This window comes from Muscardinus avellanarius (genome assembly GCF_963383645.1).
Source record: "Muscardinus avellanarius genome assembly, chromosome: 1".
Taxonomy (NCBI): domain Eukaryota; kingdom Metazoa; phylum Chordata; class Mammalia; order Rodentia; family Gliridae; genus Muscardinus; species Muscardinus avellanarius.
In genome coordinates this window covers 239,275,004-239,342,885 of record NC_137786.1, presented here as the reverse complement: position 1 = coordinate 239,342,885, position 67,882 = coordinate 239,275,004, and the positions used below count along the sequence as shown (strand labels likewise).

The window sequence follows — 67,882 nt, the reverse complement described above, 5'->3', positions numbered from 1 at the left end:
TATGATCCTCCTGTCTCAGCCCCCCAAGCACTGGCCGTCGTGGTGCATGCCTATAATCCCAGTATTTGGGAGACTGAGACAGGAGATTCGCAGGTTCAAGGACAGCCTCAGCAAGTAATGAGACTCATCAACCTAGTGAGACCCTGTTGCAAAATAAAAATAACATAGGGCTGGGGGCGTACCTCGAAGGTAGAATGCCCCTGGGTTCCATCCCCAGGACCGCACACAAAACAACTCCCCCAGGGGCACGGGCTGCGGGTTCCTCCTGGAGCGCATCTTAGGCTTGCGCTGTCCTCCGCAGGACACAGGACGCAAGGTGGGGTGATCTCCCGTCCCTGTGCTCACCCGCTCTCTCCGCAGGCATGAGAGGCAATCTGACGGAGGCTGAGGTGCCACTGGCCGCCAGCCTGGCCCTCACGGCGGGCAGCAGCCTCCTCTCCGTGCACTTCCTGCTCTGGCAGACCCTGGTGCTCTGGGCCGACTCCATCCTCAGCGCTGCGCTCCTGGCCCTGCACGGCCTGGAGGCCACCCTGCAGGTGGTGGCCATCGCTTCCTTCCTGGGGTAGCAGCCCCCAGCCTGCAGGGCGCCTGGGCGCCCCGCCGCCCTCTGTGCGTCCCACGGACTCTTCCTGCCCACTTGCCCGTGGTGTGCAAGCCTTTCTTGGTGGGGATGAGGGGCAGGAACCAGAGCAGAACGAGCCGCTGGGCTCCTGAGAACAGCCAGGGGCCATGAATCCCAGGACCCCACCACTAGACCTGGCCACAGCAACTGGGCCGCCGCCGACCCCTGGCTCAGAGGACGGCACCCTGAAGAAAGGAGATGGCCGGCAACACAGCCCTGTCGCCTGCCCGTCCCCACGAGGGAGTGTGGCCACCCGTCACTGACGCTGTGCTTTCTCACACAGGATCTTAGCGCCCGCACCAGTCCTGACTCTTGTCGAGGGCTAGCTCGCTTCACGGCCAGGCCTGGGTTCCATCCTGGCCGTGGCGTGAGGGCCCGGATTTGAGTGTGGCTCACCCCGCCGGCCCTGTGTGGGACAGGCCCTCGGGTCGGTGGGCTGTGTCGGCGACCACCTCAGCCGCCCTCCTTACCCCCGGGGGTCCTGAGGTCCAGGGGAAAGGCCGAAGGGGGCAGACCGCGGAGACGCTGCAGCTTGAGGCCTCTGAGCCGGCCCAGTGACCCACCGACCTGCTTAGCCTCCTGCTGAAGCCAAAGACTTAACCGGTCCATAAAATGTATCAATGTACCTGAGCTGAGCAGTAGAATGCTTAGATGCTCCCAGGTTCCATCTCCAGGGCCAGCAGAAGCAAAAACAAGAAAACTCTCCGGGTGATTTTACAGCAGTGCTCCTCTTGTTCCGCTGTGTGTTTTCTGTGTTTGGAATAATTCCAATATCTGGTTTGCTCTTCATCACAGTTTTCAAGTAAAGAAAGGTTTATACCTCCGTGAGTTTCTCCTAATTCCAGCCACCTGCCTCCCCAGATCTCAGCCCAGCCCTCTGCCATCTTGCTCACCGCAGCCTCCAGTCCATCGGCCTCCCATCCAACAGCCCGCAGGACACCTTCCTCTGTGCCTAGAGAGGCACCGTCCCCTCCCCACTGGGACCCCGAGGCCTGGGCGCCCTCCACGGGGCCTTCCCAGGTGACAGAGCTGGGCCTCCAGCCCTTGAGCCCCGCTCTCGCCACCTGCGCAGAAGCGGTGATTACCTGTCCCCCACGGCCTTTGGGCACCATGGTCCTGGGGGCCTGGAGTGGACAGTGGCCACAGAGGACCAGTCCGGGCTGCCTCATGAGGTGACTGATGAGCGCCTGGGTGGGGCTCACCCAACTGTCCCCTGCAGTGCCCCTTCCTGCTTTTGCCCATCCCCTACTCTGCCCAGGAAGGGCTGGGCACGGTGTGCGCAGCACTGGACCTGGGCAAGGTCACACGTGGAGTGGGGTTGGGCCGATTCTGTGTGATCGGCCGCAGGCTCTGAACCAGGAAGCCAGGGCTCGCCTGGGCTTGGGCAGGCACCGGGACTGAAGGATGAAGGCCACTTCCTGCCCCCCCCTTCGGTGGCTCACCTATAGTGTCTCAGCGCACAGGCCAGAGGGAAGGCAGCAACGCTGGCACTCAGGGCAGAGCAGTTGCCTCCCCAGGAAGTGCTCTGTGCCAGCCCTGCCTCTGGGACTGAGGCCGGACCTGCCTCCGGCAGCACCCTTCCTGCTGCCCCCACCCCAGGAACAATAGGCGCCCCGGTCCCTGGACAGGCCCAGGGTGTCCCACCGGCCCCTTCTCTTTCTGCCTGGCCCCGTGCACGCAGGCAGGCCCTGCTCTGAGCTGCAGGTCAGGCTCGACTGCGCAAGGGGAGTCCCTGATGAGGAGACCCAGCAGTACTCAGGCCGCAGGCTCCCCACCTTCCAGACAGACACCCCCCGCGGGGGGGGGGCTCTGTGTCAGGCCAAAAGATGTCTTCAGGAGCTCCTGGGCTGTGAAGGAGAGAGGCCCTCCACCCGCGGAGCTCTGGCTCGGGGTCCTGCCCCGGACCCCAGCCCCAGGCTCGCTCTGACCCCTCCAGGGCGCACGCAGGGCGACCTTCAGCGGGCCGGACCTTAGCTCCCAGGCCCCGCCTGCTGCGCACAGCCCCCGGGGAGGGATCTGGGCCGCAGGTGGGCTGGGGATGGCGGCGCGGCGCGGGGCGAGGGAGGGACGTCCGGCCCGCGGCCCGCCCCCGGCCCCGCCGGCTGGGCTCGGCCGGCTCGGGGTGACTCGCAACCTGTCGCTCAGGTTCCTCCTCTCCCGCCCCGCCCCGCCCCGCCCCGCCCGCGGAGACCCAGCTCGCCGGCCGGAGGTGCGCACAGACGGGCACCGACGTTCCGACCCCGGACGGCCGGCGCGGGGCAGCTGCGGGCAGCAGGTGAGCCTGCGGACCAGGCTGGCCGCCGGGCTTCGTTTCCCGGGCGGCCGAGGCACGCGGCGCTGCGGGACGGCGTGGAGGGCGGCGCGGTGCGGGGTTGGACGGCGGCCGGGCCGGGCGGGCCGGGGGCGCAGCGGGGGGAGGGGCGGCGCCGGGCCGGGCCGTGGGGCTCCCGGCCCCAGGAGTGCGCCGTGGACCAGCCTGGCCGTCGGTCGGTCCGGGCGCGGCCCGGGTGCAGGGATATTTTTAAGCCAGTGGCAGATGACTCACCCGTGCCCGTCCCGGCCCCCTCCCAGCCCTGGGGCTTGGTGGGAGAATCCCGCATCCAGAGGAGGGGTGGGGGCTTCTCCCCTCCTGCGCCTAGGCTGGGGCCTCCTCTAGGGCCGGACCCTGGCGGTGGGCACCCAACACCGTCCCTTGGCACTTCCTGGGTGTCCGAGCCCAGGAGGAAACCAGGGCCAGTGCAGCATCAGGCGGGTCAGTCTCCAGGCCAAGGCTGGGTGTGGAGTTTCTGAAGGAGGGAGTCTGGGGAGAGGCTTCGGGAGCCCTGAGGGCCATGCCCCAGGGTGGGCTGGCCGGTGTCTGTGGGCATCCAACCCGGGCCCCTTTACACCGGAGGAAGGAGGCACACCCCTGCAGGCCACCTACTCCCAGGCCTCTCTGCACCTGCCCAGCACCTGGCCGTTCTCCTTGGCCCTGGGCCTGCCTTGGTTTCCCCAAGCACACCCCACGCCCCTGGAGCTTCTCAGGTTTAGCCCTTCCTTCCTTCCACTTAGTCAGGGCTGTGCCCCAAACTATAGTTCCCAGAGCAGGTCACAGCTGAGCCCCAGGGACTGCCCAGCTCTAGGGCCCCACCCAGCTCCCATGAGGGCTGCCAGGAGCCCCAGTGACTCAGCTGACCCCTCCCCGAGGTCACTCAGTGTTTGGACCTGGAGTTTGAACTTGGAGCCAGTTCCCCTGCCCTCTCTGCCCTGCTGGGCCTCCACCCCGCGTGGACCCGGGAGGCAGCAGGCACGCTGGGCCCTCCCTCCACACACAGACCATCCTCCCTTAAAGCAGAGCGCAGCCTGCTTGGTCCGCTGCACTGGGCCCCTCAGCCGAGGCCCTGCAGGCAGCCTGCCGACCCGAGCCTGCTCCCAGCCTGTGAGGTCTGTGTGCCCTCCTGCGGTCCGGTCCGGAGGGTTGTTTTGCTCAGGTGTGTGTACCTGGCCCCACGTGCCCTGCGCCCTTGGTTGAGCCCGCCAGGAATCCCATTAAGCAAATACTCGGACTCACCCACTGTGGTCACGAGCATTCCCCACATTCTCCACGGACAGGTAGACAGAGGAATCCGCCCAGCCCCCCTTTGGCAAACCGGGACCCTCGGCGGCATGTGGGAGGGGGTGCAGCAGTAGCCAGGCTGAGGCAGTGCTGCTGAAGCCCCTGGACCCCTGTGGCTCCTGGAAGAGCCCCCTCCCCCACAGGACCTGGTCAAACCAGAAAGTCCTGGGGTGCCCAGCCTGCCCCGCAGCCCTCCATACCACCCTGCAGACCCAAACAGGAAGCCCTGCTAGTGACATCTGCCAGGAGGCAGACAGTGTGTGGACCCACGGCCCCATGGCAAGCTGGCCACAGAGCCTCAGAAGGGCAGCAGGAAGCCGTCTACCTGTCATGGGGCCACCCAGCACTGGCGATCCCCACAGGGCACAGCCCATGTGTATCTCACACTGGCCCAGGCCACCAGATTCTGTTTACCTCCCGCAGAAGGCCCAGGGTTCAACCCAGATCAGATACCTGCTCACTTCAGCAAGCAGGCCTGTTTCCCCCAAATGTAGCTGGAGATAGGTTGTGGGATTCTGCTACTGGGGAGGCTGGGGCAACAACCATCCTTCTCAGCTCCTACCCACACCCACTTGCTCAGGGCTCCCCCTTGGGCTTGTCTCTGTTCCCTGGGCCCACGACCCCAGGATTCTCTGCCACATGGCCCCTTTTCTGCTTAGGCCTCCCGGGCCCAAGGACTCTTTGCTAGGGCCGGAGGGAGCTGGGAGGCATGTCCATGCAGCGTGCAGGCCCCTTTGGGAGGAGCCCCTGGCCGGGGCCCAGCTCCCTCTGCCTTTGCGCCCTCCTGGCTCAAGCCTGGCTCTCTCCTGCCACCGTCCCCTGCTGGCTGCCACCTGCCCCAGGGCCCTTCCAAGTGCGGTCCCCTCTGCTCAGAAGGTGTTCTTCCTCCCAGACCCTCGCTAGAGCCCCTTGGGCAGTCTCTGGGGGTGCCCCTGCAGGGACCGAAGGTTGGACAAACCAGGTCCTCATTGGCACCGGCCACCATACGCAGCAGGCAGGGGACTCTCCTCCTTGAGGCCTTCCTTGGGGGCTGGCCTGGCCACTAGCAGCAGCCCTGGACCAGGAGTCTGGGAAGAAGGAGAGCCCAGGCCTGCCCTGCCCTGCCCTGCCCCTGGAGAAGCAAGGCCACGGCCAGGCCTGTGGCAGCACAGCTCCTCTGCCCTCTCAGGTGTGGGCCACGCCGAGTTCTGCCTTGTGGGCTGCTGGCCACCACCAAGGAGTCCATGAGCCAGTCTGTGGCCATGAGCTGCTGCCCGGGTGCTGCCAAGTGAGCTCCGCCCCTGCCCGCCCCGCCCTGCACAGTCCCCAGGGAGGGTCCTCGGGAAGGGTGCCGAGGGGCCCCACCTCACCTGCCCTCCCCACAGCGGCAGCCTGGGCCGGTCTGACGGGATGGCCAAGATGAGTGCAAAGGACCTATTTGGTGAGTGGGGTTTGGACGGGTAGACTCAGGGGCAAGTCAGGGACCGCCCAGCCCGGGGCACGCTGACCTGGCCAGCCCTGGGACCCTAAGGCACCGCGGGCTCCAGAGGAAGGCCGTCCCCAAACCTCCCGCTGCACCCCTCCCCCACTGGTAAGGGGAGAGGCCTTTACAAATAATTCAGGGGTATCAATATTGATTCGACCGCACTCCTCTGCAACACGATCGAGGGAGGGGCCGGCAGGACCCAGCGGCCAGGTGTCTGCTCCAGGCAAGGGCCTAGCTGCCCCTCCCGGCCCCACCCTAACTCTGCCCCCTCCCCAGCCCGCCACGCCCCTCATTTGTGCCTTCAGATACTGTCTGGTCTAGAAGCAAGTCTCCCTGGAAGGGGGCAGGATTTGGGCAGTGGCTCTTGGCATGGGGGAAGTCCTGGCCCAGGCAACTTCAAGAGGAAGGGGGCACGGAGGCCAGGCAGCCTGGATGATGAGGCTGAGCCTCCTGTGGCCCCTGGACGGGCACCCCCAGCCACAGGCTGCACTCGCCTTTGCCAAGCCCCCACTGCTTCCCCTGGGGGCCGTCCTGGGTGGAGGCAGATGACTTCCTGCAGGCAGTTCACACCCCTGAGCAGCCACTTTCCTGGACCCCTCCTCCCTCGAGGCCCCCCAGGGTCAGCCCCACCTAGACAGGGGCTTCCGTCCTGCCGTCTGGGGAAAGTGACCGCTGTCTCCCTGACCAGAGCAGAGGAAGAAGTACTCCAACTCCAACTTCATCATGCAGGAGACCTCCCAGTACCACGTCCAGGTGAGCCTCGCCCCCGGGCACCCCGTGCCCCCGTGCTCAGGTCCACTGACCGGGGGGAAAACTGCGGCCCAAGGAGAGGTGGGGAGGCCCACGCCAGGAGCTGGCCACCCTGGACGGGGCTCAGCCATGATGCGATGCAGGAGGGGGGCTGGCTGGGGGCCGGCCCTGAGGAGGTGCCTGTGGCTGCACCTGGGTGTGCGGGGAGGGAAGATGTCATCCTGGCCCCCAAACAAGGGACTGATGAGGACGGAGAAGCTGGGATGAAGACGCCCTTCATCGGGCACCGAGGCAGCCTCGGAAGCCGGTTCGAGTCCAAGCATTGTGGCCTGCACCCTTTGGACCGGCTTCCAGCTGAGGAGGGCTTTGTCCTGGGTCAGCTCTAATTCACATCTAGAACTCAGGAGACATTGTTTAAAATGGCTTTCCTGTGCCCAGGAACTGGCTGGGTTCCTGGGCCTGTGTGAGATGCAGATTTGGGTGAGGCATGATGGGGAGGCAGGCAGCAGGAGGGCGCAGAGACCCTGTGTGTCCAGCTCCGGCCATGGGCCCACAGTGCCGCCAGCACCCCCTGCTGCCTCGCCCCCAGGGGCTCTGCGCCCCAGAGGGGAGGCGGGTCACTGCTTCCAGATCCTCAGTTCTCTTATCCATGGAGTGGGTGGGAGCAGAGCACATCAGGGATCCCCACAGCTCTTGAGTCCAGCTGTGTGGGGCGAGCAGGCCCTCCCCAGCAGCCACACAGGCCAGGCCATATGTGGTGCCCACTGCCAGCCCAGTGTCCAAGGTCAGGGCACAAAGGGCAGGCAGACAGGTCAGCTTGGCCCTTCCTCTGGGCTGCCACCATCGGGGCAGGACTTTACCCTCCTTGATGAGAAACCACCTGCGGCCTCTCAGCCTGGCTCCTGAACTTTGGTCCAGGCCGGCCTGGCTGGGCCCAGGTGTTGTGGGGGCATTCCTGCCTGGCCAGGGGCCACAAGGGCTGGAGAATAAGTCGGGCTTTCCTGCCCCTCCCAGCAGAGGAAACCAAGCCCCCAGGAGGGTGAGAGAGGGGCACCTAGACACGGGGTAGGCGTGGAAGCCGGTGTTGGTTTTTACTTCTTTTTAGTTGGTTGTTTTTTTGTTTTGTTTTGGTTTTTTGTTTTGCGTGTGTGTGTGTGGTACTGAGGATTGCATCCAGGGACATTCAAACTCCCAGCCCTATTTTATTTTTTTATATAGAAACAGGATCTTGCTAAGTTATGGAGAACCTCACTAAATTGCTGAGACTGGCCTTGAACCTGCAATCCTCCTGTCTCTGCCTCCCAAGTATTGGGATTATAGGTGCACACCACCATGCCTGGCTCATCACTGCCTGTGTGTGTGTGCGTGTGTGTGTGTGTGTGTGTGGTACTGGGGTTTCTGGAAGCCCTTCTATCTCCGGGCTACACTCCCAGACCAATTTTTTTATTTTTGGAAACAGGGTCTCTTAAGCCAGCGCAGCTGGCTTCGAACCTGCGCGATCCTCCTGTCTCCGCCTCCCAATCGCGGGGATTACAAGTGTGCGCCACCACACCAGGCTCCTTTTTTTTTTTTTTTTTTAAGGAACTGGGCACTGAACCCAGGGGCATTCTACTTCTGTTGATGATATCCAGTCATATACCCCCCTTTTTTTACATGTTATGGTTGGGCTCCTTGCCTCCTGAGACAGGGCTGGTGGAGACTCTGAAGATCCGCCTGGTTTTCTTTGGGAGGCTTTATAGCGTCCAATATTTAAGATTCACTTTTGTGCATGGTGTGAGGCAGGGATCAGTCTTGATGTTTTTTAACCCCTATGAATGTCTAGTGATATTAAAAAGGCTTTTCTAAACTTGGCATGGTGGCACATGTTGTAATGCCAATACTTGGAAAGTTGAGACAGGAGGATTGCAGGTTTGAGGCCAGCCCCAGCAACTCAGCAAGACCCTGTTTTAAAATAAAATAGGGTCAGGGGTATAGCTTAGAGGCAGAATTTCCCTGGGTTCAAGTCCCACTGCCACAAAATAATAAATAAATAAAGCTTTTTTTCGATGGATTTACTTGATTCCTTTGTCAAGAACTGATTGATAGCCAGGCCTGGCGGCACACACCTGTAATCCTAGGACTTGAGAGGCTGAGACAGGATCGAAGGTTCAAGGACAGCCTCAGCCAGTATAGTGAGACTCTTGTTAAACTATCAAGACTCTGTTTCAAAATAAAAATAAGCCGGGCGTGGTGGCGCACGCTTGTGATCCCAGCATTCGGGAGGCTGAGACCTGAGGAGCGCGGTTCGCGGACAGCCTCAGCTACTTAGTGAGGCCCTCAGCAACCTAGTGAGACCCGGTTTCAAATTAAAAAGAATAAAAAATAGGGCTGGGAGTGTAGCTCAGAGATTGAATGCCCCTGGGTTCCATCCCCAGACGCGCAAAATAAATAAATGAATAAATAATAAAAATAAACTAGAGCTGGAGTGTAGCTCAGATGTAGGACTCCCCTGGGTTCAGTCCCCAGCACCACACACACACACACACACACACACACACACCCTGATTGACTGGCTGTGGATGGGTCTGTTTCTGATTGGCTGTGGACAGGTCGGTTTGGGTCTTTTTACTTCACTGACCTGTTATACTACATACATGTTTGACTCACGTAATTTCATCATCACTCTTGAAACCAAGACACGTGAATCCTCTAGCTTTTCTCTTTTCCTTCAGCACTCTCTGTCTATCCGAGCCGTGTGTGGAGGCCCACGCTTGTAATCCCGACATCTGGGAGGCTGGGACAGGGGGATTGCGGTTTGAGGACAGGCTCAGCTACTACTTAGTGAGACCTTTGCAACTCAGTGAGACCCTGCTTCAAAATAAAAAATAGCAGGACGTGGTGGCGCACACTTGTGATCCCCGCGCTTGGGAGGCTGAGACAGGAGGATCGCACGGGTTCGAAGCCAGCCTCAGCTGCTCAGTGAGGCTCTCGGCAACTTAGTGAGACCCTCCTTCCAAATAAAGTATAAAATAGGTCTGGGAGGAGGTAGAAAGTCCCTGGGCACACCCAGTATCACGAAAGAAAGAAAGAAGAAAGAAAGAAAGAAAGAAAGAAAGAAAGAAAGAAAGAGAGAGAAAACCTCAACAGTGTTTTGTGGCTTTATTGCAGAGGTTTGGCATATCTTTTGTTAGGTCATTCATTCCTTAGGTGTTTGCTTTTTATGTGCTGTTACAAATGGCATTTTTTTAAAATTTTTTGCTTTTTTGTTTTGTTTTGGTTTTTGTACTGGGGTTCCTGGAAGCCTTTCTACCTCCGGGCTACACTCCCAGACCTATTTTATTTTTGGAAACAGGGTCTCTTAAGCCAGCACGGCTGGCTTCGAACCTGCGCGATCCTCCTGTCTCCGCCTCCCAAGTGCGGGGATTGCAAGCGTGCGCCACCGTGACCTGTGACTGATGTTTTTGAATGTTGAACCAACCTTGCATTTCTGGGATAAACTTTTTTTTGATACAGGGGATTGAACCCAGGGTAATTCTTTTTTTTGGTACTGAGGATTGAACTTAGTGGCATTCTACCTTAGATATACCCCCAGCCCTATTTTATTTTATTTTATTTTATTTTATATTTGATACTAGGATTGAACCCGGGGGCATTCTACCTCTCAGCTATACCCTTAGTCCTATTCTTTAATTTTTACTTTGAAACAGGATCTCACTAAGTTGGGGAGGGCCTCACTAAGTTGCTGAGGTTGGCTGCAAACCTGGGATCCTCCTGTATCAGCCTCTCATGTACTGGAATTATAGGCGGGCACCACCACACCTGGCTCCTATTTTATTTTTTATTTTGAAACAGGTTCTCACTAAATTGCAGAGGGCCTTGCTAAGTTGCTGAGATTGGCCTTAAACTTGTGACCCTCTTGTCTCAGCCTCCCAAGTATTAGGTTTATAGGCATGTGCCACTATGCCTGGCTATATTTTTTTATTTTGAAAACAGGGTTTTGCTAAGTTACTGAGGGCCTTGCTAAGTTACTAAGGCTGGCCTTGAACCTACGATTCTCCTATCTCAGCTTCCCTGTAAGGCTTGTACCACCATTCCTGGTGGATGAACTTAATTTATTCAAAGTGTATTTCCCCTCCAGAACTAGGAAATGAACCCTGTTCCAAAAAACTGATAAAGCCTCATTTGTCCCAGTCTTTAAAATTAGGGGTGATCTATCACTGAGCTATATTTCTAGACATTTTGCCCTTTTAAAATTATTATTATTGCTGGGCGTGGTGGCGCACGCTTGTAATCCCCGCACTTGGGAGGCAGAGACAGGAGGATCGCGCAGGTTCGAAGCCAGCCGCGCGCGCTGGCTTAGGAGACCCTGTTTCCAAATAAAAATGTAAAAATAGGTCTGGGAGTGTAGCCCGGAGGTAGAAGGGCTTCCAGGAACCCCAGTACCACCAAAAAAAAAAAAAAAACATAAAATAATAATATTATTATTATTATTTGGGGGGTGATGGTAATTGAACACAGTAGCTTTCTACCTCTGAGATATTCCTCCTCTTTTTATTTTATTGTTATGAATTTTGTGGTACTGCAGGATCATTCTACCTCTGAACTACACCCCCCAACCCTATATTTTATTCTTATTTTGAAACAGGTTCTCACTAAGCTGTGAAGGGCTAGCTAAGGTTGGCCAGAAACCTGTGATCCTCCTGTCTCAACCTCCCAAGTACTGGGATTACAAGCATGTGCCACCACACCCAGCTCCTATTTTGTTTTTTATTTATTTATTTTTATTTTTTTGAGGGTCTGGGGATGGAACCCAGGAGCACTTGACCTCTGAGCTACACCCCCTGCCCTGTTTTTTATTTTTTATTTTGAAGCCGGGTCTCACTGAGTTGCAGCGGGCCTAAGTAGCTGAGGCTGTCGGCGAACAGTGATCCTCCCGTCTCAGCCTCCCGAATGCTGGGATTACAAGCGTGCGCCACCACGCCCGGCCTATTTTTTTATATGGAAACAGGGTCTCACTAAGTGACTGATGGCCTCACTAAGTAGCAGAGGCTGGCCGTGAACCTGCAATCCTCCTGTCTCAGCCTCCCAAGTACTAGTATTAGAGGTGTGCACCACCATGCCCAGGTTTATTTCATTTTGAAAGGTCTAAGTTGCCCAGGCTGGCCTTAGAGCTTGCCTCAGCTTCCTGAGTCACTGGGGTGATAGGCCTGTGCCTCATGCCTGGCTGTACTATTCTTTTTATGTGTTGCTGTCTTAATTTCTAGTTTTTGTTTGTTTGGTTTGATACTGGGGATTGAACCTAGAGGCATTGGACTTCCATGTTGTACCCCCAGCCCAATTTTTATTTATTTATTTTTTGGTGGTACTGGGGGTGGAATGCAGGGGCTTTCTACCTCCGGGCTATACTCCCAGACCTATTTTCTTAATATTTTATTTGGAAACAGGCTCTCACTAAGTTGCTGAGAGCCTCACTAAGTAGCTGAAGCTGGCTTCGAACCTGCGCGATCCTCCTGTCTCTGCCTCCCTAGCGCAGGGATTACAAGCGTGCACCACCACGCCCGGCTCAATTTTTAATTTTTTTTTTTTTTTGTGGTACTGGGGATGGAACCCTTCTACCTCTGGGTTACACTCCCAGACCTATTTTTATATTTTTTTTATTTGGAAGCAGGGTCTCTTAAGCCAGCTTGCTGGCTTCGAACCTGTGCTATCCTCCTGTCTCTGCCTCCCAAGTGCGGGGATTACAAGCGTGCGCCAACACGTCAATTTTAATTTTTTATTTGGAATTAAGGTCTCACTAGGTACTGAGGGCCTTGCTAAATTGCCGAGGCTGGCTTTGAACCTTCCATCCTATTGTCTCAGCCTCCCAAGTACTGGGATTACAGAGTTGTGCCCAACTTCCAGTTAACTTTTTAGAGCTGATTTCTACTTTAATTTTATCATGGTGAAAGAACGTACTCTGTTCAGTGTCAGCCATCTGAAATTGACCAAGCCTTGTCTGGTGGCCCAGCAGCATGATTTTTCGCGGTTGGTTGTGCTCTGGAGAGGCCAGCCAGGTGCTGAAGGAGAGCACCCATTTCTACACTTACTAACCCACAAACGTAACCTGTAAGGACTTTTTTTTGGTACTGAGAATTGAACCCAGAGGGATTCTGCCTTCGAATTACACCCTTAGCCCTATTTTATTATTTTTTATTTTGAAACAGGATCTCTTAAGTTGTGGAGGGCCTCATTAAGTAGCTGAGGCTGGCTGTGAACCTGTGATCCTCTTGTCTCAGCCTCCCAAGTACTGGAGTTACAAGGGTGCGCCGCCGCCAAGTCCAGCTCCATGAGGATTCCTAGAATCGGTGAAAAGTTCAATGGTGATTCATTCCTAAATTAATAAAGTCTTAGGGTGTCAATTCGTGATTCTTCTGTTCAATGAGATCGAGTGCAATTTTCTGTATTAAAAAGTTATGTAAACTGGGTGTGGTGGTGCATGGCGGTAATCCCCGTACTTGGGAGACCGAGACCAGAGGATCACAGGCTAAGTTGCTAAGACCCTGTTTCAAAATAAAAAAAATAAGCCAGGCGTGGTGGCGCACTTGCTAGGCAGGCATTCTACCACTGAACCACATTCCCAGCCTTATTTTTTTATTTCGACAGGGTCTCGTTAAACTGCCCAGGCTAGCCTTAAATATGGGTACTCCTGCCTCGTCCTCCCGAGTGGAGTCTTTCTCTATGAAGAAATTAGCCTTATACACTGGTTTCTCTTCAGCTTATCTGCCTTTCCCCATTTACTAAAGAAAACTAGCCCTTCATCATATCTACTGTCCCTGTTTTTCCAACATTTTAATTTAGTTTTTTATTTTTATATAGTATATATATATTTTTTCTAGGCAGAATTTTTTGTTTTGATTTTGGTGCTGGGGATTGAACCCAGGGGCATTCCACCTTCATCTGTATCCTCAAATATATATATAGTGTTTGGGGGTTATTGGGGAAGGAACCCAGGGGTATTCTCTGAGCTATACCTCCAGCCCATTGTTTTATTCTTTATTTTGAAACAAAGTCTCACTAAATTGCAGCGAACCTCACTAGGTAGCTGAGGCTCACTAGGTAGCTGAGACTGGCTGGGAGCTTGTATCCTCCTGTCTCAGTCTCTCAAGTACTGGGATTACAAGTGCAAGCCACCATGCCCAGTTTACTTTATTTTTATTTTGAAATGGAGTCTCGCTATACCCTCAGCAACTTAGGGAGATCCAGTTTCAAAAAAAAAAAAGTAAAATAGGGCTGAGAGTGTAGCTCAAGGTAGGACACTCCTGTGTTCAAGCCCCAGTACAAAAAAAAAAAAGAAGCCAGGCATGGTGGTGCATGCATGCCTGTAATCCCAGTATTTGGGAGGCTGAGACAGGAGGATTGTGCAGGTTCAAAGCCAGCCTCAGCTACTTAGTAAGGCTCTGGACAACTTAGTGAGACCCTGTTTCCAAATAAAATACAAAATAGGTCTGGGAATGTAGCCCAGAGGTAGAAGGCTTCTGGGTTCCATCCCCAGCACCACACACACACACACACACACACACACACACACACACACACAGAATTAGGGTAGCTGGGTGTGGTGGCACTCTTGTAATCCCAGTACTTGGGAGGCTGAGACAGGAGTATCGCAGGTTCACGGCCAGTGAGGCCCTTTGCAACTCAGTGAGACCTTGTTTCAAAATAAAGAGTAAAAGCCAGGCGTGGTGGCACACACTTGTAATCCCAGCATTCAGGAGTCTGAGACCAGAGGATCATGGTTCGCAGACAGCCTCAGCTACTTAGTGAGGCCCTCTGCAACTCAGTGTGACCCTGTTTCAAAAAATAAAAAAGAGCCGGGCATGGTGGTGCACGCTTGTAACCCCAGCATTCAGGAGGCTGAGACAGGAGGATCGCGGTTCGCGGCCAGCCTCAGCTACTTAGTGAGGCCCTCTGCAACTCAGTGAGACCCTGTTTCAAAATAAAGAATAAAAAGTAGGACAGGGGGTGTAGCTCGGAGGCTGAATGCCCCTGGGTTCCATCCCCAAATCCATAATAACAACAACAATAATAATAATAATAATAATAATAAATAAATAAATAAATAAAAATAGGGCTGGGTATGTAGCTTTGAGGTAGAATGCCTCTGAGTTCAATTCCCAGTACCAAAATAATAAATAACTTTCACCTACCACTGCAGAAATAGAATATGAAAAGCCACGTGAAAGCAGTTTGATCAGGGCAGATGCTTTGCAGACATGCGGTATTAATGCCCTTTGGTGGTTTGCAAACAGAACAGAGTCTCCCTCAGTGATGAGTCTTGGTACTTGCTCAGGCTGTTCTTGAACCTGTGATTTGCTTGTCTCAGGCCTCCCAAGTACTGGGATCACAAGCACATGCCATTATGCCTGGCCAGGCAGAATTCTTTACTTACTGCAGTACTGGAGATTGGGTTTGGAGGCTCCTGAATACCATGAAGTGCTCTACCGCTGAGCCACATCCCCAGCTCTCTCTTTTTTGTGTGTGTGTGGTACTGGGGGTGGTGCCCAGGGGCATTTCTACCTCCAGGCCACACTCCCAGACCTATTTTATACTTTATTTGGAAACAGGGTCTCACTAAGTTGCTGAGAGCCTCACTCAGTAGCTGAGGCTGGCTTCGAACCTGGGCGATCCTCCTGTCTCAGCCTCCCAAGCGCTGGGATTACAAGCTTATGCCGCTGCCTGGAAACTCCTCCTATATTTTCTTCTAGTGTTTCTATGGCTTTGTGTTTCTCAGGTCAGGTCTCACTGTCTTGGCTTCAGCTAGTATTTATCCAGCTGTTCCAGCATTATTTATGAATCTCTAAACTTTAAGAGGGTTTTACTGAGAAGGTGGAGAAGAGACTGGCTGGAGAGGGGCCGAAAGCCAGGCTTGGCGGAGCGGGGCGGGGCGGGGACTGGCCCCGCGGCAGGTGCCCACGGATGTGTTCTTTCTGCACATATCTGTGAGGGCCAATCCTGGGCCAGCACTGCCCTGTGCAGGGAAGACAGACATTCCAGCAGCAGGACCTGCCTCAGGGCAGGCGCCAACTCACAGGCGAGGTGCGCATGGGTCCTGAGAAGTGAAGATGAAGGTGGCCAGGAGGGAGGCACCTGCGGGGAGAGAGGCCAGGGTGGACCCGGCTGGCAGGTGCCCGCTGCCCAGGGCCCCATCGCCGGAGACAGGCAGGAGCAGCCTGCAGTGGCTTGAGGGTCCTCAGTGCACGGCCACGCTCCCTGAAGACATCTGTGGGCAGAATAGAGGTCCCCATCTGAGGCAGGCCCGAGGTGTGGCCTCTTTGTTCCCCAGAGTCGGCTGTGGCCCCCTGGGGCGCCAGTCACAACTGCCCAGGGCCCCGGGGGCTCCGGCTCGGGTGGGCGGTGTCCGTAGTGACCACCTTCCTCTCCAGCACTTGGCCACATTCATCATGGACAAGAGCGAGGCCGTGGCGACTGTGGACGACGCCATCCGGAAGCTGGTGCAGCTGAGCGCCAAGGAGAAGGTCTGGGCCCAGGAGGTGCTGCTGCAGGTGGACGGCCAGGCGCTGCGGCTGCTGGACGTCGAGTCTCAGGTGCTGGCTGCAGAGGCTGGGCATTCCCCACCGTCCCTGCTAGGGGAGAGGGCGGGCCGAGGGCCAGCAGGGGACCGGGCCAGGCTGAGGTCCAGAGGTCAGAAAGCCAGGCGCTGTGCCGAGGCGACTGTGCTCCAGAGCGTGGAGCTGTGGTCAGCCGCTGCCGCTGGCCGTGTCTGTAGCGGGGCCACAGACCCTTTTCTGCGCCTGCACCTGAGGTGCACATCTCTGTCTTCGGAGTGTCCTGTTCCACTGTGCCCAGTCGCACCCACGGCCATGCCTTGGGCCCGCGGCCATATCGCTGGCCCATCCCCTGCCCATGGCTGTGGCCGGCACCTCTGTGCAGCCCCAGCGAGGCCTTGCTGACCACCCACCCGCCACCCACAGGAGGAGCTGGAGAACTTCCCGCTGCCCACGGTGCAGCATAGCCAGACCGTGCTGAACCAGCTGCGTTACCCTTCGGTGCTGCTCCTGGTGTGCCAAGACTCAGAGCAGAGCAAGCCAGACATCCACTTTTTCTACTGCGACGAGGTGGAGGTGAGGTGGCCGCCCAGCCCATCCGACACCCTGTGTCCCCAAGGCGGGCACGGCCCGCCCAGCCCTCCTGACACCCTGTGTCCCCAGGCCGAGCTGGTGCAGGAAGACATCGAGAGTGCACTAGCCGACTGCCGGCTGGGCAAGAAGATGCGGCCGCAGACCCTGAAGTAGGGCCACAGGGGTGTGGAAGGGGTCCCACTTGGACATCCCGGGCTCCGGGAGCCCAGCATGGGGACAGTGGCCAGGCTGAGCCCGGCCCTCCTCGCTCACCCCTCCAGGGGACATCAGGAGAAGATCCGGCAGCGGCTGTCCATCCTGCCCCCTCCCCAGGGCCCGGCTCCCATCCCCTTCCAGCGCCAGGCTGAGGACGCCCCTCAGGCCAAGAACCGCGTGGGCCCGTCAGTGCCACTCACTGAACCAGGTAAGCGAGGGTTGGAGGGGCTCCCGTGGGGCCCGGGGGCCTACAGCAGCTGATCTGTTCCCCGTCAGGCTACCGCCGCCGGGAGTCCCAGGACGAGGAGCCTCGTGCCGTGCTGGCTCAAAGGATCGAGAAGGAGACGGTGGGTGCCCGGCCCGCAGGACCAATCCCCAGCCCCAGGCCTCTCCTGCCACACACTCGCCTAGGATGTGAAGCCGGGCAAGGTGGCTGCAGCTGACCCCGCACCCTCTGCCCCCAGCAAATCCTCAACTGCGCCCTGGACGACATCGAGTGGTTCGTGTCCCGGCTGCAGAAGGCGGCCGAGGCTTTCAAGCAGCTGAACCAGCGGAAGAAGGGGAAGAAGAAGGGGAAGAAGGGGCCTGCAGGTGTGTTGGGGGCAGGGCCAGGCGGGTGGGCGGGGCCAGGCGGATGGGCGGGGCCAGCACCAGCAGCTGGCAGGGCCCTGGCTAAGGCCAGCCTGCTCATGCCCCACTCTGTGCCAGAGGGCGTCCTCACACTGCGGGCCCGGCCCCCCTCTGAGGGAGAGTTTGTGGACTGTTTCCAAAAAATCAAGCTGGCCATCAACCTGCTGGTGAGTGGAGGCTGGGCTGGTGGCGAGGGTCAGGGAAGAGGGGCCCGCGGCCCTGCTGTTTCTCGCCTGCTCACTCACCTCTCCCCAGGCGAAGGTGCAGAGACACATCCAGAACCCCAGTGCGGCCGAGCTGCTTCACTTCCTCTTCGGGCCTCTGGACCTGGTGCCTGGGGCCGGGCCGGCGGGCGGGGCGGAGGGCAGCTCAGTGTTGGGGGAGCCCGCACCCACCCTGGCCACCAGCTCAGGCCTGTGGCCTGGCGCCCAGGGGCCCAAAGCCCCTTCCGGGATCAGGCAGTGGGGCTGGGGAGGGTGGGCCGCAGACCCCTCTGAACCACACCCTGTCCCAGATTGTCAACACTTGCGGAGGCCCAGACCTAGCGCGCTCCGTCTCCAGCCCCCTGCTCTCCCGAGACGCTGTGGGCTTCCTGCGCGGCCACCTGGTCCCCAAGGAGATGTCGCTGTGGGAGTCGCTGGGGGAGACCTGGACGCGGCCCCGGTATGGAGGGGTGTGGGGCAGGGTGTGGGCTGAGGGGATCCCGGGCGGGCCAGCTCGGCAGGGCATGGCTGACCCTCGGGACTGCCTGCCCAGCTCCGAGTGGCCACGGGAGCCACAGGTGCCCCTCTACCTGCCCAAGTTTCACAACGGCTGGGAGCCACCCCTGGATGTTCTGCAGGAAGCCCCCTGGGAGGTGGAGGGGCAGGCGTCTGCCCCCGATGACCAGGTCAGAGCCTGCAGCCCCGGCCCCACCCAGCCCACCTCCTGCCCTTGCCCATGCGAGCCCCACCGCTGCAGCTGGGCTGTCCCATCCCCTGCCCGGCCAGGCTGCCTGTCTCCCTTGGTAGTAGAACATGCTTGAGTCCCTGTCCTGTGCCCCGCGTATTGAAACCCTGCCCATCACTCTCCTGCTTGCCCAGCCTGCACCCCACACCAAGCCCAGGCCGCCCATTTCCCCACAGCCAAGCCCTGCGAGCCGACTGTCCTTCAAAAAGTCCGCCAGGCACAGCCACTCGGCTGAGCCCACACCCCCCGGGGACGCCCTGCCGCCAGCCAGCTCCCCACACGCTCACAGGTAAGCCCACAGAACCCTCTGCTGCAGGAACACTGCCACCAGGTGGTGGCAGACGCCTCCTTCATGGCTTGACCTGCCTCTCCTGGAGGAGCCTGGTTTCCAATTTCATTGCATAATACACACGTGAAGGGGAATTTTCAAAAGCCACGTGTAGATCCCTGACCCTTACCCCTTACGTACTGGTGTTTTTTTTTTTTTTTTTTTTCTTCCAGTACTGGGGATGGAACCCAGGGGCATTCTACCTCCAAGCTACACCCCTAGCCCTATTTTTTATTCTTTATTTTGAAGCAGGATCTCACTGAGTTGCAGAGGGCCTCACTAAGTAGCTGAGGCTGGCTGTGAGCTGCGATCCTCTTGTCTCAGCCTCCCGAATGCTGGGGTGACAAGCGTGCGCCCACCACGCCCGGCTCACATCGCCTCTTTATGAGCTTCTGTGTTTATTTTAGAATCAAGGCTAGAAACGTACTGAACCACTGAACTTAAATGGTCTCCCCAAGTACTGCGGGGCTGAGGGTCTAGGCCAGCACCCCACCTCCCACCCTGCATCGCCCGAGGCGCACCCCCTCCCTGCCTCTGCTGCCCTGTGTCCTTACTCGTGGCCACATCTGCTGGGGAACTTGATACCTGCCAACCCCAGGAATGGTTTCAGGAAGAGGTCAGAAATCTATACTTCAGACAACATGGCTCTCTGCTTGACCCTCGATGTCAGCCGCTGGTCCCTAGCTAGGCGACGCCTAAGAAACCTTGCCCCCAACAGCCCCGGGCCCCACTCCTTACAGCACGGCCCGGTGAGGGCGTGGGCCTGCTGGTCAGGGCCAGGGTGGGCAGCAGCCCCGGCCTGCCCGGTCCTATGTGCTGACTGCCCAAGAGCAGGTCCAGAGCCACCTGTGCCCCGTGGGAGCAGGTCCAGAGCCACCTGTGCCCTGTGGGAGCAGGTCCAGAGCCCACCCCTGCACCCCTGGAGCAGCTCCAGAGCCCACGCCTGTGCCCTGTGGGAGCAGGTCCAGAGCCCACCCCTGCACCCCTGGAGGCAGGCTCAGAGCCCACGCCTGTGCCCTGTGGGAGCAGGTCCAGAGCCTGCCTCTATGCATCTGGAGGCAGGTCCAGAGCTCACGCAGTGCCCCTGGGGAGGCAGGTCCAGAGCCCATGCCGGTGTCCCTGGGGAGGCAGGTCCAGGCCTCCAGAGGACAGTGTGGCCTGAGTTCCACTGTGCATGCAGCTTTCCTGTTTTCAACACTCAGAGGGGCTTCTCTGCAAACAGCCTGGCCCCAGGGATCAGCGGGGCAAAGCCATGGCCCTCTCAGGTGACGGGCTGTGCCTGGCTCTGGCCACCCTGGAGGGCAGGGCTGGAGACCCCTGGACCATGCTGAGCCAGCCCTGCGTCCCACCCCCTCCTGCCCGCTCCACCTCCGGAGCTGTCACAGTTTCCATTCCCGGCTGAGCAGCACAGCCTCTCCTCCACCGACTGGGGCGCAGAACAGGCAGTGGGGCTCCCGGGAAGCTGCTGCCTCCGGCCCCGGACTCAGCCCCTCCTGGTCCTTGTAGGGGCTACCAGTCCACTCCAGCCATGGCCAAGTACGTGAAGATCCTCTACGACTTCACAGCCCACAATGCCAACGAGCTGTCGGTGCTCAAAGACGAGGTCCTAGAGGTGAGGGTCGGGCCGATGGGAAGGGGGTGGGCTGGGGGCGAGGCTGGATGGCACCAGGATACAGCGCAGCTGCCAGCCCCCTTCCCCAGGGACTGCAGCCTGGGCCTCTAGCTCCCAGCACAGCCTGGCTGGGGGACCTCCCCGTGGGAGACCCCAAGGGCACACAGGACCCCTGTGCCACTGGGCAGTGCCGCCAAGTGGGGGCCCTGCAGGGGCTTGCCACTCAATCACCCACCCTACAGCCCTCCCCTGCACAGGCGGCTGGTGCCAAACCTGAATCCAGGCCACCCACCAAGGGACAGAAAGTAGAGCAGGCTGGGGGGTGGTCTACATGCACAGCAGGCTGAGGTGTTCTCCCTCTAGGACCCTGCTGAGGCTGGGTAGGGGCAGGGGCAGACCCAGGGCGTGGGGTGGGCCGGGGTGCACACAGAGCTCAGGGCCGGGCTCAGCAGACCCCGGAGGGCGCTCTGCTTGATGAAGAGGATCCTGGTCGTCTCCCGGCATCCCACACTCCTGGGGTCTGTGGGTGGGGATGGTGGCGGGCCTGAGGGATGTGACGACCCCACAGGTGCTGGAGGATGGCCGTCAGTGGTGGAAGCTGCGCAGTCGAAGTGGCCAGGCTGGCTACGTGCCCTGCAACATCCTGGACGAGGTGCGGCCGGAGGATGCCAGTGCCCCCCCGGACCAGGTCACTGCCACCACAGGGTCATGGGTGGGAGTGGGGACTCCAGAGTGTCAGAGAAAGAAGGGCGAGCCTACAGGCCAGGCGGCCCTGGGCAGGTCCCGGGACAGCCCGCCATCCCCGCCTCACCCCTAACCCACCTGCAGGCCAGTCACAAGTACTGGGGTCCAACCAGCCCAACACACAAGCTCCCTCCAGTCTTCGCCGGGAACAAAGACGGTGAGCCAGGGCCGGGAGGGGTGCGGGCACCCCCTGGGCAGGGAGGCGGGGTCCGAGCCGCGTGCTGAGCGCATGGGCCTGCAGAGATGATCCAGCACATGGACGAGGTCAACGATGAACTTCTGAAGAAGATCACCAACTTCAAGGCGCAGCCGCAGCGGCACTTCCGCGTGGAGCGCAGCCAGCCCGTGAGCCAGCCGCTCACCTTCGAGTCGGGCCCCGCCGAGGTCCGCGCCTGGCTGGAAGCCAAGGGCTTCAGCGGCAGGTGAGGGGCGCGGACGGTGCGGGCGGGCACTGGGGTGCGCGGGGCGCCAAGCTGCCGCACCACGCCACCTCCTCGCCCCCAGGATCGTGGAGAACCTGGGCATCCTGACCGGGCCCCAGCTCTTCTCACTCAACAAGGACGAGCTGAAGAAGGTGTGCGGGGAGGAGGGCATCCGCGTGTACAGCCAGCTCACCGTACAGAAGGCCGTCCTGGAGGTGAAGCCCCACTTCCCCGGCACACCCACCCTCCTGTCCTGAGGCCCCGGGAAAGGGGGGGGGGGTGCCCAGGCTGAGACCCCGCCCTCCTCTCTAGAAGCAGCAGAGTGGATCGGAGCTGGAGGAACTCTTGAACAAGTTCCAGAGGCGGGCGGAGGACAGCTAGACCCGCTGCCTTCAGGATCTCACCTTGGCAGAGGGGAGGGGCAACATGGTGGGCCCACCCCAGTGCGCGGAGTATTATTTTCTATGCGTATTATTTTATACCGAGGACTCAGGTGGGCTGGGCTCGCTGCTCACCTGCTCGCAGGTGCACCGCCTCTCCCAGGCCCAGCCATGCCTGTGGGGGCCTCCCAGCCCTCACCCACCCACCCACACCGCGGCTGACCGCAGCTAGTCCACCACCCGGCAGTGCCAGCCCCTCACCAGCCTGCAAGACTCCCCAGTGGGCAGGACCTCTTCCTCCAGCCTCCCCTGTCATAGACAGGCTGCTTGCTTCTACCTGTACCTGCTGCCTGCCGACTGCACACTCCAGGATGGGCCAGAGCTCTGGGCTGGCCAGGCTGTAGACCTCCAGATTGCCCCTGCAGGGAGCTGTGGCCCAAGGGCGGCCTGAGCTTGGAGTTCCTGGACAGGAAGCCGTGGGTGCCCCGCTGGGGTGCAACGTGCTGTGCCCCTCATGCTCCCAGGGCCTGAGGGCGCACTGGACACAGACACCGGCTGCAGACGCCACTCCCGCTGCAGAGCCTGGGACAGGAGCCTCCCAGCCGCGTCCAGAGCCAGTGGAGCCCCGCCTGCATGATGGGGGCTGTGGCGTCTGGGCACCCTGGACCAGGCACCACTCCCAGAGATGAGGGGCGGGCGCTCCTGGGTTTCATCATTAAATGGCTGTCTCCCAGCAGGCTTGTTTCTGTCTTCTCGGGCCCTGGGGGTGTGCCTCTTCTAAGACTCCCAGAGGGTGTGCCTGGCCAGGCAGGGCTGTGGACGCGCCAAGGAAGGTCCCTCTGCCACACCCATCCGGGAGAGCCCAGGGGGACATTCCTGTGAGGTACAGGAAGGCAAGGGCCCCCCGGAGCCTGTCCCTCGGGACACCTGCCCACTCCTGGCTGCAGGCCTCCCACGCCAGCCTTCCGGAAGGCCTGACGCCTGTCACTCAGCCTGGCTCCTGGGGGTGCAGAGCAGGCCCGAAGCCAGGTCTACCAGGCTGGAGCAGGGCCTGAGTCAGAGGCAAGGTCGGAACTGGTTTGGAGAGCTTCTGCCCAACCTGAGGGTGAGTGCCAAAAACAGGGCACGGGAACCAGCTGATGGTCAGCTCGGGGCACCAATGACTGCTCCCACCCACTCTGGGAGGGTACCTTCCCACCTGGCCAGCCCACCTGTGAAGGCGGCCTCTGGCGCCCTCTGCTGGTGGCTCTAGTGTGCCGCAGTGGGTGGCCACCAGAGGGCGTCTCCATTACGGACTTGGGCGGAATTGACCTGGGTGTCCCCAAAGCTGCAGGGCCGGGTGGAGTGGCCAGGACTCAGCCCCTCAGCAGGCCCACCGCGCGGCCTGCCCGGGGCCTGCCTCGGAAGCCCCTGCCTCACACATCCACACACACAGCTTGGCTATGTCCTTCCAGCAGTGAAGGGGAACTGGGGTGTCTTGGTCCTCTGAACCATGACTGGGCGTGGCAGCCACTGTCCTCCCCTGCCAAAAGGGGCTTCTGTGGGAACCCCCAGATGGGAGCTGGCCAAAGAGGAAAGGGGATGATGGGTTGGGGCAGGTTTCCTGCTTGGCAAACCCTCTGGGTGGGGACAGGACAGGGCCCAGCCTCTCCCCCACCCTGCCAGCAGGCCAGGCCTTCACCGTGCTGTGGGTTCCCAGGCTTCCGCCCTCAGCCTGCTCTGTCCCCATGCTGCCCCTGGAAGCTGCTCCCAGACCCCTGCAGGCTCCCACTCCCAGGATCTGCCGGTCCCTAGGCCCCCTGGCCTCACCTGTGTGCGTAGGCCTCTGGGCTCCCAGGAGTGGGACTTCCTGCCACCTCCTGACCATCTCAAGAGCAGAAAGGGCCACGACCTGCCCAGTGACGGGTTCACAGTGGCGCAGCACCAGGTCAGCGCAGCCCTGCAGGCCCAGCTGGCCGCCATCCCTGGGTGACGGTCTCTATCCAGGGCCCGCAGATTAGACAGTGACAGATCCCGACGGTGCCCGGAGCTCTGTCCTCTGCACCCAGGGGCCTTACCAGCAGCCCAGGAGGTTCCCAGACAAGAATGTGGCGTGAAGCCAGGCGTGGTGGCAGACACTTACTTAGTGAGGCCCTTTACAACTCAGTGAGACCCTGTTTCAAATAAAGAATAAACTGGGCCTGGTAGCACACACTTGTAATCCCACCATTTGGGAGGCTGAGACAGGAGGATTGTGGTTTTTGGCCAGCCTCTGTTACTTAGTGAGGCCCTTTGCAACTCAATGAGACCCTGTTTCAAAATAAAGAATAAAAAATCGGAGCCAGGCGTGGTGGCGCACGCTTGTAATCCCAGCATTTAGGAAGCTGAGACTGGAGGATCACAGTTCGCGGACAGCCTCAGCTACTTAGTGAGGCCCTCCACAACTCAGTGAGACCCAGTTTCAAAATAAAGAATAAAAAATAGGGCAGGGGGTGTAGCTCAGAGGTCGAATGCCCCTGGGTTCCATCCCCAGACCCGAAAAAAAAAAAATCAGGCTGGGGGTGTAGCTCAGAGGTAGAATGCCCCTGGGTTCCATCCCCAGTACTGAAAAAAAAAAAAGAATGGTGCAGAGGGCCAGTCACCAGGCTGGGCTTTCCCTAATTACAAACATCTCCGCCTGAGCCTGGCCCCTCCTTGTGCTACCTCCCAGGTTAGCTGGAAGGAGCGAAGGTCTGCAGAGGCAGCCGCCATGGGCCCTGGGTTGCAGGGGGTCTGAGCACGGGGGTGAGAGACCACACAGAGCAAAGAGGGAGGTCCGAGACCCCAGCCCCAGGGAGGGGCCGCACCGCCCACCCAGCAACCCCGTTGGCTGATGGGACTGCGGTGGTGAGCGCTCTGCACCCCAGCTGCGCCACCAGCAAACGTCTCCCAGAACAAGGCCCGGCTCTGTCTGCAGACAAGCCCGTCTTTGTGGCTGGGGCTCCCTCCACCCACGGAGGCCTTCCCAGAACACTCGCAGGCGCTTTTCCTTTTAGAAAAAGCGCTGCCAAACACCTGCCTGGCCAGAGGTGGGGTGACCCTCCTCACACCTGTTACAGCAGCCCAGTGTTTGGCCAGAGAAGACTGGGGTGGGGGAGCCGAAGAGGCTCTGCGGGTAGAGAAGCAAAGGGTCCCACTGGCCCCTGCAGCGAATGTTCCCAGAAGTGCTGGACACGGGCGGGGCAGCGAGGAGAGGGTCGGGAGGAGGGTCAGTGCAAAACTCTGGAAGGCAGAGGGCGAATTCGATTTCATCAGCGCCCAAGGCTTGCTTCACACAGACCCATGTGGGCGCCAACCAGCCGCCGAAAGCCTTGCCATCTTAAAAACAGACGGAGCCGGGCGTGGTGGCCCACGCTTGTAATCCCAGTACTTGGGAGGCTGACACAGGAGGATCACAGGTTTGAGGACAGCCTCAGCAACTGACTAGGCTTTGTTTCAAAATAAAAAAAGAAGAAAATAAAAAAGAAAAGATCACAGGTATAGCTCAGAGATAAAATGCCTCAGAAGCCGAGCGTGGTGGCGCACACTTGTCATCCCAGCATTTGGGAGGTTTAGACCAGAGGACTGCAGTTGCCAGACAGCCTCAGCTACTTAGTGAGGCCCTCTGCAACTCGGTGAGAGCCTGTTTCAAAGTAAAGAATAAGCCGGGCATGGTGCTGCACGCTGGTAATCCCCGCGCTTGGGAGGCGGGGACAGGAGGATCGCGCAGGTTTGAAGCCAGCCGCGCTGGCTTAAGAGACCCTGTTTCCAAATAAAAATATAAAATAGGCCTGGGAGTGTAGCCCGGAGGTAGAAGGGCTTCCAGGAACCCCAGAACCACCAAAATAAAAAATAAAAAAAAAGGAAGAAGAATAAAAAATCGGGCTGAGGGTGTAGCTCGGAGGTAGTACTGGGTTCCATCCCCAGTACTGCAAAATATAAATAAATAAATAAATAAATAATAAATAAATAAATAAATAAATAAAGTGCCTTTGAGTTTAATCCCTTGTACAGAAAGAAGGGAGGGCGGGCTGACTTCGCCCCCAGTTCTGTACGCAGAGGCTGCTCTGGAGAGGCCCGTGGGCTGCTGAAACTCCCAGGAGGAAGCAAAGGGCCAGAGCGAGCAGCTGTGCCGGCTGCAGCGCCTTCCTCCAGAGGCCTGTCAACCCGCTCCCAGCACCTCCTGCCCGGCCGCCTGCCAACAGCACTGTGCTGAGCACTTTCTCCACCGCATGACCACTGGGGACCTGTCCAGCCACTGCACATGCTAGCTCTCCTTCTCCTCCTCCTCCTCCTCCTCCTCCTCCTCCTCCTCCTCCTCCTCCTCCTCCTCCTCCTTCTCCTTCTTCTTCTTCTTCTTTTTTTTTTTCAGTACTGAGGATCAAACCCAGGGACATTGTTCTACCTCAGAGCTCAGAGCTCCAGCCCTATTTTTTTTTTTCCTTGTAGATATGGGAGTTGAACCCAGGGGCATTCTACCTCCAAGCTACACCTCCAGCTCTATTTTTTTTTTTTTTTTTTGGTACTTGGGATGAAATCCAGGTGCCTTCTACCTCCAGGCTATACTCCCAGACCTATTTTATATTTTATTTGGAAACAGGGTCTCACTAAGTTGCTGAGAGCCTCACTAAGTAGCTGAGGCTGGCTTTGAACCCGTGTGATCCTCCTGTCTCAGCCTCCCAAGCGCGGGGATTACAAACGTGCGCTACCATGCCCACTCAGCTCTATTGTATATTCTTTATTTTCTTTCTTCCTTCCTTCCTTTCTTTCTTTCTTTCTTTCCTTTCTTTCTTTTCTTTCTTTTTTCTTTCGTAGCACTGGGGATTAAATCCAGAGGCTTTCTACCGCTAAGCTAAACCTCCAGCCCAATTTTTTTTTTTTTTTTTTGTGGGACTGGGAGTGGAACCCAGGGGCTTTCTACCTCTGGCCAATACCCCAGCCCTACTTTATACTTTATTTGAAAACAGGGTCTCACTAAGTTGCTGAGAGCCTCACTAAGTAGCTGAGGCTGGCTTCGAACCCGTGCGATCCTCCTGTCTCAGCCTCCCAAGCGCGGGGATTACAAGTGTGAGCCACCACGCCGGCTCTTCCAGCCCAATTTTATTTCTTATTTAGAAACAGGGTCAAGCCGGGCGTGGTGGCGCATGCTTGTAATCCCCGCGCTTGGGAGGCTGAGACAGGAGGATCGCACGGGTTCGAAGCCAGCCTCAGCTACTCAGTGAGGCTCTCAGCAACTTAGTGAGACCCTGTTTCCAAATAAAATATAAAAAGGTCTGGGAGTATAGCCCAGAGGTAGAAAGCCTCTGGGTTCCACCCTCAGTACCACCAAAAAAAAAAAAAAAAAAGAAAGAAAGAAAAAAGAAACAGGGTCTCACTAAGTTAAGAAACAGGGTCTCACTAAGTTGCAGAGGACCTCATTAAATTGTTGAGGATGGCTTTGAACCTGTGATCCTCCTGTCTCAGCCTCCCAATACCGGATTACAGCGTGTACCACTAATCTCAGCTTTAATTTTAATTTTATTTTATTTTTGCTGGTCTAGGGATAGAACCCAGAAGCATTCAATCTCAGAACTAAACCCCCTGCTGTATTTTTATTTTTTTTTCTCAGTACTGGGGATGGAACCCAAGGACATTCTACCTCTAAGCTACACCCCAGCCTAATTTTTTTTTTTTTTTTTTTTTTTTGGTGGTACTGGGGTTCCTGGAAACCCTTCTATCTCCAGGCTACACTCCCTATTTTATACTTTTTTATTTAGAAACAGGGTCTCTTAAGCCAGTATGGCTGGCTTCGAACCTGTGTGATCCTCCTGTCTCCACCTCCCAAGCACGGGGATTATAAGCGTGCGCCACCACACCAGGCCTTGTATTTTGTGGAGGGGGGCTGAGAATGAAACCCAGGGGCATTCGACCTCTGAGCTACACCCCCTGCCATATTTTTTATTCTTTATTTTGAAACAGGGTCTCACTGAGTTGCAGAGGGCCTCACTAAGTAGCTGAGGCTGTCCACGAACTGCGATCCTGTGGTCTTGGCCTCCCGAATGCTGGGATTACAAGCGTGCACCACCACACCAGTGGCTTTATTTTTTATTCTGAAACAGTGTCGCACTAAGGTGCAGAGGGCCTCACAAGTTGCTGAGGCTGTCTGTGAACCTGTGATCCTCCTGTGTCAGCCTTCTAAGTACTAGGATTACTAGTGTGCGCCGCCATGCCTAGTGCCCAGCCCTATTTTTTATTATTTATTTTGAAACAGGGTCTCACCAAGTTCCAGAAGGCCTCAGAGAACCTGAGACCCTTCTGTATTAGCCTTACAAGTAATAGAATGACAAGTGTGTGTCACCATGCCCTGCTCCATGTGTGTGCGTGCGTGTGTGTGCGTGTGTGTGCGCGCGTGTGTGCGTGTGTGTGTGCTTATGTGTGTGCATGTGTGTGTGCGTGTGTGTGTGCGTGTGTGTGCGCGCGTGTGTGCGCGTGTGTGTGCGTGTGCGCGCGCGCGTGCGTGTGTGTGTGTGTGTGTGTGTGTGTGTGTGTGTGTTCCTGGGGATTAAATCCAGGGGCATTCTACCTCTTAGCTACACACCAAACCTAATTTTCTATTCTTTATTTTGAAACACGGTCTCACTGAGTTGTGAAGAGCCTCACAAAACCCGTCCCTATTTTTTATTTTGAAACAAGGTTTCACCAAGTAATAGAAGTTCTTGCTAAATCCTGAGGCTGGCCTCAAATCTTCAACCCTCTTGTCTCAGCCTCCCAGGGTTACAGGTATGCACCACCAACGGGGGCAGGAAGATTTATTTCTGCCCTGGGTTCCAGCAGCTTCAGCCCACGGTCAGGGGCTCCTCGGCTCAGCCCGGAGCAGCGCAGACCATCAAGACTGCAGGAATGTGGGGCGGGGGAGGCGCGCACGTTGGGGTGTCCAGAAAGCAGAGAGAGACCAAGCCTGGGCTTATGACAGGCCCCTCCCCAACCACCACAGTATCAATGCATCAAAATTAGCCCACCTGCCGGGCGTGGGGCGCACGCTTGGCATCCCAGCATCCGGGAGGCTGAGACCGGAGGATCGCGGTTCGAGGACAGCCTCAGCTACTTAGTGAGGCCCTCTGCAACTCAGTGGGACCCTGTTTCAAAATAAAGAATAAAAAATAGGGCAGGGGGTGTAGCTCAGAGCTCGAATGCCCCTGGGTTTCATCCCCAGACCTGCAAAAAAAAAAAAAAAAAAATTAAGAAATAGGGCTGGGGGTGTAGCTTGAAGTTAGAATGCCTCTGGATTCTATCCCCAGTACTGCAAAAAAAAAAAAAAAAAAATTTAGCCCACTGGTGAGGTCAGGGCCCAACCCCCTCCGCAGGGCTGGCCTCTGAACAGGGCTGCACCGGGGACCAGCCCTGTGGCGCATGAGCCTCTGGGCCGCATTCCAAGTCCAAGCCTTACCAGTCAGGAGGCAGCCGCGTGGGCAGGGCTGGCCAGGGTGCCGTGCTGCAGGGCCAGAAGCAGCAGCCACCAGCCTCGCCAGACGCCTCGGGCCTGGTCCCCACGGCCAGCCCTGCTCTGGTGTGCCTGCACAACCCCTGGAGTCCTCAATGGCTGGGGAAGGAGGAGGGACCAAGGCAGGTCACCACAGCACCTGCAGGAAGAGGAATGTCTGCCCAGGCCCGCCATCCCAGCTAAGCAGGAGGCCAAGGCAGGAGGTGTTACAATTTAAGTGGTACAAGGGCTCTTTTTCTTATTCAACTAAAGTTTTTTAAATAGAAAATTTAAAATTAACCCAGACGTTGTGGTGCATGCATGTAATTCCAGCGCTTGGGAGGCTGAGACAGGAGGATGGCACAGGTTCGAAGCCAGCCTCAGCAACTTACTGACGCTCTCAGCAACTTAGTGACACCCTGTTTCTGAATAAAATAAAAAATAGGGCTGGGAGTTTAGCCCAGAGGTAGAAAGCCCCTAGGTTCCATCCCCAGTACCACACACAAAAAAAGAAAAATTAAAATTAATAGTCAGCTCGGTGCAGCTTTAACAAGTCTTTATTATAAAATCACTAGAAATAGAAAAAGAGAAGAAAAAGGAGTGTGCTGACCGCATGCTGGAGAGCCCAGCATGGAACTCCGGCCCCTTTTGGGAACCCCAGCCTTTAAATAGATTTTGCATTGGTAACTTCTTATCAGTGTTACCATGGCAATGGGCTGGTAACTTATTCCTCAGCCAGGCGGTGCCTCTTTGTCCCCAGACAGTACACTTACTAAGTGCAGGGTCAAGAATCTACCTGGCCTGGCCTCTGTTGTATTGGGCAGTGTTGGTTGCTCATCAGCTAGGGTGCTTTGAAGCCGCACACGGAGTTTACCTTCCCTATACCCAGGCGGGGTCACAGAGGAGAGGAGGGAACAGAGGCACCGATGGCCTCCTTGTAGTTTTAGGGCTGAAGGCCTTCTTGACTCTAAGGCTTTTTCTATAGGTTAATCATTAGAACAAAGGGCAGAGAGAGGGAGGGACTCTGCACTGTAACAGCTCCGCCCCTCCCTGCCTGAGCGCCTGCGCAGCACCCAGGCCCTGACTACTTTGGACATTTTGGTAATTAATACCAAAGCAATTTTCCAATACTGGCACAGGAGGGGCAGGAATTTCAGGCCAGCTGGGCCACATAGCAAGGCCCTGTCTCAAAATAAAAAATAAAAAGGGCTCGGTGGTAGAATGATCCTGGGTTCGATCCCCAGTACCACAAGAAAAGAAAAGAAAAAAAGTTGTGTATAGTTGCATACACTTTTTTTTTCTTTTTATGCAGGTCTGGGGATGGAACCCAGAGACATTTGGCCTCCGAGCTATACCCCCTGCCCTATTTTTTATTCTTTATTTTGAAACCGGGTCTCACTGAGTTGCAGAGGGCCTAAGTAGCTGAGGCTGTCCGCGAACCATGATCCTCCAGGTCTCAGCCTCCCAAATGCTGGGATTACAAGCGTGCGCCACCACACACAGCTATTTATTTATTATTATTATTATTTATTTATTTATTTATTTATTTATTTATTTATTTATTTATTTTGCAGTACTGGGGATGGAAGCCAGGGGCATTCTACCTCCAATCTACACCCCCATCTCTCTCTCTCTCTCTCTCTCTCTCTCTCTCTCTCTCTCTCTCTCTTTCTCTCTCTTTCTTTATTTCTTTCCTTATTTTTGCGGTACTGGGGATGAAACACAGGGCATTGTGCCTCTGAGATACACCCCCACAGCCCTATTTTTTATTCTTTATTTTGAAACCGGGTCTCACTGAGTTGCAGAGGGCCTCACTAAGTAGCTGAGGCTGCATGCGAACCATAATCCTCCTGTCTCAGCCTCCCAAGTGCTGGGATTACAAGTGTGTGCTACCACTCCTGGCTCCCAGCCTTATTTATTTTTGCGGGTCTGGGGATGGAACTCAGGGGCATTTGACCTCCGAGCTACACCCTATTTTTTATAATTCTTTCTTTCTTTCTTTATTTTTTTGCGGGTCTGGGGATGGAACCCAGGGGCATTTGACCTCCGAGCTACACCCCCTGCCCTATTTTTTATTCTTTATTTTGAAACCGGGTCTCACTGAGTTGCAGAGGGCCTCACTAAGTAGCTGAGGCTGTCCGCGAACCATGATCCTCCAGGTCTCAGCCTCCCGAATGCTGGGATGACAAGCGTGCACTACCACGCCCGGCTTATAATTCTTTATTTTGAAACAGGGTCTCACTAAGTTGCAGAGGGCCTCACTAAGTAGCTGAGGCTGTCCACAAACCGCGATCCTCCTGTCTCAGCCTCCTGAATGCTGGGTTTACAAGCATGGGCCACCATGCCAGGCCCGGCCTTATTTTTTATTCTATTATTATTATTATTAATCAATTCTTATTGCGGTCCTAGGAATGGAACCCAGGGGCATTCTACCTCTGAGCTACACCCTACTACCTTCCTTACTTTTTGAATTGTGGTACTGGAGATTGAACCCAGGGCATTCTACCTCCAAGCTACACTCCAGCACTCGTGCACCACCGCGCCTGGCTCTTCTATTTATTTTGAAACCAAGTCTTCCTAAGTAAACCTGAGATCCTCCACCTTCAGCCTCCCAAGTACTGGGATTATAGGAACTGGGATTATAGTTTTTAAAAACTGCTATAAGCTTTTTTTTTTTAAGCAGGAAATTTGGAAACTGCATAACAGGAAGCTGAAGTGTGTCTCACCCTCCACCCCACCCAGCCCTCCGACAGGACAGGGTCGCACCACTCTATCTAGGCTGGCCCCCAGCTTCTTTTTTTTTTTTTGGTTGTACTGAGGGTGGAACCCAGAGGCTTTCTACCTCTGGGCTATATTCCCAGTCCTATTTTTTTTTTCTATTTTATTTGGAAACAGGGTCTCACTAAGTTGCTGAGAGCCTCACTAAGTAGCTGAGGCTGGCTTCGAACCTGCGTGATCCTCCTGTCTCAGCCTCCCAAGCGCGGGGATTACAAGCGTGCACCACCACGCCCGGCTCGGCCCCCAGCTTCTACAGGCATGTGCCTCTATGCCCAGCCTGCTCCTGGGTTCTTGACCTACAGCAACTGAGAGGTTGCTAGCTGGGCGCAGTGGCCTTAATCCCAGTACTTGGGAGGTTTAGACAGGGAAGTTTGAGGACAGCCTCAACAACTTAATGAGACCCAGCAAGACCCTATCTGAAAATAAAAAGTGAGCTGGGCGTGGAGGTGCATGCTTGTAATCCCAGCAGCATTTGGGAGGCTGAGACAGGAGGATTACTATTCGCAGACAGCCTCAGCTACTTAGGCCCTTTGCAACTCAGTGAGACCCTGTTTCAAAAACAAAAACAAAAACAAAAGACTAAAAAATAGGGCTGGGGTGTAGCTAGGGGGTATAATGGTCCTGGGTTCTATTCCTCAGTACCGCATAAAAATAATAATGATAATAATAAAGAATAAAAAATAGGGCTGGAGTGTAGCTTGGAGGTAGAATGCCCTGGGTTCAATCTCCAGTACCACAATTCAAAAAGGAAGGAAGGGAGCCGGGCATGGTGGCGCACGCTTGTAATCCCAGCATTGGGAGACTGAGTCAGGAGGTTAGTGGTTCAAGGACAGCCTCAGCTAATGGGTGTGGCCCTTTGGAATTCAGTGAGCTCTTGTTTTAAAATAAAGAATAAAAAAATCAGGCTGGGGGTGTAGCTTGGAGGTAGAATACCCCTAGGTTCCATCCATCTCTAGTACTGCAAAAAAAAAAAAAAGAAGAAGAAAAAGAAATGTGTGTTGCTAATTGCAGCTCCTGACTGGGTCACTGCTTATGCAGCCACAGGCAGCTCACGCACTGGGCTGGCTGTTTGCTGAGCCGAGAGGTGGGCCAGGCGACACTCTCCAGACAGCGCGGCCTTCGGGCCTGCTCAGTCCACCGCCCGTGGTGTGTGGCTGCCCGGCTGGCATCCACTCAGCTGTGTGCTTTTCTGCCCCGTCTCTGGTTCAGTGAACCGGTCCCCCAGGCTGACGCAGGGCGTGGCCTGGCTGGCACGGGGCCTGGTGTCCTCCCGTGCAGCGGTGCGTGGAGAGCACCACTGGCAGCCCTTCCCCTGACCTTCCTCTTGCCCAACCAGGGTGGGGACGCCTGGCTGGTTCCCCTCCCAAAGGGTAGGTCCTACTGCCCACTGCGGGCACCACCTGGGCCGTCAGGTGTGGCTTAGGGCATCCTGGGAGGAGGCCATTCATGCAGATGGGCCAAGCTGGAGGTGCCGATCAGGGTTCCTGCAGCCCCAAACCCCACTGCAGAGTGGGGCTGGGGGTTCAGGAAACACCACAGCCCTGAGCTCCCCACCACCACGCCACGGCTTCTCTGCTGTCAGTGCCAGAGGCTAAGGCTCCAACCACTCAACAAGGCTTCCTCTTTTTTTTTTTTGGCCATACCAGGGCGATACCAGGGGCATCCTACCTCCAAGCTACAACGCCAGCCCTAAGTTTTATACCTTTTTTGCTGTAATGGGGGAACCTGGGGCATTCTACCTTCGAGCTACACCCCAGCCCTGTTTTTAATTTTGAAACAGGGTCTCACTGAGTTGCAAAGAGCCTCACTAAGTAGCTGAGGCTGGCCAGAAACCCCAATCCTTCTGTTTCAGCCTCCTGAATGCTGGATTACAAGCATGCGCCACCACACTGGGCTCCAATTGATGTTGTAATAAAGACTGTTTAAAGTTGCAACTGGGCTATTAGTTTTAATTTCCTGATTCAATTTGTGTGTGTGTGTGTGTGTGTGTGTGTGTGTGTGTGTGTGTGGTACTGGCAATGGAAGCCAGGGGCATTCTACCTCTGAGCTACACCCCAGCCCTATTTTTTAATTCTTTCTTTTGAAACAAGGTCTCACTGAGTTGTAAAGGGCCTCACTAAGTAGCTGAGGCTGTCCTCGAACCACGATCCTCCGGTCTCAGTCTCCCGAATGCTGGGGTTACAAGGGTGCACCACTCTTCTGAGATTTTGAAATAGTCTCACTAGGTTGCTGAGGCTGTCCTCAAACCTATGGTCCTTCTGTCTCAGCCCCCAAGTACTGGGCACACAGGTGCCTGCCACCATGCCTGGGTTTTGTTGTTCTCAGATAAAGCGTACACGAGATGAAGTGGCGTTGGAAGAGTGCTGGCACCTCTTTCCCCGGAGTGACTCCACCCCAGAAAGACAGAGCACAGGTCACCCCTGTCTTGTGCTGCCCTGGGTCCAGGGCCTGTAGCTCAGTGGGCCTGGGAAGGAACGTTTAACAAGTTCCTAAGGGTGATGCTGCTGGCCAGGGACCCCACGGTGCAACCCGGCCAGAGAAGAGCCCTCATCCCACACATGACCTCGGGTCCTCTGATTTGAGGGGCCCCCGCTGAATTTGGGCTCCAGTGTCAGCCCCCTAAAGGGAGATGGGGAGGAGCAGGTGTGGGTGCAGGTAGCCTTCGTGGGCTCCTCTCTAGCCCAGCAGGCAGCCAGTGGCTGCGTGGCTCCAGGAGAAACTTGTTCACAGGGCAGTGGCCCTGTGCCCTCCTCTCCTCCCTCCCCGGGCTGTGCTGCCTAGCTCTGTGGCGCTGGGGCCTGGCAAAGGGCAGCCTCTGGTTAGTTTACTTTGTTTCCATAGAAGGCACAGGTTCAGTCCAACACAGGAAACAGGAAAAAAGACTTTTTTTTTATGTGGTATTGGGGATGGAACCCAGGGGGATTCTACACCAGAGCTACACCCCCAGCCCTATTTTTTATTCTTTAATTTGAGACAGGGTCTCACTAAGTTGCAGAGGGCTTCAACAAGTAGCTGTGGCTGTCTGCAAACCGTGATCCTCCGGTCTCAGCCTCCAGAATGCTGGGATTACAAGCGTGCGCCACCATGCCCAGCTATATTCTTTATCTTTTTTTTTTTTTAATTTTTTATGGTACTGGGGGTGGAACCCCGGGGCTTTCTACCTCTGAGCTATACTCCCAGACCAATTTTATACTTTATTTGGAAACAGGGTCTCGCTAAGTTGCCGAGGGCCACACTCAGTAGCCGAGGCTGGCTTCGAACCTGTGCGATCCTCCTGTCTCAGCCTCCCAAGCGCGGGGATTACAAGCGTGCGCCACCACGCTTGGCTGAGACTCTGTTTCAAAATAAAGAATAAAATATAGGGCTGGGGGTGTAGCTCGGAGGTAATAATGCCCCTGGGTTCCATCCCCAGTACTGAAAAAAAAAACTAAAAAGGGGCAGCCGACGGCCCAGCGCGGAGGCCCGCAGCGCCCACCCGCCCAGCCTCGGCCGCGGGGGCGGGGCCGCGGGGGCGGGGCCTCGCCGCCCGTCTCCGATTGGCCGGGGCGCGCGGGGCATTGTGGGCCGCCGCGCTCGCGCCGTCCGCCGCCGCCGCCCGCGTCTCGCCATGTCGGGCTCCCCGGTGAAGCGGCCGAGGATGGAGTCGGCGCTGGAGCAGCTCAAGCAGGTCACCACGGTGGTGGCGGACACGGGCGACTTCCACGGTGAGCCTGGCGGCCGCGGTCGGGGAACGAGGCCGCCGAGCCCGGGGCCTCGGCCTGCGCGCGGCCGCTGACCTCCCCGCCGCCGGGGTCGGGGTGGCCGGGCTCGGAGGGCGCCTGGAGGCCGCGGGAGCCGAAGGCAGGCTCGCGGCGCGGCGGGGCCTCGCGGGCCTCCCTGCGGGGGCGCCGGGCCGGGAGGGCCACGGCCAGCCGCCCGCTGCGGCCCGGTGGGAGCCGCTTTCACGCGGACGGAGTGAGGGCCCGAGCCGGGGAGAGCTCGCAGGTGGCGTGCCCCGGGCTCGGGCCCCAGCACCCCAAAACCAGCTTCCGCGGTTAGTGCGTCGCTCCGAGACCCGCGCAGAGCAGAAGAGCCGTGTTGCGTGTTTGCTGTCGGTGAGAGACTTCCAGGAAAACCACGGACGTGTGTGACCGGTACAGAACTCCTTCCTCAATTTTCTGCTTTCTCACGGTGACTGGAGGAACAGGCTTTAGCCTCTGGGTAACTGAGTAAGCGTATTGTTTATCTGCCAGAGCCTTGGAGAGATGAGGCGTGTTTGGCTGCGGATGTAAAGAGGATGTACTCAGTGATTGGCTGGGGTCTAGTGGCAGGTACCAGGCCCACCCGACGGGAGCGGTGGGCTCTGCGGGGGACCTCAGGAAGCCTGTGGGGTGCTCCTCACTGGGTAGCCACTTAGGAAGAGGCAGAGTGCCAGCAAAGCGGCAGCACCTGTTTCTGTTCCTCAGCTCTTCCCATCTTTGAGCGGAGAATAATTTTCAGTGTCCGCCCCAGGCAGGGCAGAACCCCCTGTTAGACCTCTCAGCAGTGCGGGACCAATAGCTAGATTTTTGTCCGGCCGTACCAGGAGGGACCTGGGGAAAGTCTAAAGCCAGTGTTGACTTTTAAAAATGGATATTAACGAGTTTATTTAAAAACTCACTCAGAAGCTGGGCGTGGTGGCACACACTTGTAATGCCAGCATTAGGGAGGCTGAGACAGGAAGATTGCAAGTTTGAGGACAGCCTCAGCTACTACTTAGTGAAGCCCTGTGCAACTCAGTGAGACCCTGCTTCAAAATAAAAAATAGGGCCAGGCGTGGTGGCACACAGTTGTAATCCCAGCATTCGGGAGGCTGAGACAAGACGATCGTGGTTTGCGGACAGCCTCAGCTACTTAGTGAGGCACTCTGTAACTTAGTGAGACCCTGTCTCAAAATAAAGAATATAAAATAGGGCAGGGGGTGTAACTCGGAGGTCAAATGCCCTGCAAAAAAAAACAAAAACAAAAAAAATAGGGCTGGGGGTGTAGCTCAGAGGTAGAAGAGCTGGGCGTGGTAGCATACTCTTATAATCCCAATACAGTAAAAATTGGGCTGGTGGTGTAGCTCGGAGGTAAACTGCCCCTGGGTTCAATATCTAGTACAAAAATTAAAAGAATTAAAACTCACTAATTTATAGTGTACATTCATAAATGTGTGATTTGTAAATAGTGCTTTGGGTTTGAAGTCTGTAGTGTTTTTTTTTTTTTTTTTTTTTTTTTTTTGGTGGTACTGGGGGTGGAACCCAGAGGCTTTCTACCTCCGGGCTATACTCCCAGACCTTTTTTTTTTTTTCCATATTTTATTTGGAAACAGGGTCTCACTAAGTTGCTGAAAGCCTCACTGAGTAGCTGAGGCTGGCTTCGAACCCTTGCGATCCTCTTGTCTCAGCCTCCCAAGTGCGGGGATTACAAGCATGCGCCACCACGCCCGGCTTGAGGTCTGTAGTTTGTGAGTGAAGTTTCTTAGTTCCTTGGGGGCACCGGCCTCTGAAAATAGAATCAAAGCTTGTGCTCCTCCCAGAACAACTTTCCCCTCATTTTACATTCAGCTTGAGGGTGCCTGGACCCTGAAGCCCATCTGTTGGCTCTCAGGGAGCTGAGTCCAGGTCATCAAATGTGCTATGCATGTAGTCTACCACTGAGCTATAACCCTGGTCCCCCCCTTTATTTTGAAACAAGGTGCTCCTTTCTCGGCCTCCCAGTCCTGGTATTACAAGCGTGCACGCCATGCCCGGCTTTGATCTCCCCTTATTGTGTAGTTTATGAAGCTAGGGATTAAAACTAGGGCCTCCTGCATGCTAGACAAGCACTCTGCCTGGAGTGTAGCTGACCTACATTCCCAGCCCTTTTTGGTTTTTGGTGGTACTGGGGATGGAACCCAGGGGCATTCTACCTCTGAGCTACACTCCAGCCCTGTTTTTTATTCTTTCTTTTGAAACAGGGTCTCACTGAGTTGCAAAGGGCCTCAGTAAGTAGCTGAGGCTGGCCGTGAACCACAATCCTTCTGTCTCAGCCTCCCAAGTGCTGAGATTACAAGCGTGCACCATGATGCCTGGCTTCAGCCCATTTTTAATTTATTTTGAGACAGGGTCTTACTAAGTTGCACAGCACCTTGAACTCATAATCCTCCTGAATAAGTGGGATTACAAATGTGCACCACCATTCCCAGCCTTGGTTTTGTTTCTAATTGTGGTAAAAGCAGTTTGCTAGAAGCAGACTTGAGTAAAGGGCAATTTTATACAATGAAACACTCCATTTCCATACAAAGCTCAGTGATTTCTGGCACACCTGAGCCAGCACTGTGCCAGAGAATACTTTTTCTTAACTCCTTATTTTGAAATAAGTGTAGACTCAACGAAGTTGCAAAACAGAGCCCGCGAACCCTTTGCCCAGTTCCCCAGTGGTGTCCAAAGCAGGCCCAGGCACTGGTATGGGCTGTGCTGCTGCCGCAGATGTGGCTTCGCCCCCCCCATTTCCAGCCTGCACTGGGGTGTCTGCATTTGTTTCGTAAGTTGAAGATTTATATAACCATAGGGCACAGAGCCGTCCTGTTCACAGGTTCCTGTGTGCCTTCCTCCCTCCCCGTGACAGCCCTTAACCTGTCCTCCATCTCTGCAGATCTGTGAAATAGACTAAATCAGCCCGTGTTCTGACCCTGCTGTCTCTGCCCACTTTTCATTGAGACAGCAGGTTAAGCCCATTGGTTTCTCTGAACTCCTGAGAAAGGAGGAATGTGTTAATACAGACAGTATTTATTGTAGCTAGCTAGCGCCTGGTGTCTCTTCTCTCATTGCCTTGGGGCCAGTGCCTCCCAGCGGCCGCCGGGCCACAGGGTGCACACCAGCAGCGGGCAAGCCGTGCTCTCCCCGGTGCTGAAGTCAGCCCTTGCAGGCACGTTTGCTCTTGCACCTGCCTTGACTGCTGTCTTATCTCTGCAGATCTCTCTCCTAGCCGGCCTCTGATGCGAGAAGCGGGAGAGCATTTGTCCGGGGCTGCTGGGGCCTCAGGTTCCAGGAGGCAAGCACTCCACTTACTTGCTGCTTTTGAAAATTATCTCCCTAGCCATCGATGAGTACAAGCCCCAGGATGCCACTACCAACCCGTCCCTGATCCTTGCCGCAGCCCAGATGCCTGCCTACCAAGAGCTGGTGGAGGGGGCCATTGCCTATGGCAAGAAGCTGGGCGGGTAAGTGCAGGCCCTGCTGTCCAAAGCCCGCTCTCACCCACCTGGAGTCCGCTCGTGTTGGTCCAAGTGTGGTTGGCATGGAGTAAACTGTGCCGTTGTGCATGTGCAGGCCGGAGCGTTGCCAGTGTCCGCACCCTCGGTGGAGATGCAGAGCACGTGTAGCGCCCCAGGGTGTCTCCCCACCATGGCCAGAGTCTGCAGCTCTGATGACCGCTGGCCTGCCTGCTTGCAGTCCATCATTTATTTATGTATTGGTACTTAGGATTGAGTCTAGGGTATGTTGCCTCTGAGCTACACCCAGCCCTACTGCATTCTTTTTGTGTGTGTGGTGGTACGGGGGATGGAACCCAGGGGCCTTCTACCTCTGGGGGCTACACTCCCAGACCTGTTTTTTATATTTTTATTTGGAAATAGGGTCTTTTAAGCAAGTGAGGCTGGCTTCGAACCTGCGCGATCCTCCTATCTGCACCTCCTAAGTGCGGGGATTGCAAGCGTGTGCCACCACGTCCGGCTCTCAGCCCTAGTTTTTATTCTTTGTTTTGAAACAGGGTCTCACTAAGTTGTGGGGGGCCTCACTAAGTAGCCGAGGGCTGGCTGGGAACCTGTGATCTTCCCGTCTCAGCCTCCCAAGTCCCAGTGTCAATTATTTTTTTATTTTTTGGCAGTGCTGAGGATTGAACCTAGGGGCATTCTACCTCCAAACTACACCCCCAGCCCATTTTCTTTTTTAGTCCCTATTTTGAAAGGGTCTCACTGAGTTACAGAGACCTAAGTAGACACTAAGTAACTGAGGCTGGCTCTGAACCTGTGACCCCCTCCCAACCTCTGTCTCAGCCTCCCAAACACTGGGACAAGCATGTACCACCACACCTGGCTCATTTCTTTACTTCTTATTTCTTTTTCTTTTTTTTTTTTTTTTTTTTTGTGGTACTGGGGATGAAACCCGGGGCATTCTACATCCGAGCAACACCCCCTGCCCTATTTTTTATTCTTTATTTTGAAACAGGGTCTCGCTGAGTTGCAAAGGACCTCACCAAGTAGCTGAGGCTGGCCGCGACGTGAACCGTAATCCTCCTGCCTCGGCCTCCTGAATGCTGGGATTACAAGCATGCACCGCCATGCCTGGCTAATCTTTTTTGTTTGTTTTTGTGGGTTTTTTTTTTTTTTTTTTGTACTGGGGATGGAACCCGGGGGCCTTCTACCTCTGGACTATACTCCCTGACCTATATTTTTTATTTGGGAATGGGGTCTCTTTAAGCCAGCGGAGGCTGGCTTCAAACCTGCGCGATCTTCCTGTCTCAGCCTCCCAAGCGCGGGGATTACAAGCGTGCGTGTGCCACCATGCCCGGCTTCTTTTTATTTATTTTTTAAACAGGCTCACTGAGTTGCAAAGGGCCTCCCTAAGTAGCTGAGGCTGTCAACGACTGCAGTCCTCCCGTCTCAGCTTCCTGAATGCTGGGATTGCAAGTGTGCGCCACCACGCCTGGCTTCCAGTGAACTTTGATAAATATAGTGGTGCCCTGTTACGTCAGTGCTGGAACACGTCACTCCCAGAATGCTCTGTGGTTCTCTTTGCTGGGTTCCTGCTTGCTCACCCTGGCAGCCACAGACCTACCTTTGCTGCCCATGGGTCTGCACTTTCTAGACGTCGTTTCAAGTTTTCTCAGGTGTAGTGCCAGCCAAGAGCAGTGCCCAGCAGGCAGTGGCCTGGGGCAGGATGGCTTCCAGAGGTCGGCTTGGCTGGGTCCAGTGGCCTGTAGCCTTCTCCCCGACCGAGTGTGATGGCCTCTCTGCACACTGCCCTGGCCCTTCACCGCAGCTGCTCCCCACTTCTTCCTCTTGTGGTGCTCCTGCAGTGGGGTGGCCACCACACAGTCCTGCTCCTGAGTGCAGGAGGCCCATGAGCTCAGACCGACCCTGGCATGAGTCCTCTGTGTGTTCGGTGGGCTGGTGAGGTCCCCTTGGAACAGCACCTGCCTCTACCTGTTGTCCACCCAGGCAGCTTGGGAGAGATTAGAAGGCTAACTTTGGCAGGCATGGTGGCGCATGCCTGTTATTCCAGTGCTTGGGAGACACGACAGGAGGACTGTAGGTTTAGAGCCAGCTCAGCAACTTGGTGAGAATCCCCACAACTTAGACCCTGCTTAGAAACAAACTTTTTTTTTTTTTTGGTGGTCCTGGGGTTCCTGGAAGCCCTTCGACCTCCGGGCTACACTCCCAGACCTATTTCTGCATTTTTATTTGGAAACAGGGTCTCCTAAGCCAGCGCGCGCGGCTGGCTTCGAACCTGCGCAATCCTCCTGTCTCCGCCTCCCGAGCGCGGGGATGACGAGCGTGCCCACCACGCCCAGCCACAGACTTTTTTTTTGAAGTCATGGTTTATCGAGGTGCAGTTACTGAGGCTCCGCTCGCTGCTTACACGAAGTCTCACAGGATGTGCCGAGCACTGTCCCGTGGTGGCTGCAGCTGAGGTGTGGGGTCGCCTTGCTGCGCGCCTCCCCAGCCCCGGCTCACTGCGCCTCTTGCGTCCCTACAGTGCTGCCTCTCCCGGGCCACCACGTAGATGATGCGTTTGGTCTCTGGGCGTGGTTGTATGTTTCTAGGGTGCAGTGTGATGGCTCGGAACGTGGACATGATGTCTGTCAGGTCAAGGTGATCAGCAGCTCAGTCTCCTAGCTTATTGTTGTTATTTCTTTGGGTTGGGTGAAGGTGTAAGTTTTTGCAAGTGCCAAAAGATGGAGGGGTTTCTTTTTGCGATGATGAGAAAGCCCTGGAAGTGGACGATGGCTGCACTGGAATGTGACTGCTTAATGCTCCTGAGCTGTATGTTTAAAATGATGAAGATGGCAGTTTGTGTGGGGGGGCACTGGGGATAGAACCCCAGGGCATTCTACATCCAAGGACACCGCCGCCAGTTTGATTTTTATTTTGAAACAGGGTCTCACTAGGTTGATGAGAGCCTCCTTACTTGCTGAGACTGTCCTTGAACCTGCAGTCTTTATCAGCCTCCCAAGTATGTGTGTGTGTCTGTGTCTGTCTGTCTGGGGAGGGAACCCAGGGGCATTTGATCTCCGAGCTACACTCCCTACCCTATTTTGTATTCTTTATTTTGAAAGAGGGCCTCACTAAGTAGTTGAGGCTGTTCGCAAACCACAATCCTTCGGTCTCAGCCTCCCAAATGCTGGGATTACAAGCGTGCGCTACCACACCCCGCCCAAGTACTGGGATTATAAGTGTGAAACACCGTGCCTGGCTAGGATGGCAAATTTTTTATTCTTTTTTTATTTGCAGTACTGGGGATGGAACGCAGGGGATTTTTACCTCTGAGCTACACCCCCAGCCCAATTTTTTATTCTTTATTTTGAAACAGGGTCTCACTGAGTTGCAGAGGGCCTCACTAAGTAGCTGAGGCTATCCACGAACCTTGATCCCAAGTGTTGGGATTACAAGCATATGCCACCATGCCCAGCTTTATTTTTGAAACAGGGTCTCTTGGAGTTGCAAATAAGCTGAGGCTGTTTGCCAACAATGATCCTCCTGCCTCAGCCTCCCAAATGCTGGGATTACAAGCGTGTGCTGCCATGCCCAGCTTAAGATGACAAATTTTACGGTATAGGAATTTTACTACAGTAAAACAGAGGAAAAGGAGGTGCAGGAGAAGAGACCTGGCAGAGGAACCCAGCACTTATTTTGCAGGCACCATGGAAACCTCAGTCCTCTAACCCAACCTTTCTCCTCTGAACTGCAGGTCGCAGGGAGATCAGATTAAAAACGCTATTGATAAGCTTTTTGTATTATTCGGAGCAGAAATACTGAAGAAGATTCCAGGCCGCGTGTCCACAGAGGTTGACGCGAGGTAGGCGCACTGGGCAGGGCAGCGGCTAGCTCCTCCTCTGATGTCGGGCAGTGTCGGGGATTGGGAGGCCTGCTCCTCCGTGATCTCCCTGCCACCCGGTGATCTCTAGGCTTGCCTTTCATCAAAACAGCAGAGGACTGGCCCAGCGCTGCGTCTCGTTGCCCGGCCTGCTGTGCGCTTGGGTGGAGGGGCTTTGCTCACCTCCTTGACTTGGATCTGCGCCGTGCACTTGGTTTCCCTGGCAGCCTTTACGACTGCGGCCCCCCTGCTTTTACAGGTTGTCCTTTGATAAGGACGCCATGGTGGCCCGGGCCAGGCGCCTCATTGAGCTCTACAAGGAGGCTGGAATCAGCAAGGACAGAATTCTTATCAAGCTGTCGTCAACCTGGGAGGGAATTCAGGCTGGAAGGTAAGTGTTCAGGGCTCAGGGTTTGCCTCCATTCAGGGCAGGCAGGGCTGCCCTCTGCTCCAGGCCCAGAAGGCCTTTCAAAGCAGCCAGCAGGGAGGAAAGCCTGGGTCAGGGAAAGCCTAAATGTCTAAATTTTGATTTTTGTTTTGTTTTTGTGGTGGTACTGGTAATAGAACCCAGGGGCATTCTACCTCTGAGTTACACCTCCAGCCATGTAATTACAGTACCTGGGAAGCTGAGACAGGAGGATTGTAGGTTTGTGGCCAGTCTCAGCAACCTCTTGAGGCCCTCAGCAACTTAGTGAGAACTAGTTTCCAAATAAAAAATAAAGTAGGGCTGTGAGTGTAACTCAGAGGTAGGATGCCTCTGGGTTTAGTCCCCAGTACCATAAAAACAAAAGGGTAAACTATCACCTGGCATGTGCCACATGCCTGCAATCCCAGTACCTGGGAAGCTTAGACAAGAGGATTGTAGGTTTGACACCACTCTCAGCAACTTAGTGACACCCTGTTTTAAAATAAAAATTAGAGTCAGGTATAGTGGTGCACATTTGTAATCTAAGTACTTGAGAGGCTGAGACAGGAGGATCACAGGTTCAAGGCCATCCTCAGCAACTTAGTGTGGCCCTCCACAACTTTAAAGACTAAAAATAAAAAATAAGCCAGGCGTGGTGGCGCATGCTTGTAATCCCGGCATTCGTGAGGCTGAGATGAAGGATAACGGTTTGGGGACAGCTTCGCTACTTAGTGAGGCCCTTTGCAACTCAGTGAGACCCTGTTTCAAAATAAAGAATAAAAAACAGGGCAGGCTGTTGAGGCCAAGGTGACAGCCCACTGCAGCATCTCCCTGGATGTGGCTGCCTCGGAACGACGTCCTACTTTGCTGCCTTCACTTGTCCCGGCACCCCGCCTGCGTACGGCCCTGGGTGGCCGCCTGGGCGTTGCAGCTAAGGGGAAGCGTGTGGCAGGCTGTGTCTGGCCTCTTACACTGGGCGTCTCGAGGTCCATCTGTGCAGCACCAGTGCTTCACTCGGTTTTGCAGCTTAGTAACTGTCCCTGCGGGGCCAGCACGTGTCCCACCCCTGCAGCTGGACACGCGTTCCACTTGGGCCTCTGAGTGATGACGTGAGCATGAGGTGGCGTTCAGAGCAGACATGCCTTCACCTCGTGCTGGTGTGGGAGCGGGGCTGCTGGTCATGTGGCCACTGGGAGCCTCAGGCTCCTCCCTGGCTCTTGGCATGGTGTGAGCACTGCAGCCGTGCTGGGACCCGTGTGGCCACCTGGAAGAGGTGCTTCTGGGGAGGGGCCTGAGCAGAGGCTAGCTGTCCAGCCCACGGCCTAGAGGCTCAGTCCTGTCCTTGGGATCCACCCAGGACGTCCACAGCAGCGAGGACTGGCTACTGGGTGAAGTATTGGGCCTGCTGTGCCGAGGGACTTCTCAGGAGGCGCCACGGGCGCAGGCTGTGCTTGCTTGCAGGCCCAGCAAGGGCAAGGTCCCACCTGTGGCCAGGGAGGACAGCGCGACCACAGCCTGCAGCAGCTCTTGGCTAGCTCTGGTGGGATGAGGGCCTGGGGTCCTGGTGCTGGCAGGCGTGTGGGCGCTGGGGACCTCTCTCGCCTCTGTCCCTGTTGTGCATGCTAGATGGAGATCTCGATCACTCGTAAGCCACTGTTCAGAGGCGGCCCTGCCGGCTGCAGGCTCACCTTAACAAGGACGCCAGGGCTCCTTCCATGAGAGGCAGCCGGCAGCCCCGCGTGAGCACTCACCCGCCCATCCCACAGGGAGCTGGAGGAGCGGCACGGCATTCACTGCAACATGACGCTGCTCTTCTCCTTCGCCCAGGCCGTGGCCTGCGCCGAGGCGGGCGTGACGCTCATCTCCCCCTTCGTGGGGCGCATCCTTGACTGGCACGTGGCCAACACAGACAAGAAGTCCTACGAGCCCCTGGAGGATCCTGGTGAGTGGAGGCACGGAGGGGAGGGGCCGTCGGGCGGGGCAGGTCAGCTGGCGCTGCCTGTCCTGGAACTTGGCTAGGTCTCCTCCAGGGGTAAAGAGCGTTACCAAAATCTACAACTACTACAAGAAGTTTGGCTACAAGACCATCGTCATGGGCGCCTCCTTCCGCAACACGGGCGAGATCAAAGCGCTGGCGGGCTGCGACTTCCTCACCATCTCCCCCAAGCTCCTGGGGGAGCTGCTCAAGGACACCACCAGGCTGGCCCCTGTGCTCTCGGCCAAGGCGGGTAAGGCGGGCAGCTGTGGCCACCGATTGGGCAAGGCCGGGTGGTCCTGCTCCTCCCCCTGCCACCCAAGGGCAAGCGCTGCCAGGAGACAGGAGGGTGAGGCTCGGCAGGGGTCTGGGTTTCCTGATGCCAGGTCACCAGCACAGCCTTGGGGGGGCCAAGGGTCAGCCCTGCCAGGGTGGGCATGGAGGTCATGGTGTCCCCAGCCCAGGCCTGTGACTTGGAGAAGATCCACCTGGATGAGAAGGCCTTCCGCTGGCTGCACAACGAGGACCAGATGGCCGTGGAGAAGCTCTCCGATGGGATCCGCAAGTTTGCCGCTGACGCTGTGAAGCTGGAGCGGATGCTGACGGTGAGCCCGCCTCGGTGTGCCCTGCCCTGGAGAGGCCGGTGGACTGGGCAGAGATCGGACTGCCTCCAGCCCTTCCCAGGACGCAGTGAGGCCTGCACACACGCAGCCTTGTTAGCGCAGATGGGGCAGCCGTGTGACTCCTGCTGTGCTCCTTCCTAGGAACGCATGTTCAGCGCAGAAAACGGGAAGTAGTGGCATCTGAGGCTGGACCCCAGACCCACGCTGCCTCTGAGCTGGGGTTTGACTGCACATGGCTTGTGACGAATCTCGCATCTTACAGAAATCGAGCAGGGACAGATCATGGGTTTCTGATTTTTGTAAAATTTGACTAACGCATTAAAGCAGTTGCTTTTCCTGTGCCGTTTGGTTTCACTGGATAGGGACTGGGAGATGGGGTTGAGCTGAAGACCCTGTCAGTAACATACCTGTCTGCTGAGCGTGGGTATGAACTTGTGGTCCTCCTGCCACCTGCCCCCCTAGTCACAGCTGGGACCCAGGTGTAGGCAGGCAGCTGGAAGCCTGTGCCTGTGCTCCTGCCCCTTGGACGCGCCAGCAGAGCTGGGGGTCACAGCCAGACATTAGACTTGCGTTGGGTCCCCAGGGTGTATAGATGGGGGCTCCTTCTTCACGTCCAGAGCCAAGGTCAGGCCCGCAGGTTTTAAGGATGGTGTGATGGGCCACCTTCAAACCCCTGGGAGTGACTTGTGGGGTACCCCTCCTATTACCCAGAAACACTGGGGCGAGGAGCTGCAGGCAATAGGGCTACTGGACCAAGGAGTGCCCTGTGCCTGCTGACGGTCAGCACAAGGTCCCCACTCCTGCAGATCAGCCCCTCTGCCTCCCATGCCAAGCCTGGGCCTGCACCCCACATGCCTCCTTGTAGAGATGAGGGCAGTCGGGTGGCAAGCATCTGCACCCAGGGCTGCCCTCAGCCACGACCCACGCAGGACTCTTGGACAAGCTCTACTACCCCCTCCGGGTCACACCAGAGCTGGCCAGGGCACTGCTATTTGAGGCCAGGTGTCCTCACTGCGGCCTGCCACCTCTGGGTCCCTCACTCCCCAGCTGCCCAAAGGCCCTGTCCTGAGAGGGTAAGGGTCTTCTGCTTCCCAGAGCAGGCGGCAGCAGGGTCACCAGGGCACTGCAGGCTGTGCAAACTTCGGGGTGGAACTCACCAACACCAAGGTCACCTGCTTGTGTGTGACTCACCACCCCACGGACCAGCAGTCTGTTGCCTCTGAGGGACTTCTGGTTGCTTATTCTGTTAAAACAACTCAAAGCTTTCGGTGACTGGCTTCTTTCAGAGCACGTGATCAAAGTCCATCCTTGCTACATTACATATTGTGTGGTGCTGGGGATGGAACCCAGGGGCATTCTACCTCTGTGCTGAACCCTAGTCCTTGTTTTATTCTTTATTCACTAAGCTGCTGAGGGCCTCATGAAGTAGCTGAGGCTGGCCATAAACCTGTGGCCCTCCTGCCGCAGCCTCCCAGGTACTGGGATGCCGTATTACTATTAGAACCTCCTCTTTTTTTTCTTCTTGTGGGTCTGGGGATGGAGCCCAGGAGCATTCCACCTCTGAGCTACAGCCCCTGCCCTATTTTTTATTCTTAATTTGAAACCGGGTCTGAGTTGCAGAGGGCCTCACTAAGTAGCTGAGGCTGTCCGCGAACCGCAATCCTCCGGTCTCAGCCTCTCGAGTGCTGGGATTACAAGCGTGCACACCGCGCCCGGCTAGAACTTCATTTCTTTTTACAGCCAAATAGGTCACTATACGAATGGCTGTCATTCATTTTGAATGGACACTAACATATCAACGACTAATGCCATTCCATTGTATAGGAGCCACGAATTGTCCACTTTTTCCTTTTTTTCCTTTATGGTACTGGAGATTGAATTCAGGACTGAATGTAACTGAGTTACATTCCAAACCCCCAACTCTTTTATGGAGACGGGGTCTAAACTGCCCAGGCTGGCCTCAAACTTGAAATCTTCAGGTTCCCAAGTGGCTGGAATTACTGTATATAGTGCCAGCAGGCCTGGCTTCTTTTATTTTTTGGGGTGCTGGGGTGTGAATTCGGGGGTACTCTCTACCACTGAGCTACAACCCCAGCTTTTTTTTTTTAACTCTTGTACTGGGGATTGAACCCATGGGCATTCTACCTCTGTGCTATACCCTCAGCTCTATTCTGTGTCTGTTTCTGGGGCTTGAACCAGGCAGTCTACCTCCGAGCTACACCCCCAGCCCTATTCCATACTTTATTTTGAAAGAGGGTCTAAGTTGCAGAGGGTGGGTGTGAACTTGTGATCCTCCTGTCTCTGCCTCCCAAGTACTGGGATTACAAGTGTGCACCACCATAGCCAGCTCTATTTTTTTTTTTTTTTTTTTTGGCGGTACTGGGGAAAGAACTCTGGGGCAATCTACCTCTGCACTACACTCCCAGTCCTATTCTATAATTTTGAAACATGGTCTCACTAAGCTGCAGAAGGCCTCACTAAGTAGCTGAGGCTGTCCACGAACCTCCAACCCTCCTGTCTCAGCGTCCCAAGTGCTGGGATCACAAGTGTGCGCCACCACGCCTGGCCTATGCTTTTTGTTATTGCAGCCTAAACAGGCTAAAAAAGGGCATGATCTCAGCCTTTTCTTTTTTTCCTTTTCTTATTGTGATATTGGCAAGTAGCATTCTACCTCTGAGCTACACACCCAACCCTATTTTTTATTCTTTATTTTGAAACAAGGTCTCACTGAGTTGCAAAGGGCTCATAAGTAGCTGAGGCTGTCTGCGAACCCAGACCCTCCTGTCTCAGCCACCAAATGCTGGGATTACAAGCATACGCCACCACACCTGGCTGATCTCAGCCTTTTTAAAAAAGTCTTATCTGGGATGTCTGTCACCGGTGTGCAGAGCAGATGAGGACAGAACGCGGCCTGCAGCGGTGCCCTGCCGTGGCCCTGGAGCCCATACGGCAGAGCAACCCCGGGTGGGGCCGCCCCACTGCCCTCGTCCCCTCGGCTCCCAGTTCTCCGCAGTGAGGTGGTACAATCGCCAAGGGGCCTCCTGCCAGGTCTCTTGGCACTAGGAGCCCTGGTGCCTAGGGACAGCTATGGCAAGACCATTCAAGCGAGGCCGTGGGCCAGCAGGCTGCTCAGCGGGAGCCCTGGACAACTTAATGAGACCCTGTCTCGGACAATGAAAAGGGCTGGAGATGCAGCTCAGTGGTAGAGTGCTTGTCTAGCGCGCGGAGGCCCTGGGTTCACTCCCTGGCATGTTCAACGTCCCCACCCACACCAGTGAGGGGTAAGCAAGGGCAGTCCTTCAGCAAGAGCGCCGCCAGAGCGGGGCTGCGGTTCTCAGGACACTCATCAGCCAGGAAGGGGGCTCTGAGCAAGCTCAGGCCTGCTGTCCCCACCCAACAGCTCAAAATGGAGCAGTGCAGAGGTCACGGCCGAGCAGGCCCCATCCCAGGCCCCGACGGCCACCCCCTCCGCTGAAGGCGAACACACTGCACTCAGCAACCTGGAATTCTCCAGGACTACCCAGTGGCCGGCACAGCACCCTTGGTACCCAGGGACGTCCTCCCTCTGCGAGGGCCGACACTCCCGCGAGACTCCATTGGCCCCACAGGGACCAGGAGGGAGCCTCGCCAAGGGCCCGTCAGGCGGGGAGCAGTCCTCAGCGGCCAGAAGAGACCAGAGCAAGTCCAGCTATTCCTGGGAACACCTCGGCCATCTCGAGGGGACGGTGTCCAAAGAGGCCTACTTCCTGTGGGTGGACATGCGGTCACAAGTCAGGTACCAGACATGGAGCACCGCTCCAGACATGGGCCAGCAGAAGCTGGCCACACGGCTGAGGCCACCGAAGCCTTCCCAGAGACTCACCGGCTGCCGCAGAGGAAGAGCAGGTTCTGGACGGCAGGGACAGTGGAGTTGGCATTCTGGCCAGTGACCAGGTGGCGGTCCAGCACTACGTGCACAGCGTCAGGCTCGCTGGCTAGAAGGGGGAAGGCACTGGCCTCAGGCGCTTGGGCCCAGCGCCCCCTGCTGGGGCAGCGAGCACCAGGTAGGGCCCACAGGACAGCCTGGGAGGGGTTCTGGGTGGCTTCTCCCCAGGAAGCAGCAGCTCCCTCCCGTAAGCATGGGGGTGACCACTGGGCTCACCACTGAAGCTGGCACCCGAATCCTTCGCGAAGTCCTCTACCACCAGTGGCAGGCGGGCGAAGCCAGGCGCCCTGACCAGCTCGTACACAGAGGGCTGCGGGCAGAGGGGATGGAGCATGAGCCAAGCCACGTGGCCCTGGCAGCCTGCCCCCGCCCCTTTCCTGGAGCTGACCCTAAGGGCCAGCAGGTCAGGTCAGAGCACACAGACGGGAGCCTAACCACCATGTAAGAGTAAGGAGGCAAAGGGACGGGGCCGCTGCTGAGGGCAAGCTCACCCCGCCTCGCGGGTGCCACAGGAAGGACAAGCCCGCGATGGCTAAACAGGCCGGGCTCTGAGCATCAGGGCGCCTGGTTCACTTTGTCAGAAGAAAAGACCCCTCCAGGGCACGCCCCTCAGTGGGCTCCACCAGAGGGGCCGTGGCCCACCCCTGCCTTCAAACACAAAGCTTGGTGCCCGCCACATGGACGTGCCCTCAATTCAGGACAGACAAAGTGACCCGGGGATGGCAGTTACGGTACCCGCAGGAAGCTGCTATTGGCACCACCCAGCTGGGGACACTGGCCTATCCACTCACCCCTGTCAGGCTGTAGCCGTGGAACACCCAGGACCCATCCTCACTGGTGGCGCAGCACAGGGCGGCGACGCCATGGCCGACGGCACAGATGGGCTCTGAAAGCAGCAAGGCAACAGGGCCCTGGACCCGAGGCCGCCCACAAAGCCCACCCAGGGCTGGCTCCGCGGGGGCCTCAGGACCAGGCCTGGCCAGAACCCAGTCGCCTGAGGTCTGGGGGCCAAGACATGTGCGAAGGGAGGGGGCAGGGAGCTCTAGGGCTGCACCCCAGCCCCTTCAGATCTGGCTGCGGGGAGGGGGCTCGTGCAGCGGGCTGCCCTGGCTCCTCCCAAAGGCAGCTTGACACTGGTGGTATATTCTGGGGCAGAGGAGGTAGGGAAGAATCACTGCCTGTCCAGGCTCAGGAGGTTGTGTGGAGCCCCACCTGGCAGCACCCGGGTTCCTACTGAACGCTCTGCTCCAGCCAGCAGCCATACTCATGGTAAGCAACAAACCAGCCGGCATCCTGCCACATCCACAGCCCCAAGGCCCAGGAGGGCACAGTCACCAGCCCTGAGGAGCCCCCAGAGCAGGGATCAGAAGAGCCAGGTGCTGGGGACCACTCCTCCATGGGAGGGCAACACAGCAACCCTGCCCACTGGCCATGAGCTCACTGGGGCTCTCCTGCCTTCCTGGATGGCTAGGGAATGGCCTGGTGTGTCCAGCTCTGAACCCCAAGCCCCGGGCCCTCCCAGCACGGGCCCGCCACCCTGCACTGCCACGTCACCTACTGCTCTCGGAGTGGAAGTGCTGCAGGATGCGGGCCAGGGACCCACTGCTGGCCAGGTCAGCCAGGGCGCCAGGACAGCTTGGGATCAGAAGGGCATGGTACCGGGCACCTGGAGGGAGACCCAGACGGGGGCCGGGCGTCAGTCACGAGGTAAAGGTCTAGGGTAAACCCCCCGCAGGGACCTGCTGGGCTCCTGTCTGCCCTACTGGCCACGTGGCCAGTTGCTCTCCCCAAATAGGCTACAGCTGTGAAACCTCGCTCAGACTTTCAAGGGCAACTGACGTGCCCACCACCTGCCCCGAGGAGCTCAGGAACTCTTCCCCAGGATGTGGACTAGAGGCTCCCTTGGACGGCCACAACACTTCATGGCGAGCCCCAGGATGACTTCAGCGGCAAAGCAGAGAATGCACTGAGACCCAAACCCATGTGCAGTATCTGCCCTATCCCCAGGGCAAGAGGCACAGATGCCCAGCAGGGTGGGTCCCAGCCCACCATCGATGGACTCAAGCTTGGCGGGGCTGGCGTAGGCCTTGAGGCGGAAGTCCTGCACCCAACGTGCATTGCTCTCAGTCACATCCACGAAGTCCATGGCCTTCCCCTGTAGAAGCAGAGCCAGAAGGCCATGGGTCAGCACCAGGGTCATCCCTACCGCTGGCTCACAGGGGGCCCGGAACACAGAGGGGCAGGGCCCTGATGGCAGCCTCTCAGGACACAAAGACACCCGACATAACAGAGCCAACTTTGCTGGCTGCATGGGGCAGGGGCCTCCGGTGGCCACCGCATCATAAGGACGACCCTGTCCCACCAGTAGCCAAATGACGGGGCAAGGAAAACAGCTGGAAAAGGACCAGTAAGCTGGACTCCTATGCATGGTGGCCCAGGGCAAGCCTCCATCCCACCGGCACACCTGGAGGCCTCACCACACTGTCCATCGCACCCTGCTCCCTCCGGGTCCTCAGGCTCCTGCTTATAACGTGGCAGTAACTACCCCACTCCCCTTGGAGAGTTCACAATGAGCAAAATCACAAATAAACACACCCTTGCTCTGACTTATCTCTACCTGACACCCCATGGTCCCCATCATCAGAGGACCAAGAATTCCTCCCCACGCGAACATCTGTGCATATCCCCTGCACTAAGGCAAAGCCTCATCTCCCACTCAAAGATGTGCAAAAATGCAGATACAATGAATAGATTCTCCTCTCCACAATGGGATCAGAGCCCAGGAAACAAGACCAGGACTCCAGGATGTCATCAAGTCTGATCAGACCCCAAGCCAATTCTCTTGGGGCCACCCCATCTAGAGAGGGCTCCCCACTCCTAGGAGCAATGGCACTCTCTGGGCCTTAACCCTAGGAATGTCCACAAGAGGGGGTGGTTGGACTTACCCCAGGAGTGGCCACCTGCAGGTTGAAGGCGGCACTGGCCAGTGTGAAGCAGTGGAGGAAGGACTGGGCAGACACACCTGCAGACATGGGCTCCAGATAAGCACAGGCACCACGAGGCCAGCTGCCCTGGCCCCACTCCCACCCCAGGCCCCACCTCTCACAGCTTGGGACAGGGCATCAGTCCTTCAGGTCCAGGAAGCTGAAGCCAGGCAGACACGAGCAGAACACAGCCGGGTCTGTGCTCCGCCAGCCCCGGCCCACTGGCCTCAGACAGACCCAAAAGCCAACCAGCAGCTCTACAGCCCGAGAGCAGGCTCTCTCCCGCCGTCTGCCACCTTCACTTCCAGGCCCCCAGGCAGAACTGCAGGAAGAACCCAGGCCACGCCAACTGTCCATGGCATCCTCCCCTACAGCCACTACAGGCCTTTCCAACAGCAAACCAAATGTGCCGTCCCCATCCCCAACTCGTCCACTCGCAGAGCCACCAGGATCTTAGGTGCCCCACGCCAGAGCAGGGCAGCAGTGAGCAAGGCCTGTTCCCATGGTGCTGTGGCTGCGGCAGGGGCTACTAGAGGACTCGGTGTCCTGACCTGGGAACGGACACTCGGGTCTCCTCCTCCCAGGATCTCTGGGACTTTGCCACCACCGAGCTGTTCCAGCTCCTTTCTGTCCATCAAAGGACCTTTCAAAAGGAACAAGGTAACCCGGGCCTGGTGGCGCACGCTTGTGATCCCAGCATTCGGGAGGCTGAGACCTGAGGATCGTGGTTCGCAGACAGCTTCAGCTACTTAGTGAGGCCCTCTGCAACTGAGTGAGACCCTGTTTCAAAATACATACTAAAAATAGGGCTGGGGGTGTAGCTTGGAGACAGAATGCCTCTGGATTCCATCCCCAGTACCACAAAAGAAAAAATAAAAGGAACAAGGTCTGCTAGTCCAAAGGCTCTGGGTACACTGGCAGTCCTGCTGCCCACACCACAAGGAGCACACACCCACAGCGTCTTCTGAAGGGCCATAATGTCTTCTTTTCTTTCTTCATCTCTCTTTTTCTCCCCTGTGGTACTAGCGAGGGGTTTTCTTCCTTCAAGCACACCTTCAACCCTATTTTTTTTTTATTATTTGTTTATTTATTTTGTGTTATAGGGGCTGGAACCCAGGGGCATTCTACCTCTGACCTACACCCCCTGCCCTATTTTTTATCCTTATTTTGAGACAAGGTCTCACTAAGTTGCAGAGGGCCTCACTAAGCAGCTGAGGCTGTCTGCGAACTGCGATCCTCAGGTCTCAGCCTCCTGAATGCTGGGAATACAAGTGTGCGCCACCACACCCGGCTCTAATTGTTTATTTTGAAATAGAATCTCAACAAGTCACCGTATTGTGAAATAATTCATAATCACTGGAAAACGATCATGAATCACTGAAAAAGCAAGTTAATTCATAATCGCTTCAAAATGTTCACACACCAAGGAAGGCAGGCTTCCCCAACCTGCCCCCCCACCCTCAAATCCTCACATCTACCCCTCCCACCATCCTGTCCCAGCCTAGGGACCTTCCAGGGCGAGGCTGCCACTCCCCGTCCTCGACACGCCTTCCCGGCCTGGCCCTCAGACCAGAGCCTCCGGATACACCGACCCACGCCTCCAGGGTGAGGCCCTCCAGGAGTCCTCCCGCCTGCACCGGGGGCGCCCCTCGGAGCTCAGGAGGCCACCACCCCGCGGCTCCCGCTCCCTCCCCTCTCCCAGCCCGGCTCCCCCGGCCCCCACTGACCCTCGGCTGCCCACTCCCCTAAAGACCACGACGAAGCACCTGCTCACCCTGCCCCGCCAGGCACCGGGTCACCGCGGGGCCCCGGTGCGAGAGCAGAGGCGAGCCCTCGATGCGAGCCGGGCCCGGGAGGAGGGGACGCCAGGCCCGCGCCGCGCCGCCGCCTCCGATCCCCGCCGCCCCAGCGGCCCGGGCGGAGGACCACGGCCCCGGGCCCGCGGACGCCGACGTGGGTGGCGGCCCTGCGCCCAGCAGCCACCTCACCTTCGGGGGCGCCGCTGGCCACCAGGAGGCAGGCGGGCCGGCTCGGGAGCCGCTCGGTCGCCATGGTCTTCCGCAGAACGCCGCAGGGCTGCGCTGGGGCGGGGCTGCGCCGGGGGCGGGGCTGCGCCGGGGGGCGGGGCTGCGTGGGGGCGGGGCTGCGCCGGGGGCGGGGCTGCGCGGGGCGGGGCGGGGCTGTGCGCGGGGCTGGGTGGGCGGGGCTGCCCCGGAGGCGGGGCTGCGTGGGAGGGCGGGGCTGCGTGGGGCGGGGCGAGGCTGCGCGCGGGGCGTGCGGAGGTGCCCCAGGGTGCGCCCGGCCGGAAGCACTTATGTCACGTGGCTGGTGGCCCGGGGCGGAGCTTTGAGCGGTGTGGCGCATGCGCGTTCATCCTCAGCGCCTTTGCGACGGTGGCCCGCTGTGTCCGCAGCCCCTCCCTCTGTGGCCGAGCCAGTGATGTCCGAGCCCGCGGACCGTGCAGGCTGACTCGGCCCTTGGTAGTCCCCAGAAGCACCGTGCGGCTCTCGCCGTTGTTCTTTACCCGGCCTCCAGAGCTGCAGGGCAGAGCCAGGCTGCAGCACGGACCCAGAGCGAAGACCCTGTCCCCGAGCCAGCTGCCCAGTGGGCTTCCGGGGAGGCCGTGGCCTGTCCAGAGGTGAGGGGCGCGAGGCCGAGCGACGGAACGGCCGGCTGTCCCAGAATAGGCCGGCCATCTGAGAGGGGAGCTCTCCTCCGCAGGACAGCTGGGAGACGTAGACGATCCCTGGTTGCTCGGGTTTGGGATGAGCTCCAGGGAGAGTAGGGAGCACTTCCTGAGATGGGGACTTTTCCAAGGTGCTGTCCATGGGGAAAATTCGCGGTTGTTAGGCGCTAACCTCAAAGCAATCTTTTTTTTTGGTGGTACTGGGAGTGGAACCCAGAGGCTTTCTACCTCCGGACTATACTCCCAACCCTATTTTATATTTTATTTGGAAACAGGGTCTCACTAAGTTGCTTGAGAGCCTCTACTCAGGAGCTGAGGCTGGCTTCGAACCTATGCGATCCTCCTGTCTCAGGCTCCCAAGCGCGGATTACAAGCGTGCGCCACCACGCCCGGCTTTTTTTTTTTTTCTGGGGTGAACCCAGAGACACTCTACCTCCAAGATACACCCCCAGTCCTATTTTTTAAAATATTCTTTATTTTGAAACAGGGTCTCACTAAGTTGCAGGGGGCCTCACTAAGTAGTTTAAGGCTGTCCTCGAACCTGCGATCTTCCTGTCTCAGCCTCAATACTGGGATTACAAGTGTGCGCCACCATGACAAGCTTAGGGATTTTTTTGTTTGTATTTTGCAGTACTGAGGATGGAACCCAGGGCATTTTACCTCTGAGCTACACTCCCAGCCCTATTTTTTAGTCCTTTTATTTTTATTTCTTGTGGTGCTGGGGATGGAACCCAGGGCATTCTACCTCTGAGCTACACCCCCTATTTCTATTTTTTATTCATTATTTTCAAACGCCTCAGTAGTAGCTGAGGCTGTCCTTGAACCACCATCCTCCGGTCTCAGTCTCCCGAATGCTGGGATTATAAGCGTGCGCCAACTTGCCCAGCTTCAGGGGTGTTTTTTTTAAAGCCTGGGGTGGACAAGTAGTGAGATTTCTCATCAACTAGAGAGATCCTGTTTCTAAATAAAAGCAAAACAGGGGCCGAGTGTGTAGCCTCACACTGGGCTCAGTCTCCAGTGAGACACGCATGTACACAGCACTGTCTGCCCACCCCCCTTCCCTGGTCAAGCTGGGAGACCAGGATTTGGCCTGGGCCTGGGGCCCTTGCTGCCCGTAGAGTTGTTTCTCCAAGTTCTGCTTCAACTAAGGAAACTGGCCTGTTTGCAAACAGCCAGAGCGGCAGCGTCCAGGACAAGTGGCTTTCGTAGGCACACACCCCTCCACAGCCCCGGCCTCTGCCTCCTGCCCACCACCAGACAGCCAGGTGTATCTGCATTCACCCCTGCAGGGCCGCCTGTGAAGAGGCCAAGAGGGACCTGGGGTTCCTGGCTTTGGCAGAGCCAGGGTGGGGCCAGGCAAGAGGAGGAGATGGAGCAGCCTGGTCCTGGGCGGGCCAGGTCAGACACAGGCTGACCTAGCCACGTGGAAAGCTTTCGGAGTCTGGTGGGTCCCATCGTCCACGAGTGCTCATCTGTGGCCAGTGGCTGGGACAGAGGCTGAATGGTCCACCTGCTCCCCAGTGCCACCTTTGCTCCCGGGCACCCCTCACACACCAGAGCTGCTGGGCACAGGACTGGGGACAGGTCCAGAAGAGCCGAGTCTCCAGGTGCCCTGCCTGTGGGTGGCTGCCCGTGCTGCCTCCCACAGTGTTCTCTGGCTAAGGAAGAGAACCTGTGCAGCCTGTGCCCCTGGGAGATCACGTGCGCCTGGGGCAGAATGCCTGCCGGTGACCCACACAGCTGCACAGCCTGGGCCCCGGGAAGGGGCACAGACTTTGAGTCTGTCCAGAGCTTCGTGTTTGTGTGGGACCACCTTGGGCTCCCGGCAGGGGCTGGCCTGTGAAGGTGGTCCCAGTCCACGTGGTGTCCTCCAGGCCTGCGTAAGGGCAGATGTGCTAGCAGGGTGGTGCCAGCCAGGGCCTGAGCTGGCATGCTGCTGCCAAGACCCCAGGGTGGCAGCTGGCCAGGAGCCATGTTCCAGGTCCCACATTCCGAGCCCCTTTCTTGTTTCCTCCTGGGGTCAGTGGTAAGGCCAGGACAAGAAGACCCTTGAGGCCTCGTCACGTCGCCATGGAGTGGGGGACCACCCAGTGGTCTGTTGCTAAGCAGCATTCCCTGACCCTATGTGTCACCTGGTTCTGCTGCCACAGCCGTGTCCGCCCAGGGACTTCCACACCCGGGGGGGTGGGCCCCTGCCCCGTACCTCCCTGAGCAGCATCCTGCAGGGCTGACATCGGGTCCAGGCGTCAGGACACACCTGGCTATGCTGGAGCTGCAGCGAGGAAGAGACGGGCAGGAAGCTGCTCTCAGGGCAGACGTGGGGCCTCGCAGGCAGCAGCCCGGCTGCGTGGTGTCCCTGGAAAGGGTCCCAGGTCTGGGGCAGGATTCAGGGCCATGAGCTCAGAGTCCCAGCGGGTGCCTGGGGCTGCTCTTGTTCCTTCCCCTGTTCTGTTGAGCCTCCCCCCAGGGGCCCTTGCTCTGGTCAGTTCTGAGGTTCTGATGTGAGGCTCATGCATCTGCCCCAGGGTGGCCTGACCGCCTGGTGGACAGAGCCCAGCACAGAAGGTGAGGGTCTTAGGGTGGCTGCGCCCTCGAGGTGGTGTCTGTGGTGTTTGAGTCCCGGGACCACAGGGGCGCAGACCTGCAGGCAGCCATACACCAATGAAGGGCATTCCTTTCTTGAGAACTTGTTCCTGCTGGGCTCCAAGCTGCCTGGGGTCGAAGAACCACCCAGCCTGACCCTGCTGGGAAGAGCCTCGTCTGGGTCCTGGCATGCCAGCCACCCTGTGTGCTGCATCTGGTCTCTCCCCAAGAGACCTCATGTCTCCAATGCCCAGCCCCCAACTGAGGTCTCCTGATCATCACCAGGCACCTGAGTGGCAGCCCCTAGGCCATGTGTCTGGGGGTTCAAAGGCGCCTTTGTCTGTGGGGGATCTGCTGCACCTCGGGGGGCGCCGAACAGCTGGCCGCCCACTGGCAGCCGCCGTGCGAGCAGTGGTGTTTGTGGCCTGGCATGGGGTGATGTGGCCAGGGCCCAGGACGCCACGGACAGGGGCAGCGGGATCCAGAGGAAGGCGTCGAGTGTGCCTTCCGAGGCGGCTCTGGGTACTGTAGGGCTGGCAGGTGGTGGGCCTGATCTCCCTGCACACAGCCGGGCCGTGCACCGTGCACCGCCCCAAGTCACTCCTCCCGCCAGCATGGGTTCCCCGGCCAGGGCGAGGCGGGCAGCAGGCAGCTGAGCCCTCCAGTAGCTGGAGCTCTGCCAGAGCCCGGCACCCCAGTCTCCAGGATGCTCGAGAAGACAAGCCGCGTCTGCTCTGGGGAAGTGCTGCCCTTCTGAATTTTCCTACTTTCCAGATTTTCTTGTTGAACTCGACGGTTCATGTGTACTCTTTTATACACTAATAATTTTTACACCTGGCATGTGTTTAGACCTTATGTCATTCTGTAATAAAAATAACTTAAGACAACCCTGGGTGTCCCAGAGAACCTTCTTCCTTTGGGGAGAGTCTACATCATGCAGGTTCAGGCCCCTATAAGCAGGGTTGCACATCAGAATCCACTCTCCCTCCCCGGCCTCGGGAACCTTTGCTGCCTGGCTCTAGCATTCCTCTGGGGGCTGCCAGGAGCTGAGTGCCAGAGGGGAATTAGAAATGAGAAAACAAGAGGCAGGTGCTGCTCAGAGCAGGCTGTGCTGAGGAGTGGGAACGAGGAGGTGGCGTCACCATGCGGGCTGGTGCGGACCCTGTCCACCCCTGGGGCTGGGGCCATCCTGGGGGGAAAGGTGGCCTCCTGCAGCACAGGCCTCAGGTGCCCAGAGCAAGGGCCTGGCGTGTGGCTGCACGGTGGTCAGACCAGAACACGGCAGGGTGTCCTCCCGCAGGTGACCCAGTGGTGCCCACCCGAGGACCTAAGACCTCTGCTCCAGAGTGAGCACTCGCCGGCCCTCGCCCAGAAGGCCTTTGCAGTCAGGTGGGCGGCAGAGGCTTAGCAGGCAAGGTGTGCAGAGAGATGTGACAGGAGCTGACAGCAGGGAGAGGCAAACTCAGCTGAGCCCCAGCGGCAGGAACTCGGGTGAGTGCAGTCAAGCTGCCAGGAGAGGCCAGTGTTCTCTGTGACCCTGGCAAAGTCTAGTGCGCTTTGGCCCATCCCCTTGGGCCAGGGTGAGGAAATTGGCTCTCACGGGCCACAGTGTTGCATCCAGAGGAGCTGAAGACAGGCCTGTGGCCCAGGATGTGGCAGTCCCACTTCTGAGTACACTCCCAAGAGAAGAGGAGGGGTCTCGGGGCGGTTGGTGCGGCAGCAGCCAAGGCAGAGGCAGCCATGGGTCCACGGACAGACCAAGCCTCCAGCCACACGGTGGAATGATGCCCAGCCCTCACACTGCAACATAGACAGCTTGGGGGCAGTGCTCAGTGAAACAGGCCAGACAGCAAAGGGCAAATCCTACGCTTCCACTTCCGTGAGGTCCCCAAAGTTGCCGGATCCACGGAGACAGGCAGAGGACGGGGTGGCGGCGTTTAAGGGGTAGGGTTCCAGTGGGGAGGTGAAAGGGCCCTGGAGGCGGGCGGTGGTGACGGCTGTGCAGCATGTAGACGTGCTCAGGGCCCTGAGAGGGGCGCCTAACACTGCTGGAGATGGGCAACTTGTGTGTATCTTATCACAGTAAAGATGTGCACACAGTACCGCAAGTCCAGAAGAGGCTTGCCAGTGTGCCATCTAACAGACCTGAGGCACCCATCTGCCAAAGAAGAGGTTTCTTTGGGCTTGTGGTTTGGGGCTTTTCTGTCCATGCACAGCTGGCCCTATTGCTTGTGGGCCTGGGTTCAGGTAACACACCGTGGCAGGGGCACCTGGCAGAGCCAGCCTGTGTGCCCAGAGCCAGAGAGCCAGGAGGGGACCCAGTCTCACAGTTCCTCTCAAGAGCATGCTCCTAGCTGGGCGTGGTGGCGCATGCTTGTAATCCCAGCATTTGGGAGGCACAGACAGAAGGATTGTGCAGATTTGAAGCCAGCCTCAGCTACTTAGGGAGGCCCTTTGCAAATCAGTGAGACCCTGTTTCAAAATAAAGAATAAAAAATCGGAAGCCGGGAGTGGTGGCGCAGGCTTGTAATCCCAGTATTCGGGAGGCTGAGACCTGGAGGATCACGGTTCACAGACAGCCTCAGCTACTTAGTGAGGCCCTCTGCAACTCAGTGAGACACGGTTTCAAAATAAAGGGCAGGGGGTATAGCTCGGAGGTCAAATGCCCCTGGGTTCCATCCCCAGACCCGCAAAAAAAAAAAAAAAAAAAAAATTGGGCTAGGGGTGTCTCAGAGGTAGAATGCCCCTGGTTCGTTCTATCCTCAGTACCGCAAAAAAAAAAAAAAAAAAAAAAAAAAAAAAAAACAACAAGAAAAAACATGCTCCTGATGACCCAAAGGTCTCCCAGCAGGCCCTGCTTGGTAACGGCTGCGGAGACCAACCCTTTAACAAGTGGGCTTTGGGGGCATCCCAGATCCAAAGTATACACGGCTCTACAAGGATTTTCATTTCTGCTTTGTCTAAAATCGTGGAGATTCTTAAACAACGTGTATGTCCTTTAACAGAGATAAGTAGGAGCAGGAGCCCTGGAGGCCTCCCACAGCATCAGGGGCTGGGCCTGGAGCTGTGGTTAGGGAGGGCAGACTGTCTGCCGTTGCCTCCGCATCCCCTGCCCAGGTCCACTAAAAGGTCAGAAGTGCCTCTGTGGGATTAAGATGTGAGCCACAGGGAAGACAGTGGGTGGGGATGACCTGAGCGAGGTGTGCCCAGCACCTGTGGGCAGCCGTTCCCAAAAGCCGAGCTCAGGGTCAAGGGTGCTCCCGTCCTGGAGGCAGCAGGGACAGGGCGAGGCCGGGTGAGCCTGGGTGGGGCAGTCTTGGCCAAGGTGCAGGGGCCCGTTTGGGTATTTGCACCCTGTGAGGCTGTCCAGGGTTGTCTGGGCCTGGGGTATGCGGTGTGAGTAGTGGCTGCTCAGGGGTGGGCACTAGGAAGGCCAGAGAGAAAGACAGCTGTCCCCCACACAGCAGCTTCAAGAGGCCTAAGGGGCAGGCGGCCAGCCTGCTGTCTTGGCTGCTCCCGGGTGGGTCAAGGCTCACCAAGAGTGCTTCTGGAGCCCAAGAGGGCCTCTTTTCCCCAGTCCACTTGCTGACGGCTGGGCCAGTCAGCCACCAGGCCCAAGTGGGCTCCCTTGGTCTCTTCTGCACCCCTCAGGGATGGGGCTCCCAACAGAGAGGACTCAAGACGTGGCCACCAGCCCGGGCCCCGTGCTTTGCCTGCAGCCTGTGGACGTCCATCTGGAGTCAGGCTCCCAGGAAGGCCAGGTCTGGGTGCAGGTCTGGGTGGGACTGTGGGCAGACCCCACTGGGATCAAGGGCCTGGGCTTCCTATCCCCCACCCCCAGGAAGCCCAGGGTGTGGCTCTGTGGTCCCAAGATCCCCCTGCAGGAAGCCTCTGGCCCTCCCAGACGGCCGCATTCAGGCAAGGACACCAGCCTAGCCTTTAGACAAGTTTATTTCAGACTCAGCCTGCACTCAGGCCCAGGGTACCTGCAGCCACTGGCCGGGTGAGGGCAGTGTTCCCACAGAGCCCACTGCCTCCTTCTGGAAGCCTGCTGGCTGCTACCGCACCAGGGCAAGCAACAAGCAGGTGTGCTGCAGAGAGACTGTGCTGGAGCCCCTGGCAGGCAGTGGGCAGTGGGTGGTGGCCACCCCAAGAGGTTCTACTCTACCTGTTATTGCATATATACGCTTTAGACTCAGAGGACGCTGGGTGCAGGCGGGCGGTGTGGGGATGTCGGACGGGTGCAGCTGTGGGGCGGGTCCTCCATGCTCCTGCTGCCTCCCTACCAGGCTCTTGGGCAGGCCACGGTACAGCTGCACTCCGGGCAGGAAGTGGACAGGAGGTGTGGCGGTCCCAGCTTCAGGGGCTCCCCGGGCACAGGCTGGAAAAGGAACTTTGGGGAACCCCTCTGCAGATGGGGTGGCTCTGCGGATGTGACCACCAGCCTCTCCAGTCCCCTGCCTCGGGCCTGGGCAGACCCTCAAATGCACACCAGGAGGGATGGGGAGAGTGAAGCAGCCATGTCCTTCAGTGTCTCTGTGAGGACAAGGTCACCTGTGCTTTAGAGACCAGCCGGCAGGCACCCACACAGGCCTGTACCTTCCTCCCTGTTCCCCACTGCTTGGCCCAGGCCGAGCCCTCCGCCCAGCGTTCCACCTGCCCTGAAGCCCCAGAGCCTGGGAGGGGACTTGCTGGGGTCCACGGAGGCGGGCTTGCCATCTCTCTCCTGCCGTGAACGTGTAGGGCGCATGTGTATATGTGTGTGTGTGTATATATGTGACGTGTTTAGGTAGGTCTGTGGACTCGCATGCACTAGTCTCCCAGGTCTGCACAGTATGTGGCTCTGTGCCCCCCCTGGACATCACGCATCACTTTTTCCGGGCCAGGAAGGCCACACCGAGAATCAGGGCTACAGCTGCCATGGCGACACCCCCAGCCACCAGCAGAGGGGTCAAGTTCTCGCAGGGCCAGGGACCTCGGCCCCCTTTTTCCCCAGTGCCAGACTCGTCCTCCGCCCCATCCCCGGGCCCCTTGAGCTCTGGGGTCGCGTCAGGGCTGCTGGGGGCCGTGGGGGCCGAGGGAGCTGGCTTCAGGTTGCTGTGGTTGTTGAGCAGGGCGGGGTCTGCCTTGGCTGGGGTCTTCTTGGCAGGGCCCGGGGCAGGCGCTGCCGGCTGTTCCTGCTTCTCTGCTGGGGCCTCCTTCTTCACAGGCTTGGTGGAGGGGGCTTTCCCATCAGTAGCTGGGGTGGCCTTGGCCTCAGAGGTGGCCTGAGGCACCTTGGTGTCTGGCTTAGGGCTGCTGGCCGACTTTCCCCTGGACTCCATGGTGGGAGGTGCTGGCAGCTAAGTGGGGCGCGGGTGACAGGCAGGAGTCTGGAGCACAGTGTCTCAGGACAGCTTGCCTCTGGGCATTATACAGCCTGAGGGAGACACAGTGAGGCTGTGGCAAGGGATGGCAGAGGCCCTGCCGTGCAGGCCACGCCACACACCGCCTTGCCCACTGAAGACAGAGCGTTCCCTGGGCCCCCTCCCCACAGGAGGGCCCCAGACCTCCTCTGCCCCTCCAGCCAGTCAGGGCCTGGGGGCAGCAGGTGGGAGGTGGAGGGGCTGGAGGAGGCCAGCCAGAGGCCTCAGTCTCCTCAGCTGCACACCAGTCTTGCCAAGGACATGCTGTGTCCCGTATTGGGAGGGGAGCACCCAGCCCTGAGCCCGGAGAGGGACAGCGGTCAGTCACGGGACGGTGGGTGGGAGCGCTGCTCGGGCAGAGATTCACAGAGGGCATGCTGGGCGTGTCGGGCTGTGGACTGGCCAGGTCTGAGTGGAGCAGGGTGGGGAAGTGGGCCCACGCCCACCAGGACCACAGGATCCAGATGTCACAGAACCGGGTGTCTCCCCAGAGGCGGGAAAGGCATCTGGGCCCTTGGAGCCTCCAGGTCTGCCCCTGGCTCCTCGTGCCCTCTCCCCATACGGGCTCACCTGCGTCCAGCGCAAGGGCAGGAAGTCCTTGCTGAGCCCAAGGCTGTGCCCACCTGAGAGGGCGAGGGTCCCTGCAGGAGCCTGGGGGCACACAGCGGGGCTTGCGGTTAGGGCAGAGTGGGGCCCGGGCTGTAGCGCCGGTCCTACCCATCTCCTTAGCAGCCGGGTGGGGAGAAAACGGCTTGGTCCCCAGCCGCAGGGTAGGTCCTGCCTGGAGGGCCCAGAGCCACCTGTTTGCCTCTCCCGGAAGGGAGGAGAGCCCCACCTACAGGAAGAGGGAGCCGCTCAGGTTCCTACCCCCACCCCACCGGGCGCAGTGACCACGCTGAAGGTCACCTGAAGGTCACCGTGTGATGGGGTGTCCCGGTGAGAGGCCCAGCAACTGCCCTACTCCCCGAGAAGCCCGCTGCAGCGCCACACCTGCAGCTCTCCGCGGCCCTGGCTGCTAGAGTCCAGCTCTAAGGGTGGGAGGTCGGCTCCCCTCATTAATTTGGTTCCACTCATCTCCCCCTTCGGCCTCCCCTGCAATCTCCAGAGTCACTGGGCCTGGGAGAGCAGGGGGCCTGCGCCAACCCGGGTGACCTTCAAGGCCACAACACTGCTGCGAGCCCGCCAGACCCGCCCGCCCCTCGCCGGGCCCCGCCCGCCCCCAGCGGAGCCCGCAGCCTTACGATCAGTGGTCAGGCTCCCGGCTTGGTGCTGCGCGCTGCCTCCGCAGGATGACAGCGGGCGGCGCGGCGGTCGTGGAGGAGCGCTCGGGAGTTTCCCACAATGCACCGCTGGGCGCAGGACGTGAGGAGAGGCGCGGGGCGGGGCGGGCTGCGAGAGGAGGCCGCGTCAGCCGGCCCGGCCCCGCCCAGCGCCCGGTCTGCGGCGAGCCTGCTGGGAACTCTGAGGTCCCCGGAGCTCAAGCTGCCCTCCCGCACCCCCCGTTCGTGCCCGACAGTCAGGAAGCAGGGTCTCCGCTTCCTGGGTGGGCGCGCTTAGGTCTGCACGCGAGAGTTCTGGGAAGAGGGGCTGCCCTTCCCAGCCCATCCCCAGACAGACTCCCAGAGACGCTTCTACTTAGAATATTTATTTATCCTCTTACATGACAAGACACAAAAAGTTACAACTTCTTAAAACTCTTCAAAAGAAAAAAAATATAATTCTGTAAGCAGCAGCAGCAGCTCCCAAGGTACAGATATGATGGGAGGGGCAGCTCCCAGGAGCAACCGTGAGCTGGGCCCAGACCTGAGCCCCAGGTAGTGTCACTGGGAAGGGGCCTCCGTGGAGGGGCCGGGTTTGGGGACACAGCACCAGCACATCAGGACCAGTCACCAACACAATCACATGGCCGGGGAGGGCAGCAAGCCTGCCTCAATTCACAATACAGAGGTCTAGGGCTGGGCGGGTGGGGCCTTCTGAGTGTGGCCGGAGCCTAAGCAGAGGTCCAGAGTTGGGTGGGCCCTGGGAGGACTGGGGCGGCAGCTCCTGCCAATCCCCATGAGAAGCAGGTGTCCCACGTTTCATTCTGGCCCTCCGGCCTGCCCTTCCCCCTAGACAATCCCAGTCCAGGGGTGGGGGTCTCAGCAGAGGCCAGGCTGGTGAAATTCTTGGACGGGGTGAGCAGAGGGCCTGGGCTGGCACAGCACACGGGGCAGACCACTTGGGGAGGGGCAGCAGCACCCCCATTCTAGGGCAGGGCTGCCCCCATGCACACAGACCTCAGGTGGTGTGGCCCACCAGAAGGTCCCATGGGCGGGGGGCTTGCCCTGGTAGCCAGAACTCAGTGTAACCCCTGCCTGGAACTCCTAGCTCAACGTGGGGACCAGGGACACCAGTCCTTCTGCGAGGCTGGTCGCGGAGGCAGAGGGAGTCCTGGCCAAGGCAGGAGCAGCAAGAAGGGGTGGACGGATGGACCAAAGGACAGGCAGAGCCACGAGGGCGCAGCAGATTCAATAAATAGGTTTGTGCGGGTCCCCTGTGTAGACCAGGAGAGCCTGGAGACAGGAGCCAGTGGGCTGGGGAGGCCAGCCTGCCGGCCCAGGCCTGAGAGCCCCAGCCCAGAGACCAGCTCTGTCCCCGGGGGCAGTCAGGCCTGGGTCAGCGACTGGCTCGAGGAATGTACAGATTTCTGCATTTCACTTTCTACATAAATAAGACGTTGATCCCAATGGTTGTGCCTGCAGGACCCGTGGGGGCCTGTGTGTGCACCACCCACGTGGACCCTGTACCCCGTTCCCCTGCCCCCTGCTGATGAGGAGGGTCAGGGAGAGGCCTTCCATCACTCAGTCCTGGGCTGGCGCCCTGCTTGGGGAGGCCGACTCCAGCCCCCACCGCCTGGCTGGGGAGGGGTGGCCTCGGGACTCAGGCCTGGGGGCCCTGCTGCAACCCCAGCAGGGACTCGGCGATGCCCAGGAAGTAGACCACTTGGGCGATGCCAAACAGTGGGGCGATGACCAGGGCACGGCAGTAGGCGCCCTTCAGGAAGGCCGAGGGACCCTCATGCCGCCAGATCTTCCTGCAGGGAGGGGGAAGGTCAGAACGGGCACCCAGCCCCTGCCCCAGCTCACCCCTGGGACCTGGCCCACCTGGCACAGTCCAGAAACCCCGAGTAGGTGTCTTCGTTGACACCTCGCTGCAGCGACTGGAGCCGGGTCTTCACCACTGCAAGGGGGCGTGTGGGTCAGTGCACAGCCCCGCCCTCAGCACCCCCAGCCCCGCCGCCGGCGGAAGCACTGACCATCGCAGGGGTTGACGGCCACGGCGGCTGCGCTCCCAGCCACGCAGCCGGCCAGGAAGGACACGTAGAAGGGAGCCTTCTCCTCCGAGGCTGGGCGGCCCAACTGGTTCAGGTTGGCGAAAAGCGGGAAGTAGACGATGGAGAAGGGCACGTCCCTGTGGGGAGAGGGACGTGTTGGCCCTGCCTGGGGCTGGGGCCCTCCCCCATGCCCGCAGTGCCCACCTGAGCAGTGTGGCCCCCAGGCCCTTGTAGAGGCCAGCGATGCCACGGCTTCGCAGCAGGTCACGGGTCAGCTGGGTGGCTGTGGGCCGGGGAGCGGCTGGGGCCTCCACAGAGGGCTGGGCGCCCCCCTGGGCCGAGAGCTGGGCCTGGGCAGCCAGAATCTTCTTCTGGGCGGCTGGTGAGAAAGGGCTCTGCTCTTTTCTTGCTGGCTTGGATAGGGGCAGGGACTAGGGAGAGGGACAGGGCCGGCGCCGGCGGGCCCAGCTCCACCCGTCCCGCCCTCACCAATGCGACCGGCATCTTGCAGCTGGATCTTCAGCATCTCCATGGGGGTGGTCACGATCACCTGGCAGGTGCCAGCCCCGCAGCCTGCCAGCATCTCTTTCGGCACGGTAAGCTTCTGCCTGTGGGAGGGGGCGGGGGCTGCTATGAGGAGCAGGAGCCCCTGTCCCCCGGGATGAGACAGAAACTGCCTGCCACACCAGGGCTGCCAGCTGTGCTGGCGTACAGGGGATGGGAGCGATGGAGGCACGCATGGCCTTGGGGGGTACAGCCCCAGCCCCAAGCCATCCGGCATCAGGCATGAGCCAAAGGACAGGCGGTCCCTCGTGCAGGGGCTGGGGAGGGCAGTGGGGTCATCTCACACAGATGGCTTTG

The 67,882-nt window shown here is 57.8% G+C and overlaps 6 protein-coding genes across 7 annotated transcripts in view; 3 read left to right on the top strand and 3 right to left on the bottom strand.

Moving 5' to 3' along the window:
• The window catches only part of TMEM80 (transmembrane protein 80), a gene marked incomplete at its 3' end in the record, with an annotated part of 2,002 nt that extends 1,436 nt beyond the window's left edge, over window positions 1-566 (top strand). Inside the window, exon 3 of the mRNA XM_080712777.1 lies at window positions 361-566. Coding sequence (XP_080568903.1) covers window positions 361-566 — 206 coding nt within the window. The remainder of the gene's footprint in view (window positions 1-360) is intronic.
• Window positions 567-5,440: 4,874 nt separating this feature from the next.
• On the top strand, window positions 5,441-21,810 carry EPS8L2 (EPS8 signaling adaptor L2; the record flags this gene model as incomplete). Its single annotated transcript, XM_080695341.1, has 20 exons — window positions 5,441-5,484; window positions 5,582-5,637; window positions 6,371-6,435; window positions 15,834-15,995; window positions 16,383-16,532; window positions 16,620-16,699; window positions 16,811-16,953; window positions 17,022-17,092; window positions 17,210-17,336; window positions 17,454-17,542; window positions 17,631-17,705; window positions 17,890-18,038; window positions 18,132-18,264; window positions 18,500-18,612; window positions 20,158-20,263; window positions 20,832-20,951; window positions 21,092-21,164; window positions 21,249-21,429; window positions 21,512-21,644; window positions 21,742-21,810. 20 exons carry the CDS (start codon window positions 5,441-5,443, stop codon window positions 21,808-21,810), a joined length of 2,139 nt encoding a protein of 712 aa, XP_080551467.1.
• A 13,840-nt stretch (window positions 21,811-35,650) lies between these two features.
• TALDO1 (transaldolase 1) lies at window positions 35,651-46,299 on the top strand (the record flags this gene model as incomplete). Its single annotated transcript, XM_080698656.1, has 8 exons — window positions 35,651-35,747; window positions 39,124-39,247; window positions 42,996-43,103; window positions 43,381-43,512; window positions 45,294-45,469; window positions 45,558-45,755; window positions 45,962-46,107; window positions 46,267-46,299. The coding sequence occupies 8 exons, from the start codon at window positions 35,651-35,653 to the stop codon at window positions 46,297-46,299; spliced, it is 1,014 nt and encodes a 337-aa protein (XP_080554782.1).
• A 3,684-nt stretch (window positions 46,300-49,983) lies between these two features.
• GATD1 (glutamine amidotransferase class 1 domain containing 1) lies at window positions 49,984-55,086 on the bottom strand (the record flags this gene model as incomplete). Of its 2 annotated transcripts, XM_080697275.1 has the most annotated exons (7): window positions 49,984-50,099; window positions 50,267-50,360; window positions 50,842-50,936; window positions 51,609-51,716; window positions 52,100-52,205; window positions 52,996-53,072; window positions 55,023-55,086. In XM_080697275.1, the coding sequence occupies 7 exons, from the start codon at window positions 55,084-55,086 to the stop codon at window positions 49,984-49,986; spliced, it is 660 nt and encodes a 219-aa protein (XP_080553401.1). The 2 variants fall into 2 exon arrangements, with proteins under 2 accessions (XP_080553401.1, XP_080553402.1); XM_080697276.1 differs by lacking the exon at window positions 51,609-51,716.
• An 8,085-nt stretch (window positions 55,087-63,171) lies between these two features.
• Window positions 63,172-63,627, bottom strand: CEND1 (cell cycle exit and neuronal differentiation 1; the record flags this gene model as incomplete). Its single annotated transcript, XM_080712700.1, has 1 exon — window positions 63,172-63,627. One exon carries the CDS (start codon window positions 63,625-63,627, stop codon window positions 63,172-63,174), a length of 456 nt encoding a protein of 151 aa, XP_080568826.1.
• Window positions 63,628-66,627: 3,000 nt separating this feature from the next.
• SLC25A22 (solute carrier family 25 member 22) lies at window positions 66,628-67,604 on the bottom strand (the record flags this gene model as incomplete). Its single annotated transcript, XM_080690399.1, has 5 exons — window positions 66,628-66,781; window positions 66,852-66,927; window positions 67,004-67,158; window positions 67,226-67,400; window positions 67,511-67,604. The coding sequence occupies 5 exons, from the start codon at window positions 67,602-67,604 to the stop codon at window positions 66,628-66,630; spliced, it is 654 nt and encodes a 217-aa protein (XP_080546525.1).
• Between the last annotated feature and the right edge of the window lie 278 nt (window positions 67,605-67,882).